Source organism: Molothrus ater, chromosome 1, assembly GCF_012460135.2.
Source record: "Molothrus ater isolate BHLD 08-10-18 breed brown headed cowbird chromosome 1, BPBGC_Mater_1.1, whole genome shotgun sequence".
NCBI classification, from domain to species: Eukaryota; Metazoa; Chordata; class Aves; order Passeriformes; family Icteridae; genus Molothrus; species Molothrus ater.
In genome coordinates, this window is record NC_050478.2 from 57,718,489 (window position 1) to 57,784,084 (window position 65,596).

A 65,596-nucleotide genomic window follows, 5' to 3' on the forward strand; every position below is an offset into this window, starting at 1 on the left:
GGAAACACATATATCTTTAACTCTGCTAGATAGGCCATAAATTTCAGAAATAACAGATTATTTGGGTCATTTGGCACCTGAACAGCTGAAACAGTCTAAACTTGTGTGGTTTAGAGATGCTCCAGACTAAAGCCATGCAAGTCCTTTTCTCCTCCCTTCCTCTGCCATGAACATCACAGAAACAATTGGCAACCACCTGCTCTGTTTCCATAGGTTCTGGGCTCCCTTGTCAGGATAGAAGCCATGTTCCATACTCCTCCAAAACTGTAGCCTCCAGTCTGTCCTCTTTCCTTTCAACTCCTTTCCAAACCCCACCATAGTATACTCTATAGCAATATCATTCCACTTGCAAACTCCCCTTTCAGAAGGGAATATAAAAGCAGAGGCTTACATCAAAGTCTGGCACGCTGGGCTCTCTGAAGTCATTCCACATTCTTCTGGGAATAACTCCCACAGGAATGTCATGTGTCACAACCCTACTGCTGCTTGATAAGGATGGCTTGAAGGAAAAAGAGGATGCTTTTGCAGTTAAACACAAGATTGGAATTCTAAATTTAAATTTTTCAGACCCACTCCGGGAAATGCTATAACTACATGCCCAACCTTCAGTTCCAGTTTTCCCTCAGTTCTTATCAATATGCTTTTAAGTCGGCTTCCCTTTCAAATGATGAAGAGTTTGTGATGTATCAGTCATTAGTGTATCTATAAGCTATCCTTAGAGCTGAAGAGGTGAATCAGCAGAGTTAACAACAACAAAAGAATCAGAAGTTAGCATACAATATCAGGAAAACCAAAGGCAAAACACAGAGCCAAACACTGAAACCCCCTTCACCTAATGGCTTCAATAAAAAGGCAATAATCAGCAGAAATTACAGAGGATGAAGGAATGGAGAAAAGTAGACATTAGAAAAACTTGTTCCAATAACATAGCTTTCTTCTTCTACCTCCTCCTTGCCTTTTGGAAAATACAAAGCTGGTTCTGTATGCTACCAACCACGATGGCAAGAAAGGCTAGTGAAACGGAAAATGGCACAATGTTTCTTTAGTTTTCTAGAATTATACCATATATTACCCTTTGATCTTAGGAAATGCACTAAATTTTAGAGACCTTTTTCTTAATAATGAACGTGAAAGCATGGTTGCACTTACTAGCTCCACAGCAACTCTGAGACAGGGACAGTGTTTATTAGTCAACTTGATCTTCACTGCCTTAGCACTCTGGGCAGTTTTTAATGCTCTCCATAGGTTCTCAGGCACAAACTCTAAATAGATTTCATTGTGCTCCGCAGCTACTCCTTCCATCTGAAATTCATCGAAGAAATTCCCCTACAATTTTTGAAAGTCAGGAAATTAAGCAAACAAGAGAGGCAAGTTTTATTTATCGGACCTTAAGCTTAGAACTGCATTTGTACACCAGAAACTCCGCTCTGCCGCACATCACCTGTGGAATCACAACCCTGAAAACTCATTGCTTCAGGCTAAGCCATTTAACCTACTCCCCTAACACCTAATCAGTCCATTAGACAGCGAGTTATGCTTTCCTGTTTCCAGTTTTGGGGCAGGGCCATGTGGGCCAGGATACACTGAAGCTTTACACTGAAGTGACAAGGAAAAGGGAGTATCCAACCTGAAACACCCGTGCAATCAGACAGACCTTGAGAGACCTGGCACATCGAAGGGGAGGGCTACGAGAAATGCCTCGTACATCAAACCCAATTGCATGCTCTGGTTTTCAAAATGTGATTTCTGAACTTTCCTGGGCTCACCTGGCTCAGCTCACACCACATACTGGCGCCTCCATTTGCTACTTTATCGGAGAGGATGAAATACAGCTTGCAGACAGTAAGGCGCAGGATGCAGGTCTTGGCTAACTTGGCGATTGTGTTAATTATACCTGCCGGAGGGAGGGAGGAGGATATTACAGCGGTGATCACTCCGTGCACCCCAGTCTCTGCGGGACAGAAAAACCTTCAGCTTTTACAAGTGCAGCTCGTGCTGCTTCGCAAACTCCTAAACACCTCGAAGCGAAGGAAAGCGCCTCATGCCACGTCCTCCCAGGAAAGCACTGTGGTCCTCAACTCCCTTCCTCTATTCTTTGTCCGAGAAAGCTGGCCCCAGCTGCTCAGAGAGGCACTGCCACCCTTGAGCCTGCCCCGACATACTCACGGCTGAAGTGGTTGAGGCAGGCAAGATCCACGATCTTAGCCCGAAATCGCATGGCGACACCAGCCCCCGCAGCCCCTTGCCCGCCGCCACAGAAGGCGGCCCGGGAGGGAGGGAGGGGCCTCACGCCCAACAGCTCCGGGCCGTCCCCGGATGTGCGGCGGGTTGGGCATGGTCTAGCACAGACCGACCGGGCTAACTTCCGCTGTGGCGGCGGTCGTCGCGATCCGGGCTGAAAAGCTTAGCTGGAGAATGCTTTGGCACCCCCGGAACACACGTGAAAATTCGTCTGCATGGGTCGCAGTCCCGATGTCTCGAGAAAATTATTTTTCAAATCCAAGGGAGCCCTTGCAGCAGACGCCATCAGCCCCTGGCAGGGGCCAAGCTCCGACACTGCCCCACAGGACGCGGTGGTGAGGAAGGAAAGCAACGGTCGTGTTACAAGGTGGAGCGAACAGCTTCGTGACGGGCCTTTCCACTGCCGCATTGTTACCAGGCCACTCAGAAAGGGCTGGGCAACCGAAAGTGTTTTGAGAAAGATACTCTCTGTCAGGCCGGGCACCTCATGTACCCAGGCTCCCAGCTTAACGCACGGTGCACATGGGTTTATGCAAAGGTTGGAAGAGGTCAAGAAAATAGAAAGGGAAGGAAAACTTTGCTTTGCCTAGTAAATGTGCAGCATGCCTGTTTCCTATAGACGGTGTCCTTTACCTTAATGGTTTTGGTTCCTTGCAGTCCTTCAAAACTACAGCATTTGCAGAGACAAATCCTGACAGGCCAAAAAAAAAAAACAACACTAGTTTTCTAATGTTCTTACTTGGTCTGTCAGGATTGTCTGGTGTTCTTTTGTCACATTGCAAGTTCCACAGATCAGCTAAATTGCCTCTCTAACATTTAATTTTGAAATATTCTTGGGATACTGCTCACATGCCTTGATGCTCTCTTGCAATTGTCATTATGAAGAAAATGAAAAGAAATAACCTTGGGTCTGCATAGTGACAGATACAGCAATAGTTTCTGGAGAGGTTGTTCTCTCCTTGTATTTCTCTTAGGCCTCATAAATTTTGTAGAAAGAAGCTGAAGATTTTCCCAGAGAAACCAGTGCAGCAGGGTGTCACAAATTCTCACCTTGAATCCTGCCAACTATGCCAATTTGTCATAAATATTTGGTTTAGGGTCACTCAGAGAATCATCATGAAAGGTATTAGCAAAAGTTAATATACATTTATAAAAGTGTGACATAAAGTTCAATGACAAGATTCACTCCATCATGGATGAAACATACAAAAAAAATCTAGTTAGAATAATTTTAGAATTATTTACAGAGAAAAAAAGAGTAAGGAAGACTGTCCTGTTGAATCACAAATTCAGACTATACCCTCTTACTTTCTAAACTCCTCATAGAGCTTAGGTGCAGCTTGGGCCAGTCTGAGCTTCAGACTTGGACAATGGTTTATAACTAACAGAATTATCCCCAACTTTTTCATTAAATACTGGTCCATTAGCCTTTTGTTTAGTGAAATGTGGCTGCAGAAGATTAAGCCCTGATGGTGAAATCCCACACATTAAACTTTGCAGTTTAACACACTTTCCATCTTTCATAGACATAATTGCAGACTGCTTTTAGTGAAATGATTGCTACATGAAGGTTAAGCAGGAATTTGCGGAAGGAAGGTTGATCTAATCCCTTTCAAGTTGTGGCATCCTGATTGATACGTGTGGATTGCATAAGGTTTAAGAGATCCACATAATTTGCTTTTCTGCCTTTGATTATGGTTTCCTGGTTTGACCCTGGCCAAATGCCAGGCACCCACAAAAGTCACTCACTGACCCTCCCCTGCCACAGCTGGGCAGAGGAGAGAAAAAATAAAGTGCTCGTGAGTTAAGGACTGGGAGAAGACACTCCAAGGGCAAAACAGGCTCGACTTGGAGATACCAAGTAGATTTATTACTAATAAAATCAGAGGAGGATAATGAGACGTACAATAAGCTCTTAAAAACATCTTCCCTCAAACCCTCTTTTCTTCCCACTGACAGTGCAGGGAGACAGGGCATGGGGAGTTTTGGTCAGTTCGTCACCTGAGATCTGCTGCTCAGAGAGAGAGGGTTCCTTTCCCTGTGAGACTGTGGAGTTCCTTCCATGGGAGACAGTTCTTCATGAACTTCTCCAGCATGGGTCCACTCTCATGAGCAGCAGTCCTCCCAAAACTGCTGCGGCAAGGGTCACACTTCAATAGGGTGCAGTCCTCTAAGGATAGGCTGCTCCAGCCTGAAAGCAGGGGCCCCGTCTCCCCACTGGCTCTTCCACTGGATCACAGCATTCTCCAGGAATCCACCTATCCTGGCATGGGCACCTCCCCCACAGGCTGCAAATGTATCTCTGCAACCCTTGTGGATCTGCATGGCCTGCAGAGGAATCTCAGCTTCAGTTCCTGGAGCACCTCCTCCTCCTCCTTTTCCTTCTTCACTGACTTTGGTGTCTCCATGTTGTTTCCTTAACATGTTCTCACCTCCTCTTCTTCTCTAGCTGGAATTCAAACTAGGCCACCACTTTGTTTTGATTTTCTTCTTAAACATGTTATCACAGAGGCATTACCGTCATTTCTGATTGGCCCAGCCTTGGCCAGTGGCATATCTGTCTTCAGAACCATCAGAGACTGGCTCTGCTGGACAGGGCGGAAGCTTCTAGCAGCTTTTCACAGAAGCTGTGGCCTCCCCGCTACCTAAACCCAGGCCATGCAAAACCAACCCAGCTGGACAGAAGTTTGTTCTCTAGCTTGTTTTCTAGATATGGTCTGTTGTTAACAATGCTTTATAACATCTGAAGATTAGGCCACAATGAGAAGACAGACTTTATGTATACAAAAAATTTCCATTTCTTGCCCTAAGTAATAAAGAACGGGGAATTAATAACCAAGATGAGCATCAGAAATAAATTGCTCTTGCTCTCATCACAGTTGACTGACAGGCTCTACTTCATGGGTTCAGGCCAGGCAGGAGCCATTTATTACTACTGTAATAAATGTAGGCTGTAGGAGAGGAGAGAGGTTCAGTTCTCTATCCATACTGGCTTAATATGGAAGTGGTAGGGTATATCACATTGACACCAGATACAGACAGCTTTGTGAAGGAGCCTTGAAATGGCAAAGCAGCACTGACAGAGTAGGAAACCGTCACAGCAGTTGTACCCCTCTTCTCCTAATAACTCAGAACCTCTGTGCTGTCTGTGGATCTTCTCAGCCTGTGTCCTGGCTCAGGGCAAATTTGGGAGAAAACCTCCAAAAGGGGGCCCCCCGAGAAGGCAAACCCACATGACCCCTCCCCCCAACCGGTTTGGGAAAGATTTCCTCAGAGAGAAGTGGAAAAAACCTGTTTATTTAGCAGGCCAAGCACTCCCCAGTACACAAAATGAACAATACCAGATGACAAAACTCATTCGCTATTCTGAAGAGATGACAAATTCAGAAAGTTTCTTTGGTGGGTGGTCACTCTGTTATCAGTTCCTCCAGTGCTGGGAAAGGCTGTGGCCCAGAGTAGACCCCGGCAGGCTACGAAGTGCAAGGTGTTTCCCTGGGTCCTGGTCTGGAGCAGGTTTAAATGATTCCAAGAAAACGGAAAGAAAAAAGTCCAGGGAAAGCTTGGACTGCCTCAGCTAGCTAAACTAACTAACTAAAAAGCAAAAGGAGCACAGTGTTCTGCCCCGTGTGTGCCCAGACAAACAACAGTGTGCTCTCTGTTCCAGCAGACCGTGGAGGAATAAGTCCAGTCCCTGATAAAAAACTCCATGCTTCTTCTTCTGCCCACCTTTGCTCTCAGCCAGTCTTGAAGGCACAGAATATAATATCCAGCATAAATAGAACACCTGATTGGGGATACAAGCATCATAACGTCACCCTAGGACAGCCTGTTATCTTCTTGCTTGTGATACTGCTATATCCGTTGTCAACTTTTAGGTCTGGAGAGTCCTGCTGCCACACAATTACTTGTTGTGATCACAACCAATTTCTTCTACAGTGTTTGCTTGGTTATTTTTTCCAATTTTTCTATAAGTTATTTACATAATAAATGGATTATACATGCATTTGAAAGTTCTATGTTTTCAAGCCTGTCTAAATAACTTCAAAGTATAATTAGGGAAGAAGGCATTCACACTGCTTAGGTTGCTTGATGGAGAGACAAAGTGAAGTAAAAATCTGATGATGTCAACTCTGAGAACCAGAGGGACACTGAACATATCACCACAGAAAATGAAGGTACTAGAAAGGACTTTTCTCTGTAAAAGAGTTTTAACTGTACTATTAAGTCCTTTCCACATTAATTTGATCTATGAGTGAGTATTATTGTAACTGAATTTGGCTTGAAAAGTGTGTATGATTTAATCCCAGTCTGCTGAAGTTTAGCTCTGAATAGGTCTATGTCACTGGACTTAAGAGGTAGTAAAATAGCTCTAATGAAGCTGTGGCTGTTTTTAAGGGGGGCCCGGCTGAAGGGATTTAGAGAGACCAGCCACCTTCAGTTACACCGGCACTCCCCTGGCACGAAGCCAGAGGCATGTGCCGACCGTGGGTGGGGCGAGAGGAAACAGTCACCGATATTAAAGCAACCGCGCCGCAGGAGTGAAGAAAAGAGACGGCCCTCCTCTGCTGGGTGAAATAACTTGGTTTAATCCAGGGTAGGGGAAGTGCAGGGTGGCCACCCAAAGGTGGCGAGCGGAGGAGGAGCCCCGAGCCCCTCCAGGGACCGGGTTTTACAGGGAAGGGGTGGGTACACAAGAAACCAATCATAGAACGAAAATTTGGATACATTGAAGACTGATGGGTGGTGTGGATCAATGGGGATAGGTCAGGGGAGGAGCCCAGGCCTACCAGCCAATCACTCGACACCCTAGCTGGAAGATTCTGGAACTTGGGGTGGGGTGCCGGTGACTGGCAGAAAGCCTGGGGAGGGGATACAAGGACAAATAAGGGATAATGAGGGAAAATAAGGAGGGGAAAACCGTGACTGACATAACTGGGGGTTTGAGCCAGACCAACTTGCCAAGCTAGGAGAGGGGAGAACGGAACAAACCAAACACAAACCACAACACTCTAAGGAGTTTTTTTAGCTATTTTGGAAAACTTCAGTACTTTTACATAAATGAATTGAAACTACCATGATGCATATTTAGATGTTAAGGTTAATCAGTATTTTCCATTTGAAATTGTACACTTAATGAAAACACCTTTCTCACAATGTTTAAAGTTGTTCATGAAAAACCCTATGTTAAATGGTGCTTTGAGCAAGAAAAATATAGTACAACAAGCCTACACAAACCACAAAACAATGATCAGCTTCAAAATATAGTATTCAATTCATTTTTTAATGATATGGTTAATGGATCCATTGTGGTGATCACAAATTAAAAAGATATTAATTTAGATATGAAAAAAGTGAAAATTAAATTAAGAATAAAACAACATCCGCAGTGAGAATTTCAAGATTATTTTCTGTCATCATCTACACAAAACAAGAATTGAAGTTTTTTTGACTATAGGGACAATCATGAGAAACTATTTTGAGTGAAATGAAATAATTTTACCTAAAACAAGTTGTGTGTCTTTTATTAAAATAAAATTTCCTTTGGAATTCTTAGGGAGGAAGTGCTTGTCCCTCTTTGTACCTTCATGGCAAAGTAATTCACATTCATTTTCAGTCAATGAACCTTGTTTATATGCTGCCTACATGTTGCTTTGCTTTTTGGGTTTAATGTTAAAGTGAGCAAATCACATAAAACATCTAGGGAAATCCTGCCAGCTTGCAGAGAAAAACGTACCAAATGAAAAAATAATATGCCAGATCTACAGACAGGCTGATTACATGAGAAGAACCTGTCTCTATTTTTGCTCATATTTATTGTAAAAAAGGGGTATAAGGAGGGCCAAAAGGATTCATAATTTTTTTAACATATGTAGGGATCATATCTTCAGCTGAGACTTGCTTTTGGGCCAATATTCCAGCGGTTATGAAGCTGACTACTAATATTGAAGCATAGAAGCAGTGAGCAATTTGTCCCTAAAATACTGTGATTTAAAAAACATCCCCAAACAAAACCCAATCGGGTTACTGCCTGTGCATTCAATAATGAATCCATCATCATTCAGCAAATTAGAGAGGGGAAAGCCCAGTTAGAACTCAAACTGGCAACTTCTGTGAAGGACAGTAAAAATATTTTCTTAAATACATTAATGGCAAAAGGAAGGGCAAGGACAACCTCCATTCTCTATAAGATGTGGGAGGGAATTTAGTAACTGAAGATAAGGAAAAGGCAGAGGTTCTGAACACCTCTGCCTCAGTTTTTAAGAAAGAGACAGATTGTCCTCAGGAAACTGTCCTCCTGAGCTGCTAGATGGTGTCAGGGAGCAGAATAGCCCCCCTGTTATCCAGGAGGAAGCAGTCAGAACCTGGTGAGCCGCTTAGATGCTCACAAATCTATGGGACCAGATGGAATCTATCCCAGAGTGATGAGGGAGCTGGCAGATGAGCTTACAAAGCTGATCTCCATCATTTACCAGCAGTCCTGGCTCACTGGCCAATGTGATGCCCATCCACAAGAAGGGCTAGAAGGAGGATCTGGGAAACTACAGGCCAGTCAACCTGACCCCAGTACCTGGCAAGGTTATGGAGCAGATCATCTTGAGTGCCATCACATGGCATCTACAGGATGGCCAGGGAATCAGACCCAGCCATCATGGGTTTAGGAGTGCTTGACCAACCTGATCCCCTTTTATGACCAGCTGACCAGCCTGGTGGATGCAGGAAAGGCTGTAGGTGTTGTCTACCTGAATTTCAGCAAAGCCTTTGACACTCAAAGGTCTCCCACAGCATATTCCTGGAAAACCTGGCCACCATGGCTTGGACAGGTGCACCCTTCACCGGGTTAAGAACTGGCTGGATGGCCTGGCCCAGAGAAGATGGTGAATGGTGCTGCATCCAGCAGGCAGCCAGTCACCAGTGGGGTCAGTGCTGGGCCCAGTCCTGTCTAATATCTTCATTGATGATCTGGATGAGGGGATTGAGTCCACTATCAGTAAATTTGCAGATGAAACCAAGCTGGGAGCATGTGTTGATCTGTTGGAGGAAAGAAGGACTCCGCAAAGGGACCTGGACAGACTGGATAGATGGGCTGAGTCCAATAACATGAAATTTAATGAGTCCAAGTGCCGAGCCCTGCACTTTATCCACAACAATCCTCTGCAGCACTACAAGCTGGGAACAGAGTGGCTGGACAGTGCCCAGGTGGAAAGGGACCTGTGGGAACTGGTCAACAACTGACTGAACATGAGCCAGCAGTGTGCCCATATGACAAAAAAGGCCAATGGCATCCTGGCTAGTATCAGGAATAGTGTGGCCAGCAGGACCAGAGAAGTGATTCTTACTCTGTACTTGGCACTGGTGAGGCTACACCTTGAATGCTGTGTCCAGTTCTGGGCCCCTCAGTTTAGGAAGGACATTGAGATTCTTGAAGGCATCCAGAGGAGTGCAATAAGGCTGGTGAAGGGCTTGGAACACAAGCCCTATGAAGAATGGCTGAGGGAGCTGGCATTGTTTAGCCTGGAAAATAGGGGACTCAGGGGTAACCTCATGTATTTGTTTTGGTTTAAGGCAATTTTTGGAGAAAAGCTTATAAAGGGGTTTCTATTAGAAAGTAAATTTAAGGGGCTTCTCTTCTAACTCGTTTGGGAAAAGTGGAAAAAGTTGTTTATTTAACAGGTAAAGTATTTAGTAGTATAAAAAATGAATAATATTATACAATAAAACTTCTTGCTGCTTTAAAAGAGATCATAAACTCAGAAAGTCCTCTTTGTGGGCTGTAGCTCAGTTTACTTAGTCTCTTATTAGGTTTTCTAGCATTGGAAGTGCTGCGGCTTAGGCCTGGCCTGGTGGGCTAGAGGTGTGAGCTGCCGGCGCTCTTCTGGGTGTTTAGTCTAGAGCAGGTTTAAAGAAAAGAAAAACTACAGTTTAGGGTATTTTTTGCCTTAGTTGTCTAAAACTAACTAAAAGTAGAGATCTGTCTTGCTGTCTGTTTATCTGCAGACAACACAGTTTAGCAGTAGGAATGTGGAGGAATGAGTGCAGTGTTTGAAAATAATTTTTTTTTGTTTCTTCTCTCTTCTTCTTTTCTTTTGGAACTAGTTTTAAAGGTGTAAAACTTATTATCTAGTATAAATAGAATAGACGATTGGGGATATAAGTATTCTATAGCTAACTCAGGACATTCTACCCTTTATCTCTATATTGTTAGTTTATTACTAAAATTATTATATATTCTAACTCTACAAATACATATATAAAAATATATAGCTATATATAGACAATAGTAGTAATATTTAGTAAATAGTGACATTTATTCATAGTTTTCACTTAACAATTAGATCTCTTTGAGGTATACATTGTGTTGTTTTATCTTTCAGTATTATTTGCTATGTGCAACTTGGTCTCTGAGCAAAGATAACTTTATGAATGGGTTTGCTTGTACTTGAGGTAGAATTTATTTAAATTGTCTTTTTAAACAAATTTTTGATATGCACAACTGGGAATTTGTCTCTACTGTATGCAAAGGCTCAGATTCAGTAGGGTTTGTTTGGCTGGTGGAATTTTGGGTGTTAACTAATTAGGTGGTTTTTGTTAGATATTGCTCTTAATTTTTGAAAGATTTCTCACTTAATATTTTTAAGGTAGTTTTTAACAGTTTATTGTATTTTTTTATTTTGCTTGTAGCTGGTGTATGGTAGGAGTTATGTTTTCTAGTCTAGGTGTTGATAAGGTTTTTGAAATGAGTTTTGTTGTTTGATTTAATCTTCTTAAGGGTACAATGTTTCTATAGGATTTGGTTTTTTTAAGGTTTAGGATGGTGTTTTGAATAGTGTGAAGTACAGGGTAGGTTTCTAACTATTTTGCACTGGTTTTTTTAATTGTGAGCACATAGGGCTTACTTTGGCATGTCTGGGGTAGTGTAATTTAGTTAACTACCATGGCGGCATAGATGGTGGGAGTGCCATGACCTTCCTGAAGAAGTGTCTTGATCTCTAATATCTCGGGGCACAGGCACAATCCCAGCCGGTCAGCTCTCAAGGTAATGCAGAGAAAAGGGACTAGGGCACTGTGTGGCAATTCCACAGAGTGGAGGTCTTTATTAGAAGTACGAGCCTCTGTGAAGAGAGCCAGGGACAACAGCTCTCTCTCACAGGGCAAAAAGGGGGCTTTATACAGGGAAAGAGAGGGGCGGGGAGAAACTGGCAACAAATAGGATACAAGTAGCTTGGGGGGGGGAGAGACAGGGAGAAGACCAATGGGTTACAAGGAATGAACATATAACTTGCAAAGGATTCTGGCTGGGAGATTTTTCTCACCCTGACTAAAGGTGTCTTGCTCAAGGGTTGGCTCTCCAGGGGCTGGCAGCAGCCATTTTGCTGGCTGATTCTTCAGCCCCCACAATTAATCTATTAGGTTTCTCTATATATTTGGACTACTGCTTATTATGTTATAGGGGTTTTACTCGGTTTGTTTGATGGTGGTATATGTCTTATAGACATGGATAACTTGAGAAGTATTGTTTATAGTTAGATTTACTCTTCGGTTTCATGCCCATTTACAGGTAGCATTTTTATTTTGATAATTTGAGGTATTGTGAGCCCATCTAACTAGGAATAATGTTTTTTGTGTTGTCAATTTAAGTTTATTTAAGTTTATTTTTGATACTTCTAATTTTGTAGCTTGATTTATTTGTTGATTGTTTTGGTGGTTTTTATCAGTTTTATTTTTGGGCACATGGGTATTTATATGGTGAACTTCTACAGGTAGTTTCTTCTAGTAGTGATGTCTTTCTACTCATTAGCTTTTATTCTATGCTGTTAATTAGTACAGTACAGTACTCTTTATAGAGTACTGGCTGTTATTTATGATTTTAGAAATATAGTATGTGTAGATATACAGTTTTGGTTACTTTTTTAGTAATGTTTAGGGTTAGGTGAATGGTTTTGACTTTAGTGAGTTGGCTTGATTTCCTTTTTTCTTTAGGAGCTTTTGTGATATGTTATGTGGGGTTGTTTTCTATTTTAGTTTTATTTCTATAATGTGGTGAGAACTATCAGTAAAAAGAGCATAATGTGGGGATTTTGTTGGTAGTTGGTTGAATGGTAGAGTTTTTTAGTATGTATCGTTTCTTGGGGTTTTTGCCAGTGAGACTAAAGTTTTTATTTTTAGGTAAATTTGTAATGATTTCTAAAATTTCAGGGTGATTTAGGTTTTTAATATGGGTGTATTGTGTGATGAGGGTAATCTACTTGTTTTATGTCGTATTGGTGGTATGCTGGGTAGAGGGAATTTTTGAATATTTACTTTAGCATTGGTAGCTGGGGTGTCAGGAGGAGTTGTACTTCAGTGTTTATTACTTTTAAGGTGGTTTGGATTTTTTTATAGGTTGCCTTTTTTTTTTTTGAGTGTAGTTGGTTTTAGATTTTCTGTATTTTTGATTTAAAAATCATAGTGGTTGGTTTTGAGTCTTATTAGGTATTTTTTGTTAAGGGCCTTAGGATAGATTATAGGTTTTGGTTGTAGAGTAGAGTAGGTTTTTTACATTTGGTTTTGTTTTGATTGGGTTATTGTATGAGTGATTTTTTGTTTGTTTTGGTTAAAGGTTTGTTGTCATTTAGGGCTCTATTGGAAAGTGGGTTTTTTTGTGGGTGATTAGGTTGAGAGGGTTTACAATTTGGTTGTATTCAGGAATATGTATTCTTTAAAAGTTTACGGTGCTTAAGAAAGTTTGTGGTTTTTGCTTGTTGGTTGGTGGAGACGTGATTTTGTTGATGATATTGGTGGGAATCTGATGTTGTTTGTCTTGTTATTTTATTTTTAGGAACTATCTTTTGAGTAGGTTTCAACTTTTATTTTTTGGATGGTAAAATTGGCTTTTAGGAGAATTTGGATTATTTTCTCTCCTTTTTTAAACACTTTTGTTGTTGTGTTTTCTCACAAAATGATGTTATCAATGTCTTGTAGATGTTTTGGAGCTTTACTTTTTTTTAGTGTAGATTAGTCTATGGTAGATGGTGGGGTTGTGTTTCCACCCCTGGCGCAGTCAGTTTAGGCATATTGTATGTCTTTCTGGGTGAAAGTAAACTGAGGCTTGTATTTTGTTGCTAAAGGAATGGAGAAAAATATATTGGTAATGTTAATAGTGGTGTACCACTTTGCTGCCTTGGACTTTAGTCTGTATTGGAGTTTTAATATGTTTGGTACAGTAGCTCTTAATGGTGGAGTTATTTCATTTAAGGCACAATAGTTTACAGTCAATCTTTAATGGTGGAGTTATTTCATTTAAGGCACAATAGTTTACAGTCAATCTATTTTCTTTCAGATTTGTGTATAGACTAAATGTGGCTGTGCAAGGGTGAGTGGTTTTTGTTGACTACTCTTTGGATTTTTAGTTTACAGATTATTTTGTGGATGGGGATTACAGTATTTTGAGTTGTTCTGTACTGTTGGTGGTGTATTGTTGAAGTGGAAATTGGTACTCATTGCTGTTCTGCTTTCAGGAGTCTTATTGAAGATGGTTCTGATAGTCTAGGTAAGGAGTTTAATTGCTTGATATCTTTTGTTTTTATAGCTGTTATCTTAAATGCTCACTTGAGTCTCTTTGGGTCTTTGAAATACATATTTCAGAGGAAATCTCTACCCAAAATGCATGGGGCTTTTGGGCTGGTTACAATAGGATGTTTCTTTTATTTATTTCTAGTCAGGTTCACTTTAGCTTCTATTAAAGTTAAATTTTGTGATCCCCCTGTCACATTAGCAATAGAAACAGATTCTGCCCCCACAGGTTTTGATGGGATTAATGTGCACAGTGCACTACTGTTAACTAAGGCTTCATATTTTTGTGGTTTTGATATGTTAGGCTAATGAATCTACACAGTCTAAAACCCACAGTTTTTCCTTGACTCTCCCTGGCTAGAGGCAGGGCTTCTCTAAGCTTGTTTTTTTTTCCCCAGACATATGTTTTGGTGGTCCTTTGAGGGGATCAGACATGTTGTCATTATCATAATACATGGCAGTTTGGTTATGGGTTATTGGAGCTGCTTTTTTTTGGTGGAACTTTTTCTCTGAGTTTTGCTGTTTTTTAATTCACACACCCATTGTGTGAGAGTAGCAGTAGATTTTCTATCTTATCTCTTTATGTTTTCTTTACAATTACACAGGAAGGACTACAGCTCAGCTCATGAGGTGTGCCTTCTCTCCCCATCTGCGGGATGTTTACTTGTGGTACTAGAACCGCTGATCTGTATTGTTGAGATTTGGAGAGGTCTTTCTTAATCTCCTTTGAGTTTTTTGTGATTTTATCTTTTAATTTCTGCATAAGTCTTTTTAAAGCGGTGATTTTTGTATGTGTTGGATTATGTACGGTATTTGCATGTTTGGAGCTTCTTCACCATATTAAGTACCTCCTCCCTGTCATCTCACTTCATTATTGCTAAAGCAGAAGTGTATCTTTGTGGTCTAAGTCATATAAATTTTTGCTACATCATGGATGTATAGGTGCTAAGTCTGGATTTACAGTATGTAGGTTATTTGAGAAGACAGTATCTGCTACTGCCATTTCTCTCGAGTGTGGAATCTCTTGTTTTACAGTCTTCTATTAGGTTTGTTATATATAGAGATCGTCGGCACACAGATCTCTTTGTCACACACTTCTCAGAATCTGTGCCCGAGACTGTGAGAGTCAGCTCCCTTCATTATTCTTTGGTTGATAACTGGATTATGTGACAGGGATCCCAAATGCCTTGCTTCAGTACCATCCAGAATTGTAGCCTTGCCTGCAGGATCTCAAAGATGGACTAACTAACTAATTATAGATTTATCAGGTCATTGAGTGTAATTATTTCTTAGTTTATGAAGGTCTTACAGGGAAAAGGACTCAAGAGTGACCTCTCTGACTTTGTTTTTGGTTTTGAGGGTCTTTTCTTCAGATCATCATTTTCTATTGGTTGATTGATTTTAAATGTGTGTTTTCTGCCTGTCATGATAGGAGCAACAGCTATTGGTTGAGGCTTATTGTTTGGTTTAGTTGTGGGCTTAGGTTTATTGTCTGGTTTAGATGCGGGCTTAGGCTCACTATCTGGTTTAGCTACAACCTGAGTAGCTGGGGTGTTGCCTGTAGTCTGAGTGACTGGGGTAGTTGTTGATTTATCTTTGCTCTTCTGCCTCTATCTGTTGCCTTACAGTATCTAGCAGTGTGTGGCTTAGGCCAGGGTGCAGTTTATTGCAATGATCTTTTTCTCTTTAGAGTCATCATGACAGTTTTCTTTTAGATATTTTCATACTTCATCTGGGTTCTGAATTTGTTCATGTGAAAATTCCCAGGCTGGAGGATCAGAAAATTCCATCAGGGCTTGACCCATTCTCTCTCATTGTCTACACCACTCAGGATTTTTTACACGTGGGTCTGTTTCTGGGTCAGGGGTCTCATCAGTTCTTCTGGACATCTCAGCCCTCACTTTAGACAAGCTGTAAACTATATAGAGGAAGTTTATTAGATTAAATATTAAGAAGGTGGTTTCTTTAACATTTAGGGGAAATTGAATATTCTTAAAAAGTGACTTAGGAGATTCGAAGGAATAAAAGGAAAGGAAAGGCTGAAAAGCCTCATCCCCTGCTCCTCCTCTAACAAACTGGGTGCAATTACCTATAAACCCCTAAAACATGTTATTGGAACTAGGACGCAGAGTAGGACGAATAAACCATAAACCATACTTATCTTGACCAGAATCTGGTACCTTTGTGTCGTTATAGAGCACGACACAGTACAAAGTACCATGACTCCATCAGAAGGGTGCAAGAGAGATTTATTACAGCAACATGTTGTATAGAATATTAATCCCGATGTTTCCGGGTGTGTCGTGCCTGGCTTCGTCTAGCCCTTGCTGCTGGACCAAAGGCTGCAGCTGTGGTGTTTCACCCCAGAGATACCTTTGGCCAGCTGGATGCTGCAGCTAGGCACTCGGAACAAATCCAGGCAAAGTAGGAACTCAGTTTACCTCTGGTGGAAAAGGTTCAGGTGACGGTGAAGAGAAAAGAGCGGATTCTATTGTAGAGTCTTAATCCAGAGTTTTATTTTAGGATGGTAGACCTCTGAATGTTGTAACAGCTCCCAATAGAATGGCCAACTGCATGGTCTTGTGTCCTTTTAAGCCCCGGGGACAGGGGGAGGGGAAGGGACAGGTGAGGGCCAACCAGGTGTGAGGAGGGGAAGGCTCAAGGGATAAAGACACTTGGACAGGCCAATGAGCCTGGCATCTTTTGAACTTCTGCCAACCACACCAAGACCCTGCTGGAATGTTAAGATTGATGGACAGCTCTTAGCAGGAGGGCAAAAGGGGGAGGGGGAAGGTTGGCACACCTGAGAGGTTGGGATAGGTGAAACAGGAAATCACACTGCAACAATGTTGCTTTTATACTTTTTCAAGATATTTACATTCATCCAACATACACATTCACTGCCCATTGGTTATAGCAAAGAAACAAAGTTCTCAGTGAATGACCAAGGAGCCACTTCATTCTGTGAACCAGCTAGAGTCTGTATCTCTTAACTTTCTCTCCTTATCACATCTCCATGGTGACAACCTTGGTGTCTTCCTCAGGAGAGATATGGGGCTTTCCCTTTTCTTCAGAAGGCCTTTGCTGGCTCACAAGAACAGCACAGAATGTCTCTCCTACACCTTTGTAAACTCTCTATAAATCATTATTACAGAGATTAGCAAAATAGCTATTCTGTGTCCCTGTACTGTAAAAACTACTTTTTAGGGAGAATATTTGAGTTATTTTTGGATAGAAAATAATCCTAGGGACCAGAAAGGTATTAAATCCTCAAGAAAACTAAGGGATCAGAAATACATGAAGGCCTCCACCCTGAGAGACATTATGAATTTCAGCAACATGGTTACTGATTGCTCTATCACAATATAGAGTAAGTACAACTAAAATGTAATCAATACAGGATTCTTCCACTTTCTGGAGCTCCACATTGGGCGTTAATAACTGTATTTGTCTTTGTTTAGGGTAAGGCAATTGGGCAATTTTGGGAGAAAAACCCCTAAAGGTGTTTCCTCTAGAAAGCAAATTCAAGTGGCTCCTCCCCCAGCTGGTTCAGGAAAAAAATTTCTTTGGAGAAAAGTGGAAAAAGCTGTTTATTTAACAGGCAAAGCATTCACTAGTACAAAAAATGAATATTAAACAATAAAACTTCTTGCCGCTTCAAGGAAAGAAAACGAAATTACAAACTCCTTAGTGGGCTGTAGCTTGGCTCACTCAGTCTCTTATCAGTCCTTCCCAGCACTGGAAATGCCGCGGCCCAGGCCTGGCCCGCTGGGCCACAGGTGCGAGCTGCCAGTGCTCCTCTGGGTGTTCAGTCCAGAGCAGGTTTAAACAGGTCCAAAGAAAAAGACAAACCACAGTCCAGGGAACTTCACTGCCTCAGCTAGCTAAAACTAAAAGCAAAGGACAGCTCTGTCCTGCTGGCTGTCCATCTGCAGAAAACACAGTCCAGCCACAGGCATATGGAGGAGTGAGTACAGTGTCTGAAAACAAACTGCACGCTTCTCCTCTCCCCTCCCTCACTCTCAGAACAAGTCTTAAAGGTGCAAAGCTTATTATTCAGCATAATAGAACAGACGGTTGGAGATACAAGCATTATATAGCCAACCCAGGACACCTCATCACTCTCTACAACTTCCTGAAAAGTGATTGTAGTCAGGTGAGGGTCAATCTCTTCTCCCAGGCAACAACTGACAGAATGTGTGTACAGTCATAAGCTGCACCAAGGTAAGTTTAGGTTAGATGTTAGAAATTCCTCACTGAAAGAGTGATTGCATGCTGGAGTCGTCTGCCCAGGGAGATGGTGGAGTCACCACCCCTGGACGTGTTTAAAAAAGACTGGAGATGGCACTTAGTGGTTGATGAGGAGGTGTAAGACCATAGGTTGAACTAGAAGATCATAAAAGTCTTTTCCAACCTAGTTCATTCTGTGATTCTGTGATCATCAAAAGCTTTTTGGAGACAGGCTTGTGACTGTAAGCCCCAGGAGACAAGTTGCGTCAAGTACTTGGCTTTCTCCTACTTGATGCTTAAACCATGTCAGAATTCATTCTATTCTAGTCAAAGCATGGCAACAAGATGCAGGTTTTATTTAGAAAACACAGGCAATTCTCAGTAGCAAACATTTAGACATCTCTAGGATGATGTGGCAGCTGAAGGAATTTGAGCCATTTGAGACTAAAATTCAAAATAATCAAACTCCAGGACATTTGCGTAAATATCTATCTTATTTTCTTTCCAACTCCCATTACCTACCTATTTTTTTTTATTAAGCTTCAGAATGTTTTTTTCAAAATTTCAACTTAAATAGACCAAAAAGTAATTTCGTAATGTGAGTTGCATTAAATTGAATGAAATAGATGGGCTCAGAGCACCAAAAATCATTAGCATTTAATGGATTTTTAAACTCCTGAACAGTTAAATGAGTTTCAGAATTTTGCTAAACAAGACTTCAGCCTATTCAGGCAAGTAACAGTGCAATTGCAAACCCTGTCTCTGAAGAAATCCTTCTTGCTAATTTGTCCATCTTTTGAGAGTAGTCTCTGACTTTTCTTGAAGTGAAAAATGAGGTATAGTGGGAAGAATGCAAGCTAAATGGTGATACTCCAAAGTGTTTTAACCATGTAATTTCAGCTTCTTTATAACACATCTTCAGGTTTTCTGCACTGGTTTCCACTCATACATGCAGTTTCATTAATTAAAACAGAGTACATCATATAATTTCATTAGTCATTTCAAACTGGAAAACTCGCAACTGCTTTGGTTTTATTCTAGTGTCCAGATAAGGAATCCTTTTTGTTCAAAACAGGCAGGTGAAAGCAAAAGCTAGGACAGACCATACATCAGTATCAGAGGGTTTGATAAAATAACTAGAGATTAATTTTAAGCAGTCTAGAGTCCAACATTTTTTTATTTTATGAAGAAATAATTCACACTGAAAAATATTTCCTACTATACCTTGAGAGGCAAAATACCCTAATGGCGTAACATATAGCCAAGCCCAAAGATGCTACTTTTTGCAGAAACAAAGTTAAATAAATGGTATGTATGTCCAAAATTTGTATTCCAGCAATGGATGACTGAGTAAACAATCAAATAATTCTGCCAGTACAACATGTTAGGATTCAGACACTCTAAAAATAACTTTTAGTATGAAAGCAACTAAACAAGAAAAATAGATAAATAAAATTTTTTCTTTAACAACTTATTCCAGTATCCTGTTCATCTACACATAGACAAAGTTACACTGCTCTCCAATATTTATGACAAGTTTCTTTTCCTGGAGTCAATACATATCAAATAATACTGTTATGAACTCAGAAGCCTATAGTCAGAATTACCCTTATAAATAAACTATTATAGATGTTTACTGTCTTCTGTATTTGAGTCAGGAGAACTGCTAGAGCTGAGTATTTTAATCTAACACGAATTTTGACTGTTAGCATTTTGTCTAGCCTTGTATTGTTGACAGTAATGTCTAAGCAGTTAAGACAGTTTTTCATGTTTTAGTTTAGGAATATGAGAAGGCATGGAGGAAGTGGAAACTTGAACATTTCCTGATACACATAGTTTTTGACAAGCCACACACTCAATACTTGTGTGAGAACAAAAAAAGAGCAAAAATCTGCAAATGATGATAGAAACCTGTAAATCCCTGTTTTAATGGCTATTTTGAACAAAATGGGACTTTAGTATTTTGAACAAATATTGAGATGGATAAAGCATTCCATATACTGAAAATCACTATCCTTTATGGATATCAACATTTTATAGCTTTTTAAATATGGTAAATTTGACACTGTGTGTGGGAGTTACAAGTATTTTTTGATGAATGATGAGTGATTAGTATTTAACAGAAGCAAACACCTTCAGGGTATCAATTATTCTAATTTACTTGTTCCAATGCAGTTTGATTGGGCGGGCAGCAGAGAGGGACACAGAATTAAAATGAGTTTTATGTTTCCAGTACACACAAAAATTTTTCTTACATAAGCAGAAGATTTCTCATGAAAATGGTTTGAGGGTAGGTTGAATTTTTTTTTCATTTGGTTTTAAATTAGTATAGTTTTAGATTTTTTTGTCTTGGAAAATTCTGGTATTTCTCCTGTGAATCTCACATACTTCAAATGCCAGTGTTTTATACAAATTCTAAAGGAAATGGGTTTTTCTATTTGCTGTGAAGATTTTTGGGTTGCAATATTTTTGCACTGAAGCATCTGTGATCCTCTACTCCCTTTGTTTCTTACTTTGTTTTTTTATTTGTTCTGTATCCCATTTCCTTTAGTTTTCAGATTTATGATCCATGCTTTCTTTTATTGTCAACCTGTGTTTTCTTTTCACTTCTTCCACTTCAGAGATTTTGTACTCATTTTAGTGCAAGAAGGGTAAATGAAAGCTACACATAAAATCCTCAAAGGCTTCACAATCACCAAAATGTGCAGAGTCCCAGACATCATACAGTTTCAACCTGAGGCAAATTGGAAGCCTTCATGACAGACATCTGTAGCAATGCCTATTGTGCACAGGTATCACCAATACTACTAGATTATTTTTCATTGACTGAATTGTCTATGGTAAGCTCACTGAGGTTAATTTGATGTCCAGAGTGCAAGCAGCTATAGCTGCAACTGAAATCAATGGCCACTTTGCTCTACACAGTTTCACCTCAGAGGAGAGAAACTCACAGAGGGCTAGGAGACTCCACTGGTAGTCACACTTAGAAGAGGCACAAAAATCACAATGCATATCAGCACCACAAAACTCTGTCAGAAGCTAGGTCCCATTACAATAAGAATCTGCATTAGCAAAGCTCACCCCTTCACATGGGCACAACCACAGAGTGAAAATACAAATTTTCAATAGTATTTTGAGGCTGCTTCCCAAGCCTCCAAAGCATACCAGAAACTTTTGGAGAGATGTCCAGAACTGCAATGTTATGGACAATTCATTCTGTGTGAATGAAATTACCTCAACAGGCAATTTCCTGCTGCCCCCCAAAACAGTATTTATATAAGCTAGAAACACAGTTAACTCTGGGTTATTTAAAAGGTCAACAAGAACACAATAGTATTCATCTCTTTTATTATGAGAGATACAAAAACAGAGTGTAGTGAAGCTATCATTAGAAACATGAACTTTTTTTCAACCAACTCTCTATTTACATACACAAAATTCTCCAAGTGGAAAAAATATCAAATGTGAGACACATCAGAATACACCATATATACAAGTTTAGAGATTTAGTATCTGTTACTCCATACACAATGGCTACAAAAAAAGTCAATTCCTACCTGTTTTCCACAAGTATTTTAAATTAAGTTTATAAGACAACCCAAGCAAAATAAAGCAGAATCTGGGGAATGTTCTGCTATCTGAATGGTTACTTTATTAAAATAGTACAAAATAATAGAGCCAGGTTTTCAAGTCACGCTGAATATTCTGTCAAATAGTCCATACTCCAAACTGATGTAGGTAGAAAAACGAAAACTGTTACTGATTTTTATTGTCATCAAACCAGAAATATATCAGAAGTTCAAGATGCACTCGTTTTCAGATCACTAATCAGCTACTAGGAAAAGCAAGTATTTTTGTTTATTTTATAAAAACTCTTCCTTCAAACAGAAAAGCCAAATAAAATACTTGACCTTGCTTTGTATGATCAGACATTCTGATTAAAAGCATGAAATACAAGAAGACACACCACTTGGTATAATTCTTAACTGGAACCAACTACTGCTTAATAGGTAAGGCACTTTTTCCTTTAGATCAGTCCACTTCCCTAGTTTAGCTCCATTTCACACAGAGAGGTGATTTCAGCTATGCCATCTGTGATAGCAGAAGGGATGTTGTCATGAACTTTTGCTCTCCAGGTATGGATGGCCTCAACAATACCTTCTGGATTGCTTGAACCCAAGTCACATAGTGAATATACGGCTGCCAGCTGCACACCCCAAGGAATAGCTGCAAAAAGTTAACAAAAATCAGCTTATAGATACTTTTTGATAAGCAAAAATGTTTTAGGGAATCTTGAATCTATAGAAACTATTATTCAAGAACTGAAAATAAAACACATCAGCAGTTGTGATGTCTAACACCATAATGTAGAAAGATGACAACGTGCAAACAAATTCTGTAACATCTCATTTTATACTAACACTTTCCAGTTTTCTCAATTCAGCAACTTTTTAGTACTCAAAGGGTGTACAGGAATTAAGACTCTAGTGACTTTAGTTCAGAGTAATCAGACTTAAGAAAGCAGTCAGGTTTACACTGAGTCAGAAAAACAGACATACGCTGTACACCATACACTACCATGTTAGAACTTGAGATTGCAAGGAAGAGAAGTTATACAGGTGGTTCAAAACAGCTCCCAAACAATAACAAATGCTTCACTGCAAAATGTACTTAACATCCAGAGTAACTTAACAATGTGGATTTCTGCTGCTCTAACTGCCTAGTTTCATCTCATCAGGACCTTGAACTGTCCGTCTCCCAATACAACAATTTTATTAGTAAGCTTCAGCATAAATTGCTCAGTTAAAAAATTAGCTATTACTGCTCAAGTTAGAATCACCCTTCAAGTGATCTTAACTTGATCACCCTTTAAGTGATCTCTAATGCAGCTGGCAGGCTCTTACATGAAACAGTCCAATTCCAAGGTGTCTGAAACCATCTCACATTTTTTCTCTGTCTCAAACAGAAGGTAATACTATTAATAGCTCATTAACTTTGTAACAGAAAGGGACTCAAACTGAAAACTGTTTGACCTGTTATATACTAATAAAAACTGCAAGAGCAGGCTGTTTTCCCATGTGTGCCTTAATTTATATTCTGGCATTGCAGAACTTCACATTGTGGATGTTACACTCAAGTTCCTCTAAAAGAACATTACCTTCCTCTTTTGCATGCTGTACAAACAGTCCAATTACTGAACTAATATTCTTCACTGCAGCAAGATAGCCTTCCTTCAAACCTATTTGTCCTAATCGACCTGAAAGAAAAAAAGTGTTACTACATATCTGACTATTTAGACAGTCAACTTCCCAGCTTTTATACTTCCCAACTGTCTGTCTATCTGTTGAAATATCAACATAAAATGTAAATTTTAACTACAAAAAATTCCTGTTACCATGTTGTCTTTGGAACAACAGTTGTCTTATTCCTTGTGTAACTGAAGACCCCAATGCATTTTTAATCAGATTGATCCAACCTCCTATAGGTTTACAATTTTTTAGTGTAAAACTCAGAAAGAATGCAATTTTTTAAATAAACCCTGTCATATAGCCTACATACTGAAAATATTTATTGAAACTCAAATTATATATATTTACATCAAATGCCACCTAGATCCCAAATAAATTAATTTAACTTAAATTTATTATGGTATTAAGTTGCATAAAAAACCGCATTTTATACATTTTGCTGGAAACTATATGGCATGAAGCTGTGTCATGGGAGGTTTAGGTTAGCTATTAGAAAAATATTCTTCACCCAGAGGTTGGTTAGGCACTGGAACAGGCATCTCAGGGAACTGGTCACAGCACCAATCCTGTCTGATTTCAAGACGCATTAAGCATGTGGTGTGATTCCTGGAGCTGGCCTGTGCAGGGTAGGAGTTGGACTTCAATGATCCCAGTGGGTCCCTTCCAACTCAGGATTTCTATGATTCTATATGTGGCTACAGATAATTTTATTTTAAATACATAAAACATGTTGGTATTTGTTATCATGAATCAATATGACATCTCTGAAAACTTAAGTACCTACTTTCCACAGGCTGATAAACAGAAAATACCTGCAAAAAGATCCAATAAAATTCAATAATACTTCAACCCCCTTTCCAGATAGGCCTGACACTTTCATAAAGACATACTTATACAAAATAGAAGTTCAACCAAGAATTTAGATTACTTACCAATTAGCCTGAGTGTCAATGCTATAACACTATCACGAATTGATTGAGCAATTTCATGCCCCTTTCTCTTCTTTATCCAGTTATCCATAGAAGGCCAAAGCACTTTGCTGTGAAAGAAAAATTAATTTGAAAATCTCATACTGCATGAAGGGGTAGTTATAGTATTCATACACAAATGACTCTTTTGTTTGTTACTAACTTTACGTAGACTGACTTGACAAATGTATATGAAATCATGTTGCTTTCAAATGTCATGCTGATATGTTCTGTAAGTTTCTTATATGACTGAAAATTCAGTTTGTTTGTTACAAGTAGGATGTGATGCTTGTTTTTAAACCTAAAATGACCCAAAGTAAGACTTTTTTAATCCTTAAAATTATGCTGATAGACCTAGTTACCTAGGTCTAGGTAGAGTTACCTAGGTAGAGTTACCAATTATGCTGATAGACCTAGTTACCTAGGTCTAGGTAGAGTTACCTAGGTCTAGGTCTAGACCTAGTTACCTAGGTCCTATGACCAGCACAACTCAAGAGACAATCACCTTGGTATGGCTTTAATTAAGACTACATATGTTTCACTGAAGCTAATTTGTATTAATTCTGAAAGTATTTCAACAAAAAAATCTTCTTTACTATCTGAAGGTATGGAATTTATATACAAGATGATGATTATAAGTATCACTTATTATGTTATGTCACAGATAAACAAATGTCTCCTAAGTCATGTAACCTCTATAGAGAAAATCAAGGCTGTCAGATCAGTGCAGCAGTCAAAATGGAGTCTTTCAAACAAGGTTAAGTATGGTAGCAGTCCATATCCTGGATTTTAGGTTCAAAGAAAAATTAAGACATTGACTCTAAGTATTATAATTATTTTAGAATTAAAATCAGACTGAAATCAACATAATACATTAATGAGTATGGATATATTTCACTTCCAGCACAGAAGCAGTGTTATTTTCATATCAGAAATTCCACCTTCATTTTCTACAGTGGGGGAAGGGGAATTCAACAAGTGCGTTCAGAAGAAGACAATCACTTTGCTTCACTGACAGACAATCTCAAAATCTTATACAGCTATTGTGAAAGCAATTCTTTACTAGAATAGCTCTAACAGGGTTCATTTCTTGGGACAATACCATAAAATATTACATTTCCTCATTGATAATTTCTCCTATCTTAAAATAATGCACACATACATAGTAATCTAGGTCTCATCAGGCTGAAACATCCTCATTTTCTAAATACCTATGCAACATTTTATTATGTTAAAAGCTAAGTCATAATGAATTTGGGAAACAAAAAAACACCACCAAAACAAACCTCAGAAAAAAACACAAAGGAAAACATTTGAAAGTCATGATCACCACAATACCTTATAACGTTATCATGTGTCCAATCCCACTTCATATGAGAGCAGAGTAAATCAACAGCAAATATATACTGCCAAGCATCTTCACTGAGATCTTCTCCATACTGCTCACTCAGGTGAAATTCTACTTTTGTACATGACTGCATTTCTAAAAGCAGGTTTGAGACCATAATACCAGCATCTAAAGATGAACTCTGGAATTTCAGAAGGTAATTATCTTAATGCATAAAAAATTACCAGCCCAGAACCAAACTCTTTACAAATATTTGATACTGACTGTGTACAGCATCTTACACCACATATCCAACTTTTGGGTTGAATTAGCACAAACAAATAGAGTACATAAACCAAAACCTTCAAGTACTAGGTATTTTTTCTGACACTTTTACTAAAAGAAGAGTTTGGGAAAAAAATACCCAAACAAGAAAACACACAGATCTCACACCCACTCTCTCAACTTCTCCTACAATTTGGGGATTTTTATTTCTCTCACTACAGGTAAGAAGTGTGTTTTTCCAGTGCAAGAAGATTAGTCTAATATAGTCTAATAATTAGTCTAATATAAATAGTTTTAAAATTTATTACTATTTATTCTTCATTAGGCGCAAATTTGCAAGCAAATACTTTCAATAGTTGAGGTAAATAAATATGTCATGTGAAACCATTCTGCCAATTAAACAGCTAAGGGAAGAAAGGAAATTTAAAAACAAACATTTTTTGAATATCTGACATATAAAAAAAGTCTAAGCTTATCACATAAACAGAATAGGTGCTTGGCAGATCTCCTCAGTACAAAACCTCATCTAATTGACAAGTTCTGCCATGGTGCAAGGCACTAAAATGACATGCTTTGACCAAGAAATAAATACCCATCCCAAGTGAGCTTTACTTTCAGAAGTAGAACAATCTTCTCCTAAAATTATATGTATAACAGACTTTTAATCACAATCTACTTGAAATTTTTATCTGTATTTCTACCCAAGTAAAACAGAGCTTACAGACAGGATGATGTCATCTCCTATCTTCAATGTAGAAAATTCTGAAGTATTTCTCCCCAGCTGCAGTAGCTCTCATATTTCAGAGATCCATTAATAAAGTAGGTAGTGTGAGTGCAAAGAATTAATATTTCCAGGAACATTTACTAGGACATTCTTATGTGTATCTCTACTGGCATGATACTAAAAGCTGTAACCTAACAGAATGGAGAATACAAATTCTTTGCTAAACAGGGACTGCAGCACAGTGTAACTGAATACCAGAGATTAATGCTACATCACAACTGTGATATAATAGTAAAAAAAAACAGATACAAATCCATGCCAAATTAATTCACTCCTGCACTAAAGCAGGTTTAGGGGGCTGTAATTTCAGTAATACCAAATTAAATTCAGAGCTGGTTTCAGAGATTAAAGAAAAAAAAATCATTCAACACTGAAAGGCTATGACAACAGCAGTAAGACTACTGCATTCCTCAAGGCAGTTGTACAGCAGCATGTTAGGATAGGGAATAGATGAGCTATTGTCATAGTTGAGGAATGGTATTCTCCAGATTAGTGCTCTCACTGAAACCAAGCACAGCTAGCTTCCTCCCTCCTCTCCCTTCCTATTCTCTGTGGCAGGATGGAGAGGAGAATTGGAGGCACAAATATAAAGATCACAGGTTGAGAGAAGAACAATTTACTGGAAACAGCAATGAGATAAGAATACAAACAGTAATAACAATAAATACTAATGATGGAGGGTACAAAAGAGAGACCAACAATTCGCATGGAAACAACAGTACACAACCTCTCCGTCCACCACACTATGCTGGCCTGGAAGGGACTCATTCTCCCTGGAAGATACCCCCTTCCCCACATCCCTGGTAATGATGTGAGGTGGTACAGAATTAATCTCCAAGTCCTAGCCATGCTCCCTTTTGGCAACTAGGACAGCTATGAATCAATATGATTTTGTTCACTTGATATATACAAAATTATTTAATTTCCAGGAAGCAAGCCTGGCATTAATATGGAGTTTTCAAATATATGGGGCCCTAGCCTTTAAACAGACACACCAGCCTGTTACACAAACTCCTTTAGAAGCAAAGCACCTCTGGCTTTCCATTTGCATTATATAAAATTGCTCCCAATTATTTCAATTTTCCTTTCTTGCAACATTCTTTTCAGGATGGTAATATGTGCCGCTGAAAACTGATAGAAATTGAATGATTTGGCGAATGCTAAAAGGCTTGAAGTCAGCTCTCACTGATCATCCTTCTCCTGGTATCACTGGTTTTGTATTAATCACACCAACTGCTTAAGTAATTGAGTTTTTTTGTGATAAACAAGTATTTACAGTCTACCTTGCAAAAAGATCATGAGTAAAAAGAAACCAGCTCATCTTGAAAATAACTGTAGTAACATATTACCTGTTACACAGAGAACTACAAAAGACAAAACAAATACATATTTTAAAAAGCAACATTATAAAGCAAAAGAAAGAAACATCTCAAAGAACAGTTCCAAAGATGGAAGGAATTCCCTAGTCCAACAATGCTCTAGTTAAAAGTTTAAAAACAACCTTTACTTTTAATGTTCAGTAGATGGGAAAACAAGAAAAGTATTGTATTCTAGTAGGGTCTGGACAACTAGGGGGAAAATGCCTGAAGCAGCATTAGTTGTGCAGCTGTACAGCCTCCATGGGATATTCACACCTTTCATTAGAAAAGAAAGTTGCTTGATTTGATTCAGCCAGCAAAGTGATCAATGCAGACAAAAGATGATATTGACAATGAAATCAGACATTACCTTTTCCCAGTTGAGATAAGCACTTAGACAGGCCAGCATCTCATTGCTTGCACTCTTCCTGACAACTAATTGCATAGCTTTGTTAATTGCACCTTGGAAGACAAATATGTCAGACCATACATTTGTGACAAATAAAATCAATTTTTCTGAGTCTGGATAGTCTAAGGAAAAAAAGAAATAATTAAGTAAATTTTTAACATTTTAAAACACAAAAATGAATATATTTCGGCATTAAAAACTAGTGCATTCAGCAAGGTAACTAGGAAAAAAGGCACAGAAGTCACATCAGAACTGAAGCCTAAGGGAAGGGAGTCATACTAGCACATCTCAGTCCTGAGACTAAATAAGAAGAAAATATCCAATAAAAAAAACAAACAAGAAACACCAGCAGAACCACAACAAACCTTAAGCCACCTCCCCCATTGTAATTTCACTCCCTCTCCCTTCATCTTTCTTACTTCACTTTAGTTCACTAAGGAGAGTGGTCTTAGAGCATTGAAACCGGATTCTTTTAGGATTCAATTAGACTGGAAGATGCACTCCAACAACCTACCTAATACATTCCAGTCACAAATAAGCACTCTGATCACTGGGCCAAACTAGAATTAGTAAAAAACCAAAAATCTACAGTGCTTGCTAATACATTGCACCCATACACCTGTGAAATTATATGTAATTATATATATGGATATATATATATATAAAGCTTGCAAAGAACTTTCGCATAATTCAAATCTGATATTCCTCAGCAGTTTTCCCAGACTTTGTCAGAGAAATTGCATATTATGCAAGTTGTATGTAAGCATATATGAATGTTGCATGCTACTATTTATACTTCCATAGATGTAAAAATTTGTGCTACTCCATATAATTGAAGAATCCTCATTCAATAAAGTAATTCAGAGCAAGTATCTGACAACTATCTGTTGACAGGACAGTTCCAGACCATCAATGGGAACCCAAAAGACCCTTCTGAAAACCAAAGCTGAGAGCTCCAAGGCAAAATACTAAGATAAAACATGAATGTGTAGATTGCAAGCAATAACAAATACACTGGAATAAGTAAAAAAGCAGATACTACTTCCTTGCATGAAATGCTATACTGGAATGCATATGCCTGAAACACAATACAAAAAACAATGAAATCTAAAAGCTGAATTCACTTTTCACTTCAGCATAACATCTACATTTTTTGAAAGATCTTAAGTACTAGAAAACATATCAAAATATATCAAATTAAGAAGCGTTAATGAACATAAAGGATATACACTTCAATGAGGTGTTTTGGATGGAACTTCTACTCTGAAGCTGCTCATCATGTGAAGAATTCAGTTTTTTCTATCAGGACTGCTGGTGAACTAGAATTACTGGCAACTAGAATTGCCTGCCCAGGAATTTGAAACACTTATAAAATTCACTCAACAATGAGTAGAGTTCAAGGGGCATAAAAAAAATTAAAAAAAGAAAAAAGGGAGGGAACAGAGGAGAGGTGAAAGGAAAATTAACCAGAAAGGTAACATTTTATTTATAGTCACTTAAGGCAGAACACTTGAAAGGAGAACAGAAGAAAAACGATGGACAAGTTATCAAGACAACAAATGATGTTGGTCTAAAGAAGCAATACTGACTGTTCATAGTGAATCTGGTAATTGTGTAGCTTGGGTTGCAATAATTCTGATGGGAATATGTGAAATTACATGAAAGAGAAAACCCAAAAATAAATGCATAGTAATCAAATAAAACCAAACAAATTTTAAAATGCCTAAACAGAACTTAAGATGTGTTTACAGCTGTCCTCACTCAAAAAATTACTATAAAACCACAGAACAATGACAATAGAAACTTATGCAATTCAATGTCTAGAAGATAAAATCATCCAATAAAAGTCTGCATTAAGCTATTAAAGTTTGGATCTTAGAAAGGAAAAAGAAAGGAAAAAAGGGGAAATGTTTAATATTTGCAAGAGCCCACAAAAAGAAAAAACAGTAAGATACTGCAAAACAAAAAGCTTAATTATTATTTTAGATGCAGAAAATATATATCTGACAAGTAATAGTTTCTAACATGGTGCAGTATTAAAACTATTAACATGAAAGAAGTAAAAGTAGAATTATAACAGACTGAAGGATAGAAAAACAGAGGGGAGAACAGGAATTTGAAAAAGAACTCAAACAAAAATATTACAGCCCCTCAAAAAATGGTAACTAAGAACAAAATGAAATCACAAACCTTTTTAAGATTAAAACAAAAAAAAGATGGGAACATTATATGAAACATAGCAAGTAATTGAAACAATCTCAAGCTTTAGCACTTTGCTTGTCAGTGCTCTTGAATTTTATTTTAATGTTAAACACAGATACCAGTATACTATTTTCAAACTTAGTGAGTTTTAATCTTCCAAAACTAAGATTCTTAACTTTGCAATAGTACATATGTGTTAACTTTGTTCCTGTGACCAAAAGGCAGGGGAGCAAAGGAAAGGAATGAAAATGGAAAAAACTTCTCAACAAAGCAAGAATTTGGATAACAGAAAGTAAAAAGATTTTAAGGAGGACATATTATAAAAATATCCTGGTTTTGATCAAGTTATTGTCCAGCTCCTGACACTGTGTTAAATACCTGGTTTAAAATCACACTTTCTTTATGAATCAATACCTACTCAATTAAAATAAGAAAATACTAATAGGCTAAAAGGACGAAATTTACAGAAATCAGATTATCATTTTGGAGATGGTGGGGAAATGAAAGCACAGAGTGTCCTAAATTAAATATTTCCTTGGAAAAATAAGTAGACTACTAAGAGCCCAGGTCACCACAAAACTACAGTACAGATGTGGTGGAACTATGAGAAGGAGAATTTCTTCTAGAACAGTCTATATTTCTGCATTACAGAAAAAAAATCTGGAAAACAAGCCTTGAAGAGGAAAACAACCCTTGAACAGGATTTCTGTTTGTTTTTACAAACACAATAATTCTGACACACTGCAGCAAAGACACACAGCACATTTACAAAATAAGGCCACTAAACCACACTATACCTTCTTTAAGTAGACTATAGCAGAAAAGGCGGGCTCTTTCCAAATCTCCCAACTGTCGACAAATTCCTGCATAGAGTCGACACAAAGCCTGACTGAAATTATAATTTGGGGCATTCTTCTGAGCCTTCAGCTTATTGAGAATAACGCACAGCAAGGACTCTGCTAAATGCTATAAGACACAAAATATATTGTTAGACTGTTACATACTGAAGAATACTTGACAACACTGTAGTCGTATAACAAGTAAAAAAACTACTATCTTATTTGCAAGAATACTGTTTGCATATATATAAAACGCAGGAAAGTAAATCAGAGGCAACCAGTGAAAGAAAAAAGAGGGAGGAGCAGGCAACTTCCCAGAATAAACATGCGATAAACAAATGAAGAACAGGGCTACTACTGTTTTAATATAAATTGTTTGTTTATGTGATTAACAACAGTCTTCCTCTAAGAACAAGGAGAATAATGACAAGTAGAAGGAACGAGGAGAGGAATAATGACAGGTAGAGTAACCCAAATAACCTAATCAGAGCAAAGGTAAGCACCCTGACTTAGCTACTTCCAAAGATGTCAAAGAAGGACAAACAGCCCATTGTTCAGGTGTGAGATTTACTAGGTAAGCTAACAGCAGTCTTTCTCCAGATCACTGTACACACTGCAGGAGATGGGGAGGAGATGTTGCTGCCTATAGTAACATGGGACTTAATATGAGATGCAAGGAAAAAGAACATTGAGTTTGTGCAGAGCGTGCATGACTTATTAGGGGATGCTTAGAGGGAGACCTCAAAGTGGGGAGTAGAATGAGAGGTTTAGGAGCCAGGTGCTGGAGAGTACACAGTTCAGACTGGGCATCTGTGAACCACAGGGATTCTGAGTGTTAACTTTGGGAGGAACCAGAAGATCTAAGCCAGCCACCTGAAAGACCACAAGTCTGAGGCCCAGACACAAGTCCAGACCAGCTGCTGGAGGAATGTATGTATACTTCTGTGTCTCTAAGTTTGTCAGTACATGAGAAGTGAGAAGAATATCAGTCACCTACTGAATATACTGAGTGCCTAATGTTAGCTGCTGGGGGAATCCATATTATCTGTATATATACGAATGTATTTTCCTCTACCAGGATTTCAACCTGACTAACCAGACAAGGGAATAAGAGTAGGTGTGTACTGTGTGCATGTCTCTCTACTAGGAGTGTGTACTCTGGCTTGCTACTGGCTGGACCTGAAAACATAAAGCTACAAGCCTTGCTTCTATGAAGTTAACAGACTTGACAACTCCTAACAAAGAGGTCTGAGATCTTGGTAGCAACTTCTAAGGAGAACTTAATTACGTACCAGGACTGTAACAGGACAAAATGCTGCCATGTACTAGTCAGTGAATTGCTCTGCTGTAAACTACAAATTATCTATGAGAAAGATGGCAACTGAAGCAAAATTTTTCAGCACTGATGCTAAGGAAGTTCTGAGAAATAAGGGAAGAATTTTCCAATAAAATTAAATTTGATAACCTGATGTAGAATAGTAAAGGTAAACATAGAACTAAATTATATACCAGTATGTACATTAAAGTTTATTTTTTTTAATTAAAAAAATAGAGTAATTTTGGAGAAACTCCTACAACTGTTAATACTGTCCACTTCAAAAAATGCTGCAAAAATAAAGTGATTTATGCATACATCAGAAAAGCATATGTATTTATAACTGCAGTTTTGCATCTTGGACACCACTGAAAAGTAATTTCTTGTGCAGTTCTGTATTTTCTTATGTTATAAAAATTTAGATTTCTAATAACCTTTCAAGACTACACTTTGGCACAGGACATTGCCACAACAATTGAGAATTCAAATACTACAAACTTAGACTCTTTCCATCTGCACAGAAGTGATTATTAAACAACAAAATTTAAAATTATGCTACTTACCTTGTTTTTAATACCAAATTCATAGACAACTTCTCTCTCTTCATCTCTCATTACTGGAATCTTTGAGATATTACCAACATACACATGACCTTTGATAACTGGTAACAAGTCAAAACAGGATTCAGCAACTTTCTCTAATGCCAAAGAAACTTTCTGGCACTCAGAATCCTTCTTTACTGGTAGTGATTCTTCTAAATTGGAACACTGTGATGAATCACTGATTTCATAGCTTATACCATGGAAAGCCTCCTGCATTTCAGAGATGGTATTTTTAGTATTTCTGACAGCAGTAACATCACTGGGCTCCATCCTTGGTGGTTCACTCTCCAGCCTCAGTCTTTTGGCACTTCTTGGCATAGATACCTGCAGTAGCGTCCTTTTTCCAAGATGATTTGAAAAGAATTGCTGATTTTGCACATCTTTGCCACTATCAGATTTCAAATTGCTCCCAGCTTTAACAAAAGCAGTTGATGTAGATGCAATTGCTTTGAATCCACCTATTTGAGGCACAGGTCCTGGAAAACTTTGGCTGTCTGAAGAAGTACATCGGTTAGGCTGAATATTGCCTTTCAGAATGTTTAGTGTCCTTGCCCTTGCAGACAGCTCTGGATACATAGTGTCCAATATTTTCACAGAGTTCTCCTGAAGGGCACCTGGACCAGCACTAACTGCTGCAAAGAGAGGAAATCTTCCTGGAATGGGAAGTGCATGCTTTGGAATGGAAGTACAAAATTTCAAAGGTGAGGAGCAAATCCTTCTACCTACTGCCATTTCTGAGGGTGAGGGAGGAGAAAATAAAATAGCAGATTTTACTGCTGGAGTATCTGTTAATGGGGACATGAGAGGAAGAACAGGAGTTTTGCATAGTGGGGATATCAGATCATCAAGAGGGGAAAGCAGAGAGAATTGACCTGTAGAAGACATTACCGGGGACACAGTACAGGCAGTTTTTGGAGGAGTAGCAATCAGAGGCAGTAGCAAGGGGGGCAGAGGAGGACCTATCTCTTCCCTGATTTTATTTATCATCTCAGATGAGCATTTTTTTGCCACAGAAGTATTAGCATTTGCAAGAACTGGCTGGGTAACTTTAAGAGTCTTTGTTTTTCTTTTACCTTGAAACAGTTTCTTTGATAGCTTGGTATGCATTACTTGGGCAGTTGTTTTGGCAGAAACAGTCAAGATTTCAGATGGTTCTTGCTCTTTACACTTCCACTTATTGCTCTTCTTGAGAGCAGAAGACTCTGATTCCACCATATGTAACTTCTCTAATACTGTCTTTTGTGGTTCAGAAAGCTGACCAACTGTTTGACAACTGCACCTTACATCAGAGAGGGCTGGACTTGGAAGATAATTGAGTAAAATTTTTTTTGTACCACTATCTATGATAACATCAGTGCTGCTTTCTCCTGTATTGTAAGCAGTTTGATTATTATTATTATATTCTTCAAACACTGAGACCCCCGTATCAACACTGTGTAATAAACCTTGTTTCCCATTTGACTGAAGTTTAGCAAAATCATTTTCTTCTAAGAAATTGCCAAGTGCTAGCATTCTTGCATTTAATTTACTGGTTTTTACAGTCAGCCTGCAATTTTCTGAGAATCTGTTTAACATCTTGCATAGTGGCAACCTATTTTTTGAAGCATTTGGCGTCACAAGGCTTTCTTTTGATGTTCCAGATTTTAATAGACTTTCCTCATTGTGACTAATGCATCCAGCTATGTTAGACTGCATGAGTTCATTAGCACTCTCAGTATTTTCAGAGGTTACTAATATACATTCCGTTTTCCAAGAGGCTGAGTCTTCAGGACAACTCTCCCCAGTCACACTTGACCACTCATTTGCACTATCTCCAGAGTTATTTGGTTCACACTGTGAATTCATACCCACGACAGTGTCTGCTTTTAGGTGACTAACTGTGAAAGTACTTCCTGGGTGCATCATTGAATGAAGTTCACGTACTTGGTAATCAGCATCAACAATTGCACTGGTTTCCAGAGTACCCAATGCAATTCTGCTGGAAGCTCTCAGTTTGTTTCTAAACATTGGAACACATTCAGAACACTTCATGTACTTAACTTTTTGTATAGAACAGTCCTTTTCTTCAGAGTCATTGCTCTGCTCTGGCATATCAAAATCACTTTTACAATTTATTATGGCATTTTTCCCAGAACCCACAAAACTGTTCAGTTCTTTACTTTCTCTCCCACCTGTTAGTGAATAAATTCTAGAAGGACCTGTTCTAACCTTCCACGTAGAAGTCCTGCATCCCGATTCTTGACAATCAAACTTTTGGAGAAAAGCATTCTTCTTATAAGGGTTTGCATATATGATCTGAGATTTAACAGATGCTTGAGGTTCTTTATCTACTGACTGCTCCTTATCTGAAGTTTTCTCTTCATTTTTGTGTACATATTCTCTCTCAGGGCAACCTGGGTCTTTGCCCATGTTGAATTGTTCAGTAGACAGAATCTCAGCACCCTCTTCTAAGTTATCTGAAGAACAGTTAAATATACTACTCATAATGGAATCTGTATGTCCCTTGTTTTCCCAAGTACAGGAAAAAGCAGCCTTTCCTGCTAAGTTAGTTTCAAGGAAACTAACAACTTTCTGAAGACTGAAATTTAGATCCGGAGATCTTGTGGATTCCAAGCCAATTCCCACTTGCACAGGAGAATTGGTTTCCTCATTATTTGTACAGCATTTCTCCAAGGCCTTTTGAGTAGAAAAAGCCAAGCCACTTCTATATTCCATTTCTGAAGTAGGATGGCAAATGATCTCCAAAATATCATTTTTCTTCAAAACATTCTTTTCCTGCTTCAGTGAACTGAAGCAAGTCTCAGTCACCAATTCCTTGCTTTGTTTATTTAATTTCCCTTTTATTTCATCACATTTAAAATCTTCAGTTATCAAGAGCTGAGTCAGAGGTTTTGCACACTGTTCCTGAGAAATAGGATTACTTTCTCTTAAGATAGATTCAATTGTATCCCCTCTTGCTAACAACTCACTGATTTCCCCTCCACAATCTTCTGGATTAACTCTGACTTCAGTCTCTAGAGATTCAAACAGTCTAAAGTTTTGAGATTTGGACTGCCCACATTCTAATGTCTTACATAAGTTTTCAGATTGTTTTATTTCACCTTTCACTTCTGTAAAATCTAATGCAGAAGATCCACACTTAGCTACACTGCTTTCTGCACCAATAATGCATGCTGTCTTTGATAGTGAAAGTATATTTTCTAAGTTTGACTTCCTTTGAGATAAATTACTACCATCTTCCTCGTGATGTGGTTTGCTTTGTAAACCTACCACCTCCTTTATATCTACTAGTTTTACATTTTCTGCACTATGGAGTAGCTCTGACAATTCAGCTATTTCTAGAACACTTCCTCTGTTAAATTTCATAGGTAGTTCAGGAGTTGGAGCTCTGGTTATATTCATGTCTTCAATTTTGAGGTGTTCATCATTTGGAAAGACTGACAAAGTTCTGATTCCTTCAGTAGCAGATACAGGTAAATAATGCCTAGAGACTTGAACAGTCTCTGGTTCACATTCTCTGTTCACTTTGTCTTTTGTGTGCATATGTTGTTTCTCCAGAATCTCTTCACTGTCATATTTTATTTCAGAGCACTGAGAGTGTGCAGAGATCTCAATAGCTCCAGTCATATTAGTTAATTTGACTGCATTTTTTGATTTATTTTCAACTACTTCATTTTCTATCAACTCATCAGATTTTTCCTCAGCATCTTCTCTTTGAAGCACAATGCATTGCTTAGATAGGAAATGAGAAACACTCCGCAGAACAGATGCTTCTCTGGAAGCTTCTCTCTGTGCTACTAATTTATCTCTCTCTACATTTACTAATTCACCACATTTTTCATGTGTACCCTCATTATCAACAGCTCTAATTAAGGTTACATTCTCCTCTGTTTGCTCTACCACACTACATTTTTCTATCTGATTCTGACACTTGAAACTTTGTAACATAAAATCTACTGAAGAATCTCCCTCTTCACTGTTCATGTCCTCACCATCTCCTTTCTGTTCTTCCATGTCTTCCGATTTGTGTGCTGTTGCTCCAGTTAGTTTTCTGTTCTCAGTTTCCACATCCCCAGAATTCTCCTCCAAACAATATTTGTTAGTTACCATGTTTGTCATTAGAGTAGCACCTTCAGCTTGCTTTCTTTCAGCATCTCTCTCCTTCCTTGACATCTTAGGACTGATATGAATATTCTTTTCATTCCAACTCAGATTAAGTGAGATTTCTGCATCAAAACCATGCTCACATGATTTGCACTGTCTGTTATACTCATCACCAGGACTGATTACATTACAACTCAGAGGCTGAACTTGGTCTTCTTGTAAAATATCCTCCAGTGCAGAAGTACTGCAATCATCTTCTTCATCACTGGAACCTGTGACTTCTCCCAAGAACATATCCTTCAATCAAAAAAAGCAAAGTTAATAATCTGAACCCTAGTATCAGTTTTAGGACCTACTTTTCTAAACAAGTACACTTAAGGCCCTGATATGCAATGGTTTTGAGAGATTAAGGCTGGTCAACAAAATTACAACCCTCTCCACCATTGATCTTCATAGTGAATGAAAGTACCTCTGTAAAAATAGGAGACTTCTTTATCTACCTACTTGCATTCTAAAATTACCGGAAAAGAGCATTTGAGCAGAATCTAACTTTCAAGCTCTGGAATTTTGCTATGAAAGCCAAGCTTATATTGAACACAAATTGGGACTTAAGGTCAGCACCACTGGGAAATTATGATAGCAAGTTGAGACATAGGTGACTGTATACTGGTTTTGGCTAGGATAGTTAGTTTTCTTCACAGAAAAGGGCGTATGTTTTGGATTTGTGCTGAAAATGGTGTTAATAATATAGAAATGTTTTCATTATTGCTGAGTGGTGCTTGCACAGCATCAAGGGCTTTTCTGCTTCTCCTACCGGCACACTGGTGAGAGCACTAGGGAAAGAAGGAAGGGTGGACATTTGGTCTGATGATATTTATCTTCCCAAGTCACCATTATGCATGATGGAATCCTGTTGACCTGCCTGCTCATGTGAAAGAGTGAATGAATTCCTTGTTCTGCTTTGCTTGCATGCGCAGCTTTTCCTATTAAACTGTCTTTATCTCAACCCACACATTTCCTCACTTTTACTCTTCTGATTCTCCCCAGCATCCTCCCTTCCACACATAACCATATGCCACAAGGTTAAAGAAGTATCCATACAGATCTAAGCACACAGAGACCTTTTCAGTGCATGAGTAAGTAATACTGATACAAACAAACAAACAAAAACAAACAAACAAACAAAAATCATTATTTCTTTAGTATCTTTAGTAATTTTAAGACCAAGTTAAGTGCCAAGTCAGACGCATCCTGAAACTCACCTGTGTAGTCAGTGGTGAAAGCTGTACTGGAGAAAGTAGAGCAGGAAGAGGTCTGGCCCAGTTCAATATATCCATCACATTTCCACCTGGGTCTCTCTGCTCCTGACTGGAGAAGCCTGAAGTGCTGTGCTCCCTCCCTGTCTGTATTATCACATCTACATTTTTATCCTCACCACTGTGAAGTTGTTCTTCAGTAGTCCTGTTCACAGCACAATCATCTCCAAAGGGCTCAGTACTTGTTTGAATTATCATCGCTGTTACAGAATTTTGCTTTACAGCACTTTCCCCTGAAGAACACCAAGGTAGTGTTTTGCCATCACTCTTCCTGATCTTTTGGTGGATTTGTATGGTGTCTAAGACAGAAAAATATCATTAAGAATTTTTGCCCTCCCATTTTTGTTTACAGAGATAATATATAATAGTAATAAAAATGTAATACCATATTTTCAAGTGACGTTTCTGTAGAAGATCTTAGTCACTTTCAGAAATGCTTTCCTTATTTTTTAATGAAAAAAGCGTGTGCAAAGAGCTTTTCCCCAAACTCCCTGACTTGGATCATTAAAACATTCCCAATTTTTCTCATCAGGAAGGGTCATTCATGGTAGGATTGAAGGTCCATATGTTTTATCTCAGTCTTTGCCTAGTAACTCACAGTCATAAAAAGCAGAACAACCGTGCACAGACATTCCCCACCCAGGCTGTAATTCTCAGCTTAAAGCAACCTGCAGGTTTGAACCAGCAGCTGTGCTTCCAAGCAAGTTACAATTATACCCTGCCATAAATACAACAAGGAAGCTCTTAGCTACATTTCTAGTTTATGATTTAATATGCATATGCTTTTGAATTGTTTGTTCTTTAAATTTAAATATTGAGTCTAATCACAAAAGATTTTGCTTTAATGGTATTATTTAGTCAGTTCTGAAGCCTTAATTAAAAAAAGCACCACAACGTATCCTATGCACAAAGTTGTTGGAACAACTAAGATAACGATACTGAGCAGTTGACAACCCTTCCAAATGTCAACTATACAGTTTTACATTTATTCTAACAAGAAGAAAGCATGTCCAAATGCTCTGTGTGATTCTTTGCAATACTTTTGTTTTGTTACTTTTCAAATCGCAGTTTTTACTATTACACAGTAACTCATTTATTATGCAGACAAAACACATTCATCTAGGAAAGTCTAAAGACAAGTAATTTAAATTTATTATAATTATGCTAAATATTTCAAAAAGGGAAAAGATGGCCCAGTTTCCTGAAATTTAAATTCTATGATTTTATGAAAGTTTTACCTCCAACAAGACAGTAAAAATCAACAATTCCCAAACCCCAGTGTGTCATATGGAGCTAAAATCTACTCTGTAGTATTTGCAATTCTTATATGACATTGTATGTGCGATCTTGTTTATAGTATTCACAAACACTACTAGACACCAAATCAGCGGTATTAAAGCAAGAGATCAAGCCTATTCTGCATACACATGAGTACACCATCTGCAGTGAACCACTTAAATTTTGTGACTAAATTTTGCCTTAAAAAAACTAGTTTAGATTTAAGAGAAACCGCTGTTAAACAATTTAACTGCACAGGCAGGGTAAGGGGTTTTTTATGACAGTTTCACGCATCATAAGCTGCAAAACTCTGAAAGTTTACTCAGAACCTTTGTTTAGAAACTTTGTCCAACCCCTGAACACACACTCTCACACCCCTGCTTGGCACTGCCGGATTTCCATGATCTTCAAGAAAGAAGACTGTACATGTCTGGAACTCCTCCTGGAGGAGGTATTGGGGTGTTTACTGGAAAGATGAGGGTTATAAAAACCCCAAATTTTGATGCTTATGCAGGCCTCCACCTCTGACAGACTCCTACTGCATATCACAACCACAGACCACAATCACCCACACATCATTGTAGCCACAGGTGGTGGTTATCTTTGTCTTTTCTCCTCTATCTTTTTTCTTTACAGTTTTCCTCCTTAGGGTGATCACACACTTCAGAATAGCTATATACTCCTTTCCAATCCATTACAGTGTTTTCCATGTATAGCTTCAAAGCAGTTCTAATAAAATTTGTTGTTATACCAATTATTTAGTGGTTTTCTACTTTAATCCACCCCAAGGGATCCTTTAGCAACAAATCTGATTGCCCTGCCTCAAAGGCAAGTCACACCATCCCACAGTAGAAATAACAGCACATGCATAAAATGGTTTTGAGTATAGGATGTACTAATTTAACTGGCACAACTTGCATTCTGTTAGGGGAAAAAAAAAATTGTGTACTTCATTACTGCTATCTGTGTTAATCCACTACTAGAACTTGCACAGATATTTCCAAAGCAACATCAATGGTAGTATCACATTCAAAAACATTAATTAAACTTGATAGGTCAAAATAGCCTCCTCAGCAATCAAAAACATTTAAGCACATTCTGATACATCAGCACCACTAAAGGAGTAAATCAGAAAAATTGATCAATAACCCTATTTCAAAGATCCATCTCAAGTCACTTCATGTAGCAACTCCATGAAAAGATCTCAATTACTGCACTAGACACCAGGAGGAGGGAGAAACTGATCAACCCGAAGGACCCTAGCACATCATTTTCACCAAAGATAAGAAAGCTCTGCCATTCCCTTTACGTTTTATAAGTATTACAACAATACATTGTTTTATAAAACCATTTACAAGCCACAGTCACATAGAGCTTCCAGGATGTTCTAAATTTTCTCAGGACAAACCTACATTCTTTTTACAATTTGAGTTCCAATCCAAGGCAAAAGGAGCTCTTTGACAAATAGAAACAAAGAAAATAAGGAAAATTCAGAAGTTGGTTGTCTCTTAGATTTTTTTCATGTTGTTTTGTGCCAACCATTTCAAAGCTCAGAATTTACCCTGCACTGAAGCAGGCAGCAACACAGTTACAGATTTTGCCCCTATACAGACTCCATTTAGAAAATTAGGAAGTTTACTTTTCACAGTGAACTACACAATAGAACTGACTTATTAGAACTTTACATCCTATCTATACTCTCAAAATCAGTCATGCACTTACATCAAGTCCAAGAATATTGATACATATAATTAATTTAAATGTTTCCCCTGAACAATGGATCAAAGACATAATTTCTGAATAACTAAGAAATTCTCCAAACTTCTCAACTCATCCTTTTCCAACCCAGTCACTGATAACTGCATTTCTTTGGCAATGAGATACCTTTCTTATAGTTACCCATTTAACTGTAGGAAGGGTTTTCATAGCAATTTTTAAAGATTCAACATAAGTTTCTTCATTCAAATTGTCAACTCTTTGGCACCTTGGTCTGAACCTCAGGTCCAGGAAAAGCCTTATTAATATTGAGCCCATCTCATTGGAAGGATCCTCACAAAGATCATATTTCACAGACAAATTTTACTCTATCCAGGGAATCGCACTCTTGTTTGTTATGTGACTTAATGAAATGATAAAGTTTTCTCCTGAAATCTATAACCTGGAATCTAGTTCATGTAGCTTTGAACCCTTACACTGCTGCCTTCTCTCACTTCTGAGACATTAAGATTACTCTGATTTGAAAATACCATCAAAATCTATCATGTACTACTTGAAATATCTTCTTCATGAAAAGTGGAGAAAGAAGCAGAGATTACATAAGTGATCCAATGCTAAAATTAATTGCCTTGGTACTAAACAAACTGAATTTTACAAGTCAAAACTTTACTCTTGATTGAGTACATTGCAAGGCAATTCTCTGTTGCAAGTTGTCCTCTACTCACTCCAAGCAACAAAGCAACTTTTTGAAACAAGTCTTGTGTTTTTTTCATCTCAAGAAGGACCAGATTAAGATGTGGTATTTTATAAAAATAAATAATCTAGCCATAGAATCTCATCTGATTTACAGCAAAACCTCATCAGCACAGTGATTACAGATGCCTGGAAGAAGCAACTGCACACTTCTCAAGAACAGTGGTGTTTCTCTGAGAAAAAAATTCCTCCACTGAAATTTTTAATGCCCTGAAAATGAGGCAGAATTTTTCAACCTGTATCCAATTATGTGAATTTCAGGATGCTTCATACACTAAATATTCTTTGAAGCTACAGGCAATATTCTGTTTCCTGAGACAGCAAATCTGATATTAAAGCAGACAACTCAAGTGCACTCCTTTCCATCTCTGCATTTAAGATCTACATGCAGCTTCTCCCCTATCCTGTATCCCCAAACAAAAAGATGAGCTGATAAGATGGGTATAGCTCCGTAGTAAGCCAAATTTAGCTCAGAACCCAGTTACAGAACACCTTTTGAAGAAGCTTGGCTCCTCCCAGACAGGGTCTTTACTTTTCTTCAGTTCATCTCACCATTGTATATGAACAGAGCATGTTAGAGAACCCAACTTAGCAAAATATTCAGCACCCAGCTGCAAGATTCTTCAAATGCTTCATTAAATGTTTATTCACAATGTAGGTGATTTTATGTCCCAACTATATGAGATAAAGTTTTCCAAAGACTAAAATACTATCAATGTTAATAATAACCTTAGATTATGGCCCAAGGTTACTGGACTGATGGTCAGATGCAGGTATTGTCAACTTTATTACTGGTAGATTTGTAACAGTACTACCAAATGCTTTTAAATTAAGTTTGCAAACCTCCATTATCTTATGAGGCTTTCACAACAGCACATTTGGAAAGCCTCATGAGTCTTCCAATTTTCATATATGAACATATTCTTCAAGAAAACCATTCAAAGTAGTATCAACCTTAGTAGAACAGATAAGACACTGATCCATAATGCAAAGCTTTGGATATTGCACAGCACATTTGAATATACTAAGAAATCTGTTAGAAGAAGTACAGTTCTGAAAGGCTAGATCCAGGCAGCAGATGAACTGACATTCTCTGGAAAAGATACTACCATCAAGCTGATCCGCTCTCTAGGTTGAAACTATTATAATATGGGCAAACTCATTAAGATCCTTTTTTTCCTAGAAGATTGCACCTGTAAACATAAGCACTTTGTTATTATGAATTCAAGGTAAAGACCAGTTTCATAAGAGGATGAATAACCATATAGCTGTTCTAGGCTTGATGAGGGAAAAAAACAAACCAGTAACAGGACAAAAGACTTATTTCTATGAAATCTAGCCATTCCAACAAAAGCATGGTCTAAGCTTAGAATTTTCTCCATACTGAAGTGGGAAGAAAGAAGGACTGGTTAGAAGAGACAGAGATAATTGCTTCCTTCTATGAAAGTACAGTCGTTTCCTTGAGAAGATATGAATAGGAAAGATGGAACACAGTTTCTGAAATCTAAAGTTCCTCTTTTGGTGGATGGCAAAGGGATTACTGTGGAACCTGATACCCCTAAAATCACATATATTTTAAACTCTTCAGTTTCTTGTGCTTGTTCTTGTCACTTGATTGATCCTTGATCAAGACATTAAATTCAGAATTGCAGGGCACAAGTGCCTAGCTCAGTTTTAGAGCTGAAGCCATATGTTTGCTGCATTAAACTCATGGAAGTAAGGCTGACTACCAGGTTTATGAGCTGGTCCTTATATTTCGGCACCTCTTAAGCGGATTCCATTGGAATACATCTGAAGGCAGATTCATTGGGATCTACACTAGTAGCACATTTTCAGACTTAACAGGGTCTTTGAAAAGTTTATCTTCAAAGCTCTTAATGCTGCTGGGTACCTATCCCAGGCAGTATCTCTACACCTTTAGTTACAGAAAAATCAAAGTAGTAGAGACACTGAAAAAACTAATAAAGCTTAATAAAAACATTCCAGAGATGCGACACAGAAATTAATGCAGTTTCAAGGCATCTATTACTCTTGAGTGCAGAAAGAAAACATCTGCTATGTAAAGTTAAAGCAGTTAAAGTTTGCTGTGAATATGCATGTGGATAACTACTCAGATTATTTTTTATCATTATCTGAATATCACATTACAAAGAAGAAAATGGAGGTAACAGCTTCTTAAACCTTATAATTCATCTATATTACCATGTATTTGTTTCAGACTAAAAGAGCCCATATGCACCTTCATTCACATTATATACTACAGATTTGATAACAATATAATAATAAAGTTTTAACCATGAGATGAGTTTTGACTACTTACAAACAGTAAAAGAATTTGATTTCTTGATTGCAACAGGAAATTACAACAGCTTTTTAACAGAAGACGGTTCAAGTGTACTTACCCATTCAAATTAATATTTGTATTATTTTCAGATAATTCAGATTCTAATCACACATGTAATTGACCAGACAAAGACCAAGGAAAGTATTTAAGTCTTTCAAAAGAGTGTTACGCAGTTACTACCCAACTGGAACCTACTCTCTGTAACAGTTAGTCTTCTTTTGTTGGATCATTCCTTATCCCAAATAGAAGCTGAAAGAAAATACCAACATTGCCTTTTGGTCAGAAAAGGAGAGAGTATCAAGAAAATTTCAAGACTTTGCATGACATTGTACCTAACACAGGATCATTTTTCTCATTCTCTCTTTTTCCTTTTGCACTGTCAATGCACATCCGGAGTTGTTCTAATAAGAACATCGCTCTTCCTGTTAAAATAAATAAATAAAAAATCTATTTATTTTAAATAAATTGATAGAATTGAACTAAGAATTTGTTTTTATTTTACTCAGAACACAGACATGCCTACAACTAAATACAAAATACCTACAAAAATTAAAACAAGGCACAAGCTTCAGTGAAAGAGAAATGCTAGATGCCATTTAGGGAACAGATCCTTTAGTCTGCTATGGGGATATGGCCAGTACAGTAACAGCTGGAGAATGCTTTACCTTTTCCTCTTCATAGGGAGTACTGCAAAAAGTTATAACAGCCCCCAAAGTAAAAGGTAAAACAGATTGAAATGTAGCATTAGCGAAATTAAACAGCTCTGTAAAACAAATCAAATTACATGAACCTGGGAGAAAATCTTCTACGAAGATGCGTATCACACTTCTGCTCACTCAGTAATAATTAATCTTAGTTTTATCATGTAATAGCACCATGTATCTGAACTAATTATCAGGCCACAACACTAGGAGACTGTCTACAGTTCTAACAGCACCATTGCTAGGTGATGTCAAACAACCTAGTTTCAGAGACAGAAGAGAAGTGGAGAGGGAAGAAAAACTCAAAACTGCAGTAAGATACAGAAGCACCTTATATACTTATGCCAAAAGTATCATAAATCCAACAATCAGGAACTGAGACTGTTTTTGTACAAATTCTGTAAGTCAAAGGCCATAGCAAACTGCTATTATTTTATGAAGAGACATATTAAAAAACAGTCAGCATATACAAGGCAAACCTACCAAATTTTGCTAAACAGCTAATAACAACACTACCATTTACTCATTATTAAGAAACCCTTGCTGCTATTTGAAGCTCAAATTAATGTTCAGATATTAATTTTCCTATTTTGCCATTAATTAAAAATCAAAGGATTAAATTTGGTACCAATTCAGTACAATCCAAAAGTAAAAAATATGCCAAGACACACACAAACTGACAAGGTGTGGCTTTTTTAAAAACATTTAATTTCTGCAACAAACCTATTTTGCAAAGCAAGAAATAGAACAGTGAAGTTCTTTTGCCTCAAAACAGCCTTCAGCATATCTAAACAGTTCAAAAGCAGTACCAGCACTTTAAAAGACTGCAAAAAATACAAAAAATAAATTTGCCTAAAGTTTGGCCTCAGTACTTTGGAGGAAGTTTTCAAGGAGTTTGCTCCATTACAGTTAGATTCAGGAAATTTGTAGCATATATTTTAGATCACTAAAACAAAGTCAATAAGATAAAATACAACTATACCTCCTGTATTTCCACTTGATTTTCCAAGTCTCACATAGAAATTTTACCGTATTACTCTCCTATTTGGTGCTTTATGATTTCAGTAAGCTTCAGAGGGATTGTTAGTGTTTTTTTCAGTGTTTGCATTTTGTTTTATAATTGCACATCAGCTGACTTCACATATGCACAGGGTAGACTAGTCATTTTTATGAATCAAGAGTTTTCCTTGCTGAAAAACTGAAAATAGTAATCTATTGGATTGGTCCTTCATCAGTGTAACCTACTTGTATCAACCACATCTGCTCTTATAGCACTTTAGCAGTATCCCCTGTTTCCAAAATTGCAGCTCCAGAAGAGCTGCGATAAATTCGTAACAATTGGTTCCACACAGAGAATGGACTTGCAAAAAGTCTTACCTTTGTCTATATACGTTGCAAGATCTTCACTTGAACTCTGAGTTTCTGCATGTTTAACTATTAAAAAGAGGAGAGGTGGAAAGAAAATATTCAAATGGAACAATACCACATACAAATTCAAAGGCATTCAAACATAAGCACTTACATTTTCTGCACTTCTCTTTAATTACACCATCAAGTTTTCCCTGTTAAAATGAAGAAGTACAGAATTTTTATGCCATACATATTTCTTAGAACATCAGTTCCTAAAGAGCATGAAATCTATATCAACATTTCTGAAGTTGGAAAATTTCTCTCTTACAGTGAATTGCTAATGTTTAATACTCAATATTCCCCCAAAAATGTAATTTTACTATTTCAGCACCTATTACACTAATAGCTTCTTTCTTTCCCCCAAAAATACTAAAAGAAGTTTCACACAAAGACAAGGAAAGCCTTACTTGTGCTTTTTTCAGCTCCTTTTCAAGCCTTTTCTTTTCAGTTTTTAGTTGTCTGAAGTCCTGTGTATGCTTTGTTGCAGCCTCTTCAAAAAAGAGAACCAAAATTCAATTTAAAAACTATACTGTAAAGAGGCCACTAATTTAAGTGGTGCTGGTATAGTAGTTCCCTAGTTTGCAAATAAAGTCACCAGAAAAAAACAGATAGTGTGAAATACAGATCTACTGAAGTTATATTTTGGTTCATTCGGACAATATCTCATGCATAAAAGTATGTTGCCTTCTACTGTATAATTACTGTTTTGAACCACAGCAATACATTTATTAGTTTTCTCAATTATATGCAAGAATGAAGAGTGGGTCATATTGTAATGATATTGTACTGTAGAACAATAAATATACATCAAGTATATTGTTGAAAAAAGGAGATAAAATTGAGTTGCAAGGGTTTTTTACAGTTTTATTCTCTTATTTAAATAAGAGCTCTGGTTCAAAGATGAACACACCACAGCCAGCTGCATTAGAAAAATACATAAAGCACTCAAAACTAATAGAGAAGAGGACCTTATCTCTTAATGTCTAACAGACACCTGGCAAGAGTGCAGATGGGTGGAAATAGAGGGTATAGGGTAGGTGAGAACTGAACGCAAGGTTCCTAGGAAAATTCTTAGGTGACAGAGTCAGCTGAGAGAACTCCTGAGAGTTCAGTTTGATTACTTATATATGGATAGAAAAGAAAAGAAATGGAATCCTCCTGCTGATCAAATCAGAAGAGAGCCTATTAAAATAAAAGGTTTTAAAAAGGAACCTTGAGTGGTAAGCTAACAAAAAAACCAATAATGGCAAAATTTCATACTGCCAAAAGATACAATGTTTGAGATATTTAATGAACATAGAAAAAACCAAAACAGATAAAATAGTCACTGAAATTGGACCTAACACATACTGTCTCTTCAGTATTTTGTTCTAGTTCTGCCAGAATTTGAGATTTTGGAGGCAAGTGTGTAAAAAGCCTGGCTGTCCTGCAATGGAACTCCAAAATTCTCATCAAAATAAACACCTTGTACCTGCACTTTACAGTAAGATTCAGGGGGTTTCTAACACTAAGATATGTCACTCAGTTCACTGTATTTTGAACTATGGTAAGCACAGCTAAAATATGCATGATATGAATGCAAATATCTGCCTTGCCAATTGATGACACAGCAAGTGAAGTCTCAAAAAGTCTTACATACATCCATCCTCACAAACAAGAAAAACACAGGGCCATGAAGCCAATGCTTTTTCTCCACGTAAAAAAAAGCAAACAAACTAACTAACTAACCAACTAAAATACAAGTGCCAGACCATTTAAAAGTCAGAAAACACACATCAGGAACACCAAATACTTTAATATGAACATAAACATGAACAATCCTGCCAGGATTATTAGAACACTGGAGCCCATGCCCTGTGAAAACAGTCTTATTGAACTAGACTTAATCAGCCAGAGGGGAAAACATAACAAATCATAGAAAGAATACAAGAACAGCTTTCCTGTACAAAGAGGTATCAAGAAGATGGAATGAGACTGTTAATGAGATTGTTCAATCAAGAAGATGGAACAAGACTGCTGTATGGCAGACATTAGGTGTAAACTGAAATATGGGAGTTTCCAACATGTTACTGAACCAAGTTACCTACAGACGCTGGTAACACTCCATCCTTTGAAGTTTTCATGACTAGAAGTTCTCTTCCAACTTCATCTGAGTCATGCCTAAGACACTCAGCAGAAAATATTCTGCAGGAGGGCTGATATAAATCAGAGACTAAGCACCCCACATAGTACTGGCCTGCCTTGTTCCTTGGGCATCAAAGTTAAAGTCATAATTCCTCTGGACAGAAAAGGAAAAAAGATTATCTTACTGTACTGTTGTCCTACTCAATGTAGAAAGTTACCTTCAAGTTTTTTCACTTTAGTTTCCAGTTTCTTTCTCCTGTTAAAAAAAAACACATTAATAGAACATTTTTTAAAATAGAACTATGTTGCATGAAAAGTCAGAAAAAAAAATCTAGCCATTCAAAGAAAACACACCTCCTATACCCAGGACCTTGTGAGATCAATGAGTCCCTGAAGTTGAAAAATCAAATTGGTGCCATGTTGCTGGCATTCTCACACAAACAGCTGTATCTGTTACAGAGGCAAAGTTTGCTTTTAAGAGAGGCAATCCACTAAATATACCTTTAGCAACAACCCAGTATTAGAAATACAACTGCAGAAAACTGACTTCGGTTTTTGCATTTCTAAGATGTAATGCAGACAGGTTAGCTTTACTCCTTAAAAACAATCAACAATCATTGCTTACAATGAATAATATCTAAGCAATGATATAATCAGGAATAGCCCTCAGGATGACTTATGTCCCAAACCTTTTTGTTCAGAACATCCAGATACTTTAGACTAAAGTCAAACCAAAGGAAAAAACATGAAGCATCCCAAACAATTTTTACTTCAACATTTCCAATCCTACCTTATATGTAAAACACACAGAACTGGAAAATAAATAAATAGAAAATAGAAAAATACACATTTCTATTATTTTCTTCTACTAAATTCTAATATCCCAGAAATTGTTTTTGAACTGTTGTGGTAAGTAGACAATTCTACCAATGATCACTGATCACTTTCATGAAGCAGAACACAGTTAAATTATTCCCCATATTAAAACCTGTGTAATAGATTGAGACTTACCATCTAAGCCTTTCTGGATGTTCAGGCTTTAATTACCACTTCAGACAATAACCAAAATATATTCAAAAATCCACTCACAAATGGTATGATTGACCACCTTTTGCATGTTCAGTAGTCAAAGTATTTATAGTATAAAGTAATAGACCAAGGATTCTGTGCCTTCTCAGCCTGAAGAGGTTCATACTTACTTTCCTATATGATGGCTTTGACAGTCAAGCCATAGGTGAGAATTTCAGCAAAATTCCTCATAAAATACCTTTATAGAAAGAAATAAGGGGAGGCAGGGGAGGGGGGAGTTGTCCTTTAGAAAACAGGACGTAATAAACTTCTGTTTCTCTGTAGATTATCTTCAAGTGAATGCACAGAAGTACTACATATGCAATGCATGGACACTGGAAGCAAGATAAGTTGACACAGGAAGACCACAGAGATGCTGTTTACCATTGCAGGGAGAAGACTCATGCAGCCAAAGCTCAATTAGAATTCAAGCTGACCAGTACTCTGAAGGACACAAAAGGGGCTTTTCAAAATATCTTAACAGCAAATGGAAGATCAGAAATAACATCAGTCCATTGCTTGATGAGGTTAGTCACATCACAAACAGGGATGCAAAGCAGAGATATTTAATGCCTTCTTCACATCTGTCACCAATGACAGACCCTGGGACTCCCAGAAACCTGTGTTGGAAGACCATGAGTGGCTTGTTTAGCTCAGGAAAGAGAAGGCTGAGGGGTGACCTCATCACAGTTTACAACTTCCTCAGCAGGGGACAGTGGAGAGGAAGGTGCTTATCTCCTCTCTCTGGTGACCAGTGATAGGACAGAAGGAAATGCAGTCAAGCTGCACTAGGGAAGTTTAGATGGGACATTAGGAAAATGTTCTTCAGGCTCCCCAGGGAAGCAATCATTGACATCAAGCCTGACAGAGTTCCAGAAGCACCTGAATGATAGTCTTAGTCTTACAGCTTAGTTTTAAGTAGTCCTGCGAGGAGAAGGGAGTTGGACTCAATGATCCTCACAGGTACTTTTCAACTTGAGATAAAAAAAACTAGGATACAAATAACAAGAATCTGAACAAAGAGAAACAAAGTGACCACATTATCATTGCAATAATATTTATAAATTAAGTAATTACATTTACATATACAGAACTATACTAATTTCATCAACAGACAACTACATGAAGAAAATAGGTAGATGTTAAATCTAGCAATTTACAAAAAGCAGTTTGCAGATGATGCATTTGGGCAGAACTCCTTTTATGTTACCCAACTCAAGTTCCTATCTGATCCTTAAGATACATGCACAACTGCAGCTGACAGAATGCTATGCTAACAGAAGTTGTACTCCATGGGAACTGCCATCCCTGTAGAATATTCAGATCTCAACTAGACAGTCCTGAGCAAGCTAACTTTAACACTGGCTCTAAATAGCAGACTGGACCAAAGGACATGAGTGATAATTTCTCACCTAAGTTTTTAATAGTACCTGTAAATTAACAGTAATTTTATGCACAATTCACTATTACTCTGCTTCTGAAAAAAATCAGCTTTCAAATTACTGAACTCATATGACCTACTGCTTCAAATGGCCTCAGTATCAGACGTATACAAAACAGCTATGGCATCACAGAATTGAGGCTGAGGTGGCAAGAATCCACTGGAAGTTATGGTGTTCAACCCACACTGCTCAAGCAGGGCCACCTACAGCTCACTGGCCAGGACCATTTAAAAATGGCTTCTGAATATTTCTAAGGATGGTAAGGCCACAAACTCCCAGGGCAATCTATGGAGGTACTCAGTCATTCTCACAGCAAAAAGTGTTTCCTGATGTTCACAGGAAACATGACCTTCTTTGTCTTAGTTTGTTCCCATTGCCTCTTGTCCTATCACTGAGGTCCAAGGAAGTGAGCCTGGTTCTTTTTTCTTTACACGCTCCCTTCAGGTATTTATAGACATTGGTAATACCATCCCTGAGTCTTTTCTTCTCTAGACTTAACAGTCCCAGTTCTCTCAGCCTTTTGTCACGGGAGAAATGCTACTATTCCTTAATCATCTTCATGGTCCTTCACTGAACTCACTCCCATGTATCCATCTCTCACTTGTATTGAGAAGTCCAGAACTAACACAGTATTTTAGGGGTGGCATCAGAAGTGCTGAGCAGAAGAGAATAGCATCTCCCTCAGCCTGCTGGCAAAACTCACTGAAAACCAAGATACTGGTACCTCTTTGCCACCAGTGTGTATCGCTGGCTCACATAATGAAATCATCCCAAGCTGCTGTCCACCAGCACATACTGGTAATTGTTCCTCATGAGGTGCTGGGCTTCACACTTCTCCTTGCTGAGAAGTTACCTCATTTCTTCAGCCTGTCAAGCTTGTGCTGGATAGCAGCATGCCCCTGTGGCCCATCAGCCACATGTGTGCCATTGGCAAGTTTGTTGACAGTAGGCTCTGCCCCATCATGCAGATCACTAACAAGATGTTAAACTGGACTAGACCCACTGTGCAGCCCTCTTTGTCTCCCCCTAGGGTAGTATTATCTACTGGTCTCCAACCAGACTTTGCACAGTGTTCATCATCACACGCAAGGCCCAGCCATTCAGCCAGTTTTTGATCCACTGTCTGCCCATCCAGCCCCTACAGCACCAGCCTAATGGGCTATGATGAGGCTATTATGGGAAATGGTGTCAGAGATCTTATTCCCTGTCAGACACTAGCCACTGCTCTCCCCTGATCTAGAAAACATGTCAATTTATAAGGTCAGTGAAGCACAACTTCCCCTTGGTGAAGACATGCTGTCTACTCTAGAGCTTCTTGTCCTTCGTGTGCCTGAAAATGAGTTCCAGGATGACCTGCTACATCACCTTCCCAGGGATCAAAGTGAGGCTGACTAGTCCGTAGTTTCCTGGCTCCTCCTTCTTGAAGATATGAGTGACAGACAGGGACAAACATATCTATACTGACACAATAAATTGCCAGCACATCAGAGTGGTCAGTTCCCTCTTAAGATGCAGTTAGCAATGGGGTAGCTGCTCTCTGCTGCTCTTGGATAAGACAATGTACTGAATATTTCATAAAGCTCAGAGTACATTGAGTACGTCTATATGTGAAGTAAGTGCAGAATGGCTGAAGAAATGACAACAATCCTAGTCTCCTCATACAGTCTTTTGGGTAATGGCTTGCTGCTCTGCTTGTGAACACTGTATGTTTCACAAGTCATGTAAAGAGACTAGTGTACTTCTTTGGAGAAATGCTTCAGTCACTTGATCATCTCTGTGGACCTTCATTAGACTCTCTCCAGTATACCCATAAACCTGTACAAAAAAGCCCAGAACTGGGCACAGTACTTCAAGGCATGGCCTCACCAGTACTGAGCAGAGAGAACCAATCACTTCCCTTGACCGGCTGGTAGCACCAAAATAGCTTAGAAACACCAAAGTTAAAAATGATAACCAGCTTATATGGAAGCAAGGAGTCAGCAGCAGGAGTCCCATTGGGATGTGTGCTAGAACACATCAGAAATAAAAGTTGACTAGAAAATCAAAAGGGTCTTAGAATTCCCAGTCATTAGAGTGCAATTTGTTTTTGTAAATGCAAAGTGATGCACATGAAGAAAAATAACCACAACTACCAACACCTTGCTGTATATTAGCTGGTTCTCTTTTGAGAGCATGAGAACCTTCCCACACAATACTGAGAAGTCACAGTTCCCTGATATAGGTGATTTAAAGGTTAAAAATATTAGAGGATTAAAAAGCAATTAGACAAGCCCATTAGAGTATGTATCAAGAGCTGTAAGAGTTAACACACACATATGCTCCAGGCAAGGAAACCTTTGACTGACTGCTTACTGGAAAAACAAACTTTGGGAATTAACAAGGCACAGTTTCAGAATACTCTGTATTATGGCAGCAAAAATTACTTTTGCACTTTTGGTGCCAAATCCCTCCTGCTCATTTCCAAACATGGCAGACAGTTCACTATGAACTGCTGAGCTGTTACATTAAAATAATTATTTTAAGGACTGATTTTAGTACAGACCACTTTAGCAATATTATTCTTATACTGCCTCAGAGACTTAACAGCAAAACTGAAATGGATGGCAATAACAAAAAGCTGAGACTAAGAACCACTTAGAACTGGAGAAACTACAGCTTTTTTCAATTTCATCCTGTTCTTAAAGACTTTCAATAAACAACCACATAAAGCCACTTCATGTCAAGACAATAAATAAAGTAACACTGCACTCAAAAGAGTTTGCTACAATACTTAGGATCATTCTTCCATCAACTCCTTGTTCTAAGAACCCATAAGTACAAAAATTTTAGTGAGATGGAAAGCATAACTAGATAAGGTACATGATCAAGTTTGGAAGAGGTAAGAGAGGCAAAGAAAGGTTGAGAAAAAACAACTCACACAGCATCACTGTTTAATATTTCTTCTTTAATTTTAACATATTCCAGTTGGGTCTCCTGATAAATCTTGAGAGAATTCTGAAGAAGGAAAGCACAGTTAAAATATGTCCATACTGAGGGCAAAAAAAAATGGCAGACACCTTACCTCTTCTAATGAAAACAGTGCCTGGCCAAAAAAGTATATTCAATAAGAAAAGAAGCAAGTTGGAAAGTCAGGTTATCTTCTTTCTTTAAAGGCAAAAGTTATAACAAACAAACACATTAATCTCTTTATGTCTATCTTTTGAGTACATGCCTTCAACACCTAGCTGGATAGGAACTTGAAGCTGAAATCAAGATCTTAACTATTATACACTATACATTTTTCTGAAAAAGTGCCATCAGGACATCAGCTACTAATGCTTGTTGAGGGAAGAGCAGTTATAAAATCATTCTAACACAGAACACTAACTACGTACAGCAACAAGACAAATGTTAGTATCTTCATTATAAAAAAGCTACAAGAAAGAAAGTGGGGTATTTTCTTCAGGAATTATAATAATGTCTAGAAAATACATACATGTAGGTAATTTGAACAATCTAAACCTTCTTCCCTGTAGACTAAACCTCAGCTAAGCGATGGGAGAGAAATTAGGAATAAACTTCAGAAGCTAATGATGTAAAACATATGTTCAAAAAGGTAACAGAAGCACAACACTATTCTGCACAGACCCTCTTTCTTGGCACCTTTCCACTAGTGCAAGTTATATTCAATAATCTGACAAGATCAGAGCAGAAAACCAAAGGAGTCTGAATGTTTCTCTCTCCTTCCTTCCTTCCTTCCTTCCTTCCTTCCTTCCTTCCTTCCTTCCTTCCTTCCTTCCTTCCTTCCTTCCTTCCTTCCTTCCTTCCTTCCTTCCTTCCTTCCTTCCTTCCTTCCTTCCTTCCTTCCTTCCTTCCTTCCTTCCTTCCTTCCTTCCTTCCTTCCTTCCTTCCTTCCTTCCTTCCTTCCTTCCTTCCTTCCTTCCTTCCTTCCTTCCTTCCTTCCTTCCTTCCTTCCTTCCTTCCTTCCTTCCTTCCTTCCTTCCTTCCTTCCTTCCTTCCTTCCTTCCTTCCTTCCTTCCTTCCTTCCTTCCTTCCTTCCGAAATAACCAAATAATCTGATCAAAAATTTTAAGAACTACAACAACCTAAACTTATTGCCTCACTGAAACCTGAAGTAATTTAATTAATTTCACCTAACTTCACCAGAGCTACCTGCCCCAGTGAGCTGGAAATAAGAACAGAGATCATTAAAAGTCAGCTTCATTAAGATGAGCATTAGGAATATGCATTTCTTTCAACAGAAAAAGCTCAAGTTATTTAAACAAGCACACCTTTTTTTCTTCCAACTCTGCCTTCAAGGAACCCAACTCTTCCTGACATTTTTCCAGAGGCAGAATTTTCTGTAACATCTTCTCCACTTGGCAACGAAGAGCAGAGATCTCTCTGAAATTAGATGTGCAATTAAAAAAGTTGCCAAAACCACAGATGCTTTGAAACTCACCATTCTGATTCTTCAATCAAACATCGGAGTATTTTGCTTTTATCCTATAGAAAAAATGCTGTAAGAGATACCTAAAAACTTTTAATAGTTTCAGTGTTCTTATTTTTCCACCTATTTAAAGAAAATCCAAGATCTGATTTAAAAGCACTACACTGAACCCAAAGCTAGAAGCAAGCAGATGGCATGTGCCACAGAAGTATGCTGCCTACATTAAAGTGCCAGTAATAAGTGTCTCTGCATACACAGTGCTGTAAAATAAGAGCAGAGTCCAAATGCAGTGTTTTTCAACAGGCAGGTTGGACTCCATAAAAATTATATGCTGCCTCTTCCTCTATAATCACAGAGTAAGCAAGGGCACACAGACCCAACTCTTAAGTCAAAACGCTTCACACAAATATGGACGCTCGAAATAGCCATACATTTAACTGCCACCAAAAGATGAGCTTCACATCTCCACTTGGCCTCTCACTAGCCCAGGGCCAGGAAAGAATCCCACACATGTATTGTAGAGGAAGGACAGATTTTTCTCCTCATCATACCTTTGCTAACTATGGCCTAGGAAGCATGGTAAAAGTACCATAGTAGAAGTGCAGCTTAGACCTATGGCTGCTGCTATGACACCGTCAGACTCCTAAAACTAACCACAACACAGAGAATATAGTAATACATCTTTAGTAGACAATATAAATCCAACTTACCGTTCAGCAAATTGAAGCTGTAATGTCTTGTTAAGGTAGAAATTAAAAACAGTTTATCAAATGTCCTTAAGTATATTTCAATCCAACTGCAACTTGCAAAGAAACATCCAGTAAAGACTTCCTCCCAGAAAAAAAACTCCCCAAGACTTGCAGAACTAAGTGTTTATACATGCATTTCAATACATTTGAAGTGAATAAGAAGAGTTTCTTCTGTTACATGAAAAAGATTGAGTAATTCTCAGCAACTCAGATTTCAAATAGACTACCCTAAATCATATAGCAGAAATAGGCGTATCTTAAATGGATAGTTTTAATTCCAAAGGCCTATTTTCTTTACAAAATCCACCCAGTTTGTTCTTTATTAGACACATCATCTCATAACCTAAACAGAAAGCCTCAAGCCCTTTTATAAATGTTTTAGGTATACTAATCCTGTAAGAACACAAAGAGAAAACTAAAGGATATCAGTGCATTTCTGTTGATACTCTGTCAGCAAACGACTGTAAGAAAAGAAAAAACCCAGACATTACTCATTTTCTCATCTGATTTTGACAATCATATGTTAGGGTATCTTTCCTTTTGCTTTATAGGTAAATAGAGAAAGTGTAAGATTGGTTTAAATTTTCTGATAGTAGTCAATACAACCCTTTGATTTCATAAAGCCATTCAAACCTCAAATCAAACTGCTTTAAGTAGGAAAAAAAACCAACTGGCGATTACATGAAGTTGTAGTCATTAACTAATTGCAGCTTTAAAAAAAAAGTATTGCTTAGATAAAGGAAATAATATACATATATAAAAATATAAAAATATAAAAATATAAAAATATAAAAATATAAAAATATAAAAATATATATAAAAAAAAAATATATATATATATATATAAAAAAACACGTTTCCATACTTGAAAGGATGTTTTCCTAAAAAAGAACACACATCTCAGAGAAAGTTTGAAAGACCCTAAAAGGCTTTAATCGTTATATTATTCTCCTAGCAGCCATAAAGGGTAACATTTAGCCTGATGCAAGAAGGCCATGGGACAGCACCAAGGAAAGCTACTCCTTTCTTTTCTCAAATATTATGTTTTTTAAGAACCGAGAAAAGAAAGGACAAGAAAGAGTAATACCATGGGAGTTACCCTAATACAGAGAGGGCTGCATTACTTTCTATTGCAATAGTTAAGAGCAATCCAGTAAAGCAAAAAAGAAAGGCTGAGCTGCAAGTAGCTAAAGAAGAGGCAATTTCCTCAAGAAATATATGCACTGGCAGAAAGAAGAGGGACACAAAATTCAGAGGTCAGAAAAGAAATTACAACAGAGTAAAGGAGCTTTGAAAAAAGGATCCTAGTTAAGAGACCCAGTGTGTGCTAGCTGAAATACTCTGGAAATAGAATGCAGGACTGTCATTTAGATTCACTAAAGCCAGATTGACATGCATCTAGAAAAGGATACATAAGAAACAAACCACTAAAATTAGGAGCCATTGCATGGACATTAGGCCATAGTATGGGGGTAAACATAACATATCTTGATATATTATTCCATACAATATGTTGATAGGTTTTGAGAAGAATTGGAAGCAAGCACAGAAAAGAAAGCAAACTGTAAGAAGGATTTTATAATCATATCATTCTGAACAATGTTCAGCTTCACTTTTCACATTCTGATATTTAATCCCAACAGAATTTCAGAATTTAATAACTAGACTAAATTCTGCTGAAAAGGTTCATATCTGTACTAAACTTTTAGTTCCCACATTCTTCACCACAGAAAAATTAAACAAGCAAGCACAATTAAATGAACAAAATAAATATCAATAAATATCATCTGCTTCTGCCTTAAATAAATAAATAAATCTCTTCAAAGAGTTGCTTCTGCCTGTACTTCTAATAATATTACAGGTACACAAAATAGCTCTGTTTACTGTCATTATACACAGATGTTTTACAGAATAAATTAGTCTTACAGTCTAGATTTAGGACATGTTCATGAAGAACTCTCATTTTGAGAAGTATTTAGTGTAGTGCACAAGCAAATATTCACATTCCAAAAATCATATCTCCTGCATTGCTGTAAGTACTTAAGAATAAAACCCAAACAAACAAACAAAACCGCATGCAATTGTACTTACTCTCCATCAATTATTTTTTGCTTCAATGCAATTAATGCAGCTACATATTCATTCATATTCTGTAAAGAAGAGTCTTAAGTCAGTAAAGAACTTACACCCCAAAAATCAGTACTGTAAATAACCCCTAATCCAATGGCTAATTTTATAGAAAATACAATAAACTGTCTTCATTCACGCAGAGAATGCAGGCTCCACAAGTAAGTATGCATCTTTAAGTGAGGCTTTGCTACAAAAGCTCTTCAAACTTTGCCTCTGCAGTAGATTATATACTAAATCCCTATAACTTTTTCCGTCAAAATTCAATTGACCTTTGGCAGAATATCAGCAATAAACATTAGCTCACTTGAGTCTACAGATTTTCCCGTTTCTCATCCATACTCATTCTAAGTGTGTCCTATGAAGTCTCAACAGGACCTTCTCTTCATTGAAAGGAAAAATAAAAATTACCCAAAGCGTAATACCATAAAAATACACACTCTCTTAAGAGCCCTCAAGGAAGTAAATTCTAAATCTTTATACTGCATCGAAGCAAAGCCAAGAGGACACAACTAGAAATTCCCTGACAGATCCCACTAAGCACGTCGCAGAGACACGAGCTACTTTTCCACACTTCGCCTAGCTAAAACTCGACACTCCTGCTACTTTGAGAGCCCGTTTACCACGCACGCTATCCGCGTTCCCGACGGCACAGGGAGTGGTGACTGTGGTACCCGACACTTCTCGCCAGCGGCCCGGCGCTGATCCACTACCTCGTCTGTGAGCAAAAACCCCACTCCAGCGCCACAGGGACGGCGGTCGATGCCTACCTGCTGGAGAACACCGCAGTTCGCGCAGGCTCTGCCAGCGGCCGCAGTTCCGGCCGGCGGCGGTGGCGTCTCTCCAGGCATCATCGTGCCCACGACTCCGTGTGGCCCCGAGAGCGGTGCGTGTGCGCCGCTCCATGGCGTCACACACCGCGCCACCGCTTTAGCAAGGACCCAGCTCGCCTTCATCTCCTCAAGAATGCTGTCCACTGCTGCCTGACTATTAGCAGCAGCAAAGAGTGGTCTCTGCAGAGACTGAGCGTTGAAAGCAACTGGTGGAGAGCGACTTAGTCCAATGAAAGGCACGGCCTCAGCCACGCCCTTCTACCACTACTAATATTTTGCCTTCTTCTAGGTGCGGGCACTTTTGGTAAGGGAACTACTGTGGGCCTGACGCAGGTGCGGAATAGGGCAGCTTCTTTCACCTCGCGCGAGAGGAGGGACGGAGCCGCCGCTGGAGCGTCGCGTGGGGGGGAAAGGTGGGGCTGTGCGCGCAGGGGCGGCTGTTCCGTGACAGTGCGGCCGCGCTCTGTAATAAATTACACGAGGCCAGGCCGGGCAAACCTGAGCTCCCCTGCAGCCGGAATCACCGAACATTGGTCTCGGTGATCCGCGACGAGCCTGAGGTGATACCGAAATCGGCCGGAAAATAAACTAATAGAATTTGAAAGCCGGCATTCTTTATTACAGCTTTGAACACTTTGGGAGGATAGCTCCTCTAATCGGATGTGTGTAATGAAACTACTACAGGGCATTAATTCTATCATGATCATACATATTCATTACAACTTGCTTCTTAGCTAATAGGAAAACATCACTGGCGTAGAACTAATTTGCATGCGTCCGCCTCCTGTTGGAAGTCCTTTTATAGTGCTAGACGGTCATCTAAAGGGGTCTATGATGCTCGTACTCACTGAGTGTCCCAATATTACAGATGACCTTCCTTTGAACATTTTTTTTTTTGGGCCCGCGTTGTTGCTTCTTGTTACATAACTTTGCCAAAAAATCTCACTATATTCTTCATTATTTATCCACTGGTTCCAGCCACGTTTATCATCTTGTGCATACTTTTACATTCTTTTCGGTTTGGGTTGGTTTTTTTGCTAGTTTTCAAACTCTATCTAGGAACTGAAGGAGAACTGAAAATTTATATTCTCTGTGTTATCTCTCAGAAGCTAATCACCCTTGTTACAGGGTGATTCTCTCTGCTCCCATGCTGCCAAGCTAGAGCTGCCTCCTAGACAAGGGCATGCTAAGCTGATGCCATTCCCTGACACACACCCCTCTCCTAGTTTTTCGAACGGGAGCGTACCAGTTCAGCTCACTCACACAGCATCTTGTGGGAACATAATACTCATGGGAAGAGATCAAGCTTTTTATTTCGTCCAAGCATTTGTAAACACTTTTAATCTTTAACATTGCTTCTCATGACTGCCTGTATTTCCCACTTACACTACATCTTTCTATAGCGAGTAAGCTTGGGAAAGACTTTATAGAATTACAGAATGGTTTGGCTTAAAAGGGACCTTAAAGATTATGTAGTTCCAAGGCCCCTGCCATGGACAGGGACACATGCTGCTAGACCAGATTGCTTATGTGTTTCAGGCCATGCTTTCAATCACTTAGAGGCACAGAAGTTTAAGTAGTAACTGCTTACTGTTGTGAAAAACACTAATCACTTGTTTTAAAATTTTAAATGTTTAATAGTAATAAAATGGTTATAAAAATAGAAATAAAAATTAGAGTAATAAGAATTTGGGCAATCAGAGTTAGGACAATAAAGTACAATAAAAACAAAGACATATAGACATATGGACAGTCCGGGTGCCTCCTGGGCAATTAAGCCCCGAAAGCACACACGCTAACAAAGGATTAACCCTTAAAAGCAATAGCCTGTTGCATATTCATATATCTTATACATGATGCATAAATTATTTTCAAACAAAGGGTGTCCTCTGGTTATTGTCAACTTCTCCCCCTTAATCCTGTTGGCTCCTCAAAGTCGGGAAGGAGGTGGAAGAAAGTTGGTCTTTTCCAATAAGGAGGCAATAATTTTTCTCTTGGAGATTTAGGTGTCTTGTTGCTGTTATCTCTGTGCAAAGAATTTCTTGATTATCTCATCCCTTTCTTGAGCTAGTTACATCACATAGTTTCTATTTTAACATTATGTTGTAACCTAAAACTATATTTACCACACTACTTAAAAAAATACAGTACTACTAATTAATACAACGTAACACATACAGTATTCCTTTTAATATCTGTGAAGAGCCAATGATTTATGTACTTTTCACACTGTATTGTGCCACCCTGTGTTACTGTTTAAGGTACATAGAAATCACTCAGTATTTAGCAGACAGGACAGATGGTTGCACAAAGTGCAAATTAGTTTGTAGGAAGGACATTTCTGTTCTTGTGAGCCAGCGAAGGCTTCCTGAAGATAAGGAAAGCCTCCTATCTCTATTAAGGAAGATACCAAGGCTATCACCATGACAACATGAAGAAAGAGAGAAAATAAAGATATGGACTTTGGTTGGCTCACAGAGTGACATGGCTCCTTTTCACCTATTGAGAGTTTTGTTTCCTTTTTATAACCAATGGGTAGTGTATGTGTTTGTTAAGCAAATGTAAATATCTTGTAAAACTATAAAAGCAACACGTTGCTTTAATAAATAGATCTATACAGCCTTCTTTTCGCCACGTGGTGCTTGATAACGACATTAGTTTGTGATTTTTTTCTATTCAGCTGATGGTGGTGGACTTTATTCACTGCATGCTGCTGCTTACACTTCTAGTCTACCTGAAACTTTCTCTGGCTTACAATTTATCCAGTTGCTTTTTCACTATTGTCTTCCTTGTAGTTTATACATATTCCTTAGGGGAATCAATATTCATTTCTAGTTCTAAAGACCATGTTAAATCTTCCTTCTGATGAACAGTAATGTATACAGTTGCACAGTTACTTGGACCTTGATGAAGACATAGAAACTTGTAACCCCTGTATAAGTGCTCTGATGAAACTGTGTCAGGCTTTCTCTTTCTACTTTGAGAGCCTTACAACAGTATAATAAAATACCGTTTAGAATTACAATAGAGTTTGTGTGTCAGTGTCACTGAAATGAATTTACCCTCTGGGCTGAGTAAGTTTCCCATGTGAAGTGCCCTTCCAAGGGAATGGAGCTGAGTACTACTTGTTTTAGATTTGAGAATTTGGGCCTGTAGTCAGGTCAGGTAACAAGGCACTATATTAAGTGAGTTTCTTAAGGACAGGGTTCTGCAGAAAGAAGCAATGCTATATCAGAAAGAAATTGGTAGGTAAGATGTTTTCAGAAGAATTCAATGTTTCTTGTAACTATTCATGCTTGAAATGAAAATGTTACCAAAATTTTGGTTTAACATTAAAGATGTCCAAATTTTCTAGTTGTTTAGACTTCATGGAATCATTTAAGTCAGAAAAGACCTCCAAGATGATCAAGTCAAGTTTTTACCAATCTCCACCTTGTCAACTAGGCCATGGCATTAAGTACCACATCCAATATTTTCTTGAACACCTCCAGGGATTTGCAATACTACTGCCTCCTTGTGCAGCCTATTCCAATCCTTTACAACCCTTTCCATGAAGAAATTCTTCTTATGTCCAATCTAATCGTCCCCTGGCACAGCTCAAGGCTATGTCCTCCTGTCCTGTTGCCAGTTGCATGGGAGAAAAAAGGCTGACTCCACCTTGCTACAACCTCCTTTCAGGCAGTTGTAGAGCACAATAAAGGTCCCCCTAAGCCTTTTCTTCACACTAAACCCAGCTCCCTCAGCTGCTTCTCTATAGATTCATGCTCTAAACTCTTCACCATCTTTGTTGCTCTCCTCTGATACATTCCAGCACCTCAATGTCTTTCTTGAATTGAGGTGCTCTGAACTGGACACAGTACACAAGGTACAGCCTCAACAGTTCCAAGTACAGGATGGCAATCACTGCCCTAGTCCTGCTGATCATACTATTGCTAATACAGGTCAGGATACCATTGGCCTTCTTGGCCATCTGGTCACATTGAAAAACGCACTTACAGCCAGCTGTTGACTTACACCCCCATCCTTTTCTCCTAGGCAGTTTTCCAGCCACTGTTCCCCCAGCCTGTAGAGTTCCATGGGGTTGCTGTGACCCAAATGCTGGACCTGGTACTTTGCCTTCTTGAACCTCATACAGTTGGCATTGGCCCATCAATCCAGCCTGTCCAAATCCCTCTGCAGAGCCTTTCCACTGTCTAGCAGATCATACACTCCTGCCCAACAACTTAGTGTTGTCCATGAGTGGACAATTGAGAGTGCACTGGATTCCCTCATCCAGATCATCAATAAAGATACTAAACAGGGCTGGGCCCAGTACTGAGCCTCAGGGAACCCCTCTAGTGACCACCCACCAACTGGATGTAGCACCACTCACCACATCTTTCTTGGCCCAGTCGTCCAGCCAGTTCTTAACCCAGCAAAGACTGCACCTGTCCCAGTCGTGGGCTGCCAGCTTCTCCAGGAGAATTTGTTGGGAGACAGTATCAAAGGCTTTGCTGAAGTCCAGGTAGACACATCCACAACCTTTTCCCCCATCCACTAGGTGGGCTGTCTGGTCATAAAAGATGAATTTGGTCAAGCAAGACCTGCCTTTCCTAAACCCATGCTGGCTGGGCCTGAGCCCTTGGTTGCCCTGTGTCGGCAATGGAGAGAGATGGGGAACACTGATTCAGTGATCAGAATCCGATTTATTTGTGAGATACAAATGCTTAGACACTATTTTAGGGAGACTAGTAATATGTGCTATGATGATTAGGTTACAATCACATACACAAACTTATGCATATAACAACATCTCTTGCTTGCAGAGTTCAATGGGATGTTCTTTTTCCAGTAAACCTGTCTGATTTAATCTTCTTGCAATCTAGGTCTAATTTTCAAAGTTCTGTTTGCTTTTGCCAAGGCATCCTGTTAACAAATCTCTTATGTTAAGCAAGTCCAAAGTCCATTGTCTGTTTTGTGTCCCCAAATATCCAAACATCTCCTCCTTTCCTTTTGACTAAAAATACTCTTTTAATGACCTTATTAATTAATCTCTGCATACATTGAAAGGTATCATGATTAATACAATTATTATCAGAATTACCACACACATACCTATCTTAAAAAGAATCTTTTAGTTAAAAACTCCAGCAACTAAAAGGCTCGGGCTTGATCTTTATAAACTAAAAACATTCCTGATGGCAGCCACATTACTGGATTTAGAAAGTGTGCCAGAAGTGTAATTGTACCAAAAGTTTTGATTCTTATACACAGGGTGATAGAGAGAAACATTTTTAGACTGATTCCTTCCCATGTATTTAAAATTAACACGAAAATCCAATTTCACAGAACCCAGGAATTCTAATTCTTGGGGTTCCACCAAGGGTGTTTCAGGAGGTTAAGGGATACAATTTGATATGATGTGGTTTGCTTTCAAAAAATTTTAGTGTAAATATTAGTGTAAAATTCTGGAGGAGCTATATCCCCCCAAACTTTTTGTGTAAATATTAGTGTAAAGTTCTGGAGGAGCTATATTCCTCCTTAATTTTTTGGTTTTGAATAACATGTGTGTCTCTCGTTATGAATATGAAGGTAACATAAAAGCATAACAATATGTAATAAAACAATAAACTTATACTAAGTAAAAATAAATCAGATAATAGACAAAATTAGTAGCATGTGAAAAATAAAATGGTGATTAAAAACAGTACATTATCAATTTCTTAAATATTGTACTGTTACTTAGAGTCTGTAGTAATTGGCAAGTTTTAATTTTTAAAGTGAGGGCTTGGAAAATCATTCCCGGGTGAGATTTCCAAGTTCACCTGAAAAGGAAGTTTAGCTATTATAGGTCCAAATTTGGT

At 38.3% G+C, this 65,596-nt stretch overlaps 2 protein-coding genes across 7 annotated transcripts in view; both read right to left on the reverse strand.

Annotated features, from left to right (window-relative positions):
* HUS1 (HUS1 checkpoint clamp component) overlaps positions 1–2,296 on the reverse strand; it is a 6,966-nt gene extending 4,670 nt beyond the window's left edge. The window contains exons 1-4 of one of the 5 annotated variants that reach the window (XM_036406978.2): positions 2,167–2,295; positions 1,767–1,951; positions 1,150–1,302; positions 392–499 (exon numbers count right to left, since the gene is read on the reverse strand). In XM_036406978.2, the coding sequence (XP_036262871.1) occupies positions 392–499; positions 1,150–1,302; positions 1,767–1,951; positions 2,167–2,218 (498 nt within the window). In that variant the 5' untranslated portion in view covers positions 2,219–2,295. The other 4 variants (XM_036406977.2, XM_036406979.2, XM_054516428.1 and 1 more) reach the window with 4 other exon arrangements.
* A 19,056-nt stretch (positions 2,297–21,352) lies between these two features.
* On the reverse strand, positions 21,353–59,892 carry ICE1 (interactor of little elongation complex ELL subunit 1). 2 transcript variants are annotated; one of them, XM_054516484.1, is made up of 19 exons: positions 59,691–59,892; positions 58,885–58,943; positions 57,219–57,254; positions 56,755–56,772; positions 55,887–55,998; positions 54,533–54,609; positions 49,324–49,361; positions 47,389–47,471; positions 47,094–47,133; positions 46,949–47,005; positions 45,203–45,292; positions 38,726–39,078; positions 33,321–37,760; positions 31,401–31,569; positions 28,363–28,523; positions 25,577–25,767; positions 24,203–24,309; positions 23,180–23,278; positions 21,353–22,248 (listed from the first exon to the last, which is right to left on the reverse strand). In XM_054516484.1, the coding sequence occupies exons 1-19, from the start codon at positions 59,874–59,876 to the stop codon at positions 22,067–22,069; spliced, it is 6,498 nt and encodes a 2,165-aa protein (XP_054372459.1). In that variant the 5' UTR covers positions 59,877–59,892; the 3' UTR covers positions 21,353–22,066. The 2 variants fall into 2 exon arrangements, with proteins under 2 accessions (XP_054372459.1, XP_054372461.1); XM_054516486.1 differs by lacking the exons at positions 45,203–45,292; positions 46,949–47,005 and having other exon boundaries at positions 59,691–59,891.
* Between the last annotated feature and the right edge of the window lie 5,704 nt (positions 59,893–65,596).

Excerpts from the sequence above, each read along its gene's own strand:
- ICE1 (XM_054516484.1), bottom strand. The coding sequence starts at position 59,876 with ATGAAGGCGAGCTGGGTCCTTGCTAAAGCGGTGGCGCGGTGTGTGACG. Across the intron at positions 39,079-45,202 it reads GAAAAATGATCCTGTGTTAG|ACACCATACAAATCCACCAA; the intron begins GTACAATGTCAT and ends TTTCTGTCTTAG. Across the intron at positions 24,310-25,576 it reads ACACATGATAACGTTATAAG|CAAAGTGCTTTGGCCTTCTA; the intron begins GTATTGTGGTGA and ends TTTCTTTCACAG.